At 37.5% G+C, this 65000-nt stretch overlaps 4 protein-coding genes and 2 long non-coding RNA genes across 6 annotated transcripts; 1 reads left to right on the top strand and 5 right to left on the bottom strand.

Annotated features, from left to right (window-relative positions):
• Positions 1–1993: 1993 nt before the first annotated feature.
• Positions 1994–6789, bottom strand: LOC139141473 (peptidoglycan DL-endopeptidase CwlO-like). Its single transcript, XM_070711076.1, has 3 exons — positions 6632–6789; positions 3956–4012; positions 1994–3483 (listed from the first exon to the last, which is right to left on the bottom strand). The coding sequence occupies exon 3, from the start codon at positions 3173–3175 to the stop codon at positions 2408–2410; it is 768 nt and encodes a 255-aa protein (XP_070567177.1). The 5' UTR covers positions 3176–3483; positions 3956–4012; positions 6632–6789; the 3' UTR covers positions 1994–2407.
• Positions 6790–9023: 2234 nt separating this feature from the next.
• Positions 9024–13365, bottom strand: LOC139142493 (uncharacterized). The gene is made up of 3 exons (XM_070712435.1): positions 13271–13365; positions 12120–12190; positions 9024–10729 (listed from the first exon to the last, which is right to left on the bottom strand). Exons 2-3 carry the CDS (start codon positions 12138–12140, stop codon positions 10313–10315), a joined length of 438 nt encoding a protein of 145 aa, XP_070568536.1. The 5' UTR covers positions 12141–12190; positions 13271–13365; the 3' UTR covers positions 9024–10312.
• Positions 13366–22013: 8648 nt separating this feature from the next.
• On the bottom strand, positions 22014–24110 carry LOC139141472 (uncharacterized). Its single transcript, XR_011554190.1, has 3 exons — positions 24002–24110; positions 23127–23201; positions 22014–22702 (listed from the first exon to the last, which is right to left on the bottom strand). It is a non-coding gene; the product is annotated as an uncharacterized lncRNA (long non-coding RNA).
• A 6949-nt stretch (positions 24111–31059) lies between these two features.
• LOC139141470 (uncharacterized) lies at positions 31060–38544 on the top strand. Its single transcript, XR_011554189.1, has 3 exons — positions 31060–31148; positions 37455–37615; positions 37843–38544. It is a non-coding gene; the product is annotated as an uncharacterized lncRNA (long non-coding RNA).
• A 634-nt stretch (positions 38545–39178) lies between these two features.
• On the bottom strand, positions 39179–43277 carry LOC139142492 (uncharacterized). The gene is made up of 2 exons (XM_070712434.1): positions 43126–43277; positions 39179–41943 (listed from the first exon to the last, which is right to left on the bottom strand). The coding sequence occupies exon 2, from the start codon at positions 41886–41888 to the stop codon at positions 40764–40766; it is 1125 nt and encodes a 374-aa protein (XP_070568535.1). The 5' UTR covers positions 41889–41943; positions 43126–43277; the 3' UTR covers positions 39179–40763.
• Positions 43278–45737: 2460 nt separating this feature from the next.
• Positions 45738–57878, bottom strand: LOC139141469 (uncharacterized). The gene is made up of 11 exons (XM_070711075.1): positions 57793–57878; positions 55192–55237; positions 53507–53682; positions 52748–52923; positions 52094–52266; positions 51006–51056; positions 49800–49820; positions 49184–49359; positions 48617–48777; positions 47102–47277; positions 45738–45946 (listed from the first exon to the last, which is right to left on the bottom strand). The coding sequence occupies exons 1-11, from the start codon at positions 57835–57837 to the stop codon at positions 45894–45896; spliced, it is 1254 nt and encodes a 417-aa protein (XP_070567176.1). The 5' UTR covers positions 57838–57878; the 3' UTR covers positions 45738–45893.
• Between the last annotated feature and the right edge of the window lie 7122 nt (positions 57879–65000).

The following is a 65000-nucleotide window of genomic DNA, read 5'->3' as shown; positions in this document are numbered from 1 at the left end:
CCTGAAACGTGTCGGTGAACTTGACGATGATTTCTGACGTCTTGTCATGATCAGAGTGGTAAGCTTACAGCATTATGTCTAATTATGTGACTCAATTATTACGACAATGCTGAGAAAAATGCTACATGTAATTATGAAACTGAGTATCTACAAAAGCAGACAGGAGCTATTTTATCGTACCCTTCTATATGTTATCGTTCAATTTTTTGAACTCATATGTAAATATCGGTGATTTATTGGTGGAAAATGGACATTCGAGATTGACGGTGTTCGGGATGCCACTGTTGGGGATTCATGGTGTATTCAACCCAGCATTTTGGAAGAAGGTCGAAGCCTACGGACCAAGTTTCGACGAGGACTTGGCGTACTTTCGACACCGGCAGGAAGAGTTTGTCAACGAGTGCATTGATCCGCAGAAACTCCCCTCAGAGGACTATTCAGGGCAAGGAGGACGCGTTGGTTTTGAGAGAGAACGCGTCGGTGCTGTGTTGAGTATCTTACTATCGTGTGTTCACATTCATAACTGACCTGAAACTTAGGGCTTTGGAGGAAGACAACCCGGACAATCCGCGGCCGAAAACCCTGAGGGAATAGGGAGTTGAGAACATTGGACTTGGAAAAAGATTTTACAGCGCTAAAGAGACCAACAAATCTCAAACTGTACAGTAGCTTGTGTAGTAACTTGTTATCATATGATATGCACAGTGAAGGACTGTGCTCAAGATGAATATGAATGTAATATATAAATTGGTTTTATGATTGAACTCGTGATTAAATTCATGTTGATGTTAAAAAGGTGTCAACGTAGATTAACCCCTTGACTACCAAGGCCAATGTATTCCTATATACCAGGCCCCTTATGTAAATATTGATAAAATCTTGGGTGTGGTCATTGCAACAACATTGCTTAGAGTAAAAATTAAGTAAGTACCAATAAACCATATATTTTCTGAATCAGCATGAAATTTCCCACTTTCTCATACATAAGTTTTGTATTTTCAGGTCACGTGACTGGTCACATGACTCATCATGTGACCAGAGTTGGCAAAGAATATGCTTGGAAAGAATATTTGAAGCATCAGGACGTGTTTTGAATCCATAAAATGACTCAAATTTGAATACAGCTGTAATTTTCATAGCATTGTCTTTACATATATGTAACAATAACTACCCTTTACATTATTTATAGGTGTACCTGTGAAAATAATTTTGTCATAAAAGGCAGAGTAAATAATCACAAACATCAGCATTTGACATAATTCTGCATTTGAAAATCAACACATTTTATTTGTAAATACCTTCTTTATGTCTTCCATGCAGAAACATGCATCTAAAATGGCTATGATTTATCCAAAATTATTGACAACATTTAGGGAACAACATATCGCATGACCAATTACATGACCAGTCATGTGGCCAGTCATATTGACACTATAAAATTTAACTGGGTTATAGTAAAAATTATATTTCCTTCAGTTTCATTAACAGAATATTGCTGTTAATAGAACATATTTACATATGAATCATTTGTTTTCAATAAATAAACATTTCATTTCATTAAAAAAAAACCATAAAAAATATGCAAGTAAATGACATCAACTGCTTCTGGTAACTGTAAACAATCAGCGCGATGCTTCTGTGACCAGCTTGACCTTTTAGGGTCGAGGTCATGGGACACGATATTTGCTTCCGGATTTTGGCCGTACTCGGACGTGCGAGGGCGCAATAACATTCAGGCCAGGTCGGACTACATCTATAATAGTCGCGTTGCGTGCTGATGCCGAAATTACGGGATTTTAGGGACAAAAACGAAGCAAATACGCCTATTTAACTGTGCCGGATATTTCCGGCACTAAAGGTATATGGTAATTCAAAATGGCGCCGGATATATCCGGCGTGATGAGGATATGAGAGAGAGAGAGAGAGAGAGAGAGAGAGAGAGAGAGAGAAGAGAGAGAGAGAGAGAACACTCGTGTACGATCAATGATTTAATACTTTCCGACATGTTGTGTACCATTTTACTTTGTCCAAATACAGATAAAGGGGAAAGAACGGTTCAAACTTCTGTAAAATAAGCTTACTCTACCTTTCGGATTACAATTCCGGTATAGCTGGTAATGTGTGGCGCTCCTGCTTATGTGCTGAACAAATTCGTGTCAAAGTTGAAAAAATCAATGATGTAATCACAGAACGAGGACAACGCTCGGTGTGTTTCTTCAACGAAATAATTCCGTTCCGCAAACTTTCTGTTTAATGTTGTATTCTACTAAACTGTAAGCACATATAAGTCCTGCCCTGTATTTGAAATCCGTGTCAGTAATTGTAGGAATTCTTACAGTGGAGACAAGATTTTGAAAAGTACATTAAACAGTGTTAAAGAATCACAATGTTAAACTGTGTTGGTCAGTCAGCGATGACCGACTAAATGCTGCACAGTCATGGTATTGATTGTATTGCTGTTTGGGTCACGTGACTCAGAGTCCTTGCAATTCTCAGTCGCCTGTGAAGGAAAGCGAGCTGATTTGCATGTCGTTGTGACGTCATCTTTCGCAGCTTCAACTTTTACAGCTTCATCTTTCGCGTCTCCGGCTTCAAGAGCAGTGGCAACGTACTCGCTGGCTTCGCCCTCGGCATCTGATTTTATTGACACAGTCTTCACTTTGGTTTGTGCATTGCCAGGTTTATGTTTGGTCTTTCCGAGTCCGTTCGAGTCGAGGGCATTCGCTGGCTTGATTGTATTTTCGTTTGAATCACGTGATTCAGAGGCCTTGTTGGTTTCAGTCACCTGAACAGGAAAACGAGCCGATGGGCATGTTGTTGTGGCGTGATCCTTTGAAGCTTCGATATTTGCATCTTTGTCTTTCACATCTGAAGCTTCTAAGGCAGTGGCTACGTACTCTTTGGCTTTGACAGCGGTTTGTGGTTTTGTGATTTTAGAACTCTGTGCGCAGGCTTGTTCAACGGTGTTATCTTCTTTAGTTGCTGTGGTCTGTAGTTCACCGGAATGAACTTGACGTTTTGTCTGTGCAAGTTCAGATTTGGCTTTAGCAAGTTCGTCTTTAGTACTCTCTAGCTGTTTTTTAGCTTTCGTTACTTTGCCTTCAGTAATCCAGAGCTCATTTCTTGCATCTGTGAGTTCACTTTTAACATCAGAAAGTTTAGTTTGTGAACTCATAAGTTCATGTTCAGCTTTCGCTCTTTCAGCCTTTAAACTTTCCACTTCCTTCTTCAAATTTCAATGTCTGATTTTGTGGATATCTCAGCTTTCTCTTTGAGATGTTTCTGCACGTACTCTGGAGACCAGAAGCATTTCTTGCACAGGTGTTTTGCAGAAGGAATCTTTTCCCGATAGTACTTTCCATTCAGGAACTCATGCGTATATCTATCTTCTATTTTCTTTATTTTAATGTCGTCCCAACCGCTCACTGGTGGAAGGTCTTTTGAACAGTTGGAACAAATGACGCCCCCTATCTCTGCCGGCTCCTGGGTTGTGCAAAATATAAACCTAGAATCAGATTTTCATATCAAAGACACTGCTTCAGGTATTTTATACAGATTGAAGACAAACAGTATACATGTCGCAATATTGACACAATCAGATCAAAATGGAGTCACTCGACTGAACCAAAGTCCTTTATTATTTAGAATCAGTAAGCACTGAAATACCATTGTTTTGTGAACATGTTTACTATCGCCATCTCTGCATTCGTATGTCTGTGCTAATGCATACCTGCCTACCTACCTACCTACCCACCTACCAACCTACCTACTTCCTACCTACCTACCTACCTGCCTACCTACCTACACACAAGCATACATACATACATACATACATATATACATACATACTACATACATATATACATACATACATACATACATACATACATACATACATACATACATACATACATACATACATACATATAAATAAAAAAATGTCTAAATAACTTACATTTGAGTAAACACTTCCCATATTTCGCCAATTTATAGAGCGTTGATGAAGAGCAACCTGTGTGTAGCATAAAGATAACCGTATCATATGAATTATTGCAAATTTGAACCTGTAAAGATTGTCTTGAAATCTGTTTAGTCTTTCCCTCTCCCTTCTGTATAGGGTTTGAAGGAAGGAGTATGTCCCTTTGTCTACCGTTAAAATTTGTATTGAAATTACCAACTTTTCGACCCTACACAGGTCTTCTTCAGGGTCTAAAATATTATTAAACCATATTAAAGTGGCACTCCCACGTGGTAACATTTTTTAAACGCATTTTTAATGCCAATGGTCGATATTTGACGTGGCGACTGCGCGCGGATCGCGAGATATCGATTAAAACATATCCTCAAAAAAGCAAAAGTTTGAATTCCGGTGGCCCACCTAAATTTACCTTCCGAACATCGAACGTTCGGCACCGGGGGCATTGTCAACTAAGCTATGGAGTACGAGTCTATGCTGACGCTGCTGTACGTCACGGTACCACTCGCGTCGGTGATCGGTCATGCCCCCTGGGAGAAAGCTGAGTCTTACTGACTTGCCGAAAAAACAAAAAACAATTTGTGCTGATTCCACCAGAATTCGCATAGGTGACTAAGTGCGTTTGATACATAGCGGCCGCCGCGTGGTATGCATCGACGCATACCACGCGGCGAACCACACATAACTGTGTGGCAGACGACAAAATGTAGTCATCAGAGGCGGCTAATATTTTACACGTAAAAACAAATATTTATGTGGTATTGGTTAAAAATATAATACAACTGATTGAGAATAATGAAAACGACAAAAACTAAGGAGAAGTTTAAAAAAAAATCCTGAGGTTAAGGCATAATGCTGTATATAAAGTCTTTGCAGTGGGAGGTAAATTAATTGCGTCGTTCGAACTTATTATGGACTCCCTAGAATATCGTCAATCAGCACAACTAACAACAAACGTTCGGGGGATTTCGGGTCATAATGAGAAACGATCGTAAAACTTCGGAATGTGAAAATTAGGCTCCGGAAATGACATGTTTTATCGATATCTTGCGATCTGCATGTAGTCGCCACGTCAAATATCGACCGTTGGCATTAAAAATTGTGTTTTAAAATGTTACCAAGTGGGAGTGCCTCTTTAAGTTTTATTTGTTCCTCGTATAATTTTACTTGCTTTTACACCCACTTTTATAGCATTGTACTTTTGATTTATATCCTATCAGTTTAACAGAGCATCCGTTTCACTTCATATGGTTTTCAAATTTTAGATTCATGGTGCTCTCTCTCTCTCTCTCTTTCAGTTTCTTCATACTGTATATCCAGTTCTTTACCTAAATTTACGCTGTGTTTTTATCATATCGATTTCATAATTTAGACACTGAAGTAGACCTTCCGTGTGTGGTCGAAAAGATGGTATATAACGATTTTAACCGTAGACAAAGCATCTTGCTGTTTCCTTCAAACCCTATAATTATCTCAAGTCTATGTCTCCGTCAAAGTGTTGCATACACTGTAGTTGGACGGATTCTAGCCATATCTACGAAGTCTATGTATGTATGTATGTATGTATGTATGTATGTATGTATGTATGTATGTATGTATGTATGTATGTATGTATGTATGTATGTATGTATGTATGTAGGTAGGTAGGTAGGTAGGTAGGTAGGTAGGTAGGTAGGTAGGTAGGTAGGTAGGTAGGTAGGTAGGTAGGTAGGTAGGTAGGTAGGTAGGTAGGTAGGTAGGTATGCATGCATGCATGCATGCATGCATGCATGCATGCATGCATGCATGTATGTATGTATGTATGTATGTATGTATGTATGTATGTATGTATGTATGTATGTATGTATGTATGTATGTATGTATGCTTGCATGCATGTATGTAACGCTTTTCAAAATGCTTTTGGATCTTGAAGGCATCCAACTACGTATAGACCATGGTACTGCGTACAGTGATTAATGTACACGGCAAAAAACATCCGTTCCTGTAACTAAGCATGTAACTCATAAGTTACATACTCATGAACCAGACCCGCGTCAACAAGGACCATGCACTCACGGTTGTAACGCTCACGCTCAGTGATTACATTTCCATGAACAACTCATGATAAAAATGTAAGAAGTTGCAGCCGATATTTTCTTTATCCTGAAGACAGTGTAACAGAGATAGTTGACGCAAACTACCAGAATGTGCCTCTGGGACAGGAATTCGTACACTAAATACTGTTTTGGTCTTTCACTTGGGTGGGGGAGGGGCTTATTTTGAAGCCCATTGAATAAACAAACGTTTTGCCTACCAAGTTTTGTGATAATCGAAAATCGCATTTTTCATGATAGAGTTCACACAGGGGCATAAGCTTTCAAAGACGTGAAGTCTCCTTCATCAGATGCAAGGGGAATGAAAAATTGAAGCAGAAAGTGACAGAAAATTCTGAGTGAAAATTTCAGAAAATTCAGTAATTCAGAGAGGACATTTTTACTCAGAATGTTCTGCCGCTTTTAGCTTTAATTTTTCATTCCACCCTTGAATCTGATAAAGGAGACTACACGTCTGTGGAAGCTTATTCTCCGGCAACATTTAGTTCATCATAGCATGCTACCAAAGCTTAGATTAATTCAGAACAAAAGTACAGAAACATCAAAATTTCAGTTACTGACCCTTGGAAGTTTAAATCTACATTAGAGATGAACTGAGGTTCTCAAACTTGTTTCCAGACAGCTACATGTACACTCATCTTCTTCATTATCTGTACCACCAGCTTCTGTAACAACTCTTCGATTTTCAGTTAAATCCAACTGCTTCTTCTTGTCATCGACTGATTAAAATAAAAAAAGCCTAACCCTCATATCCTGAAACAATACAGTGTATACTTTACGATGTTTAACTGATGTTTTACATGCGATTGTCTCTACTAAAAGACATGTGTTAGCTGTGATTACGCAGCGGTACCACTATGCAAGGCGTATCGATCACGCTCAGGTCAAGGGTTATCACTACAGTTGTGTTGCGATGACCCTTGACCCGAGTGAGATCGATCTATAGGATATGGCCAAAAGTACCACAGCGTATTCACTGCTAGTTGTTGGTAAAGCAGCCACTGAAAGAAATAGCTATTTCAGAGTACAATACAATTAATTTCAAAGGATAATAATGCAGATGCTTCATAATCTAACACATTTTACTGTTTTGGAGAGAAAACTTACCCTTTCTGGTTCTGCTTCCGCACGATCACGACTTCAGGGTGCGCTTACAAGAAAAATGTCGCAACTTTCATTTTGATGCATCTTGGGATAGGAAAAGGCACCAAACTTGAACACCAAGTGTTTAGGAGTAGAACGCCTCTTGCACGCCGATGGTTAAATTAAAACGTTCATGGTGGTTATTTGATTTTCTTTTCAAAATTTCAAAATTTCAACCGGTAATAAACGTGTAAAATTATTTTGTATACTTCCTTTTCTAGAAAAAAAATGCTTTCAGCAATTGTAGACCGGAAATATTTTTCACTTAATGTGAAATTCGTTACACCAAAATCCGCGTAAATTCAATATAACCATTTTAAAGTAAAAAACACGAAAGATTGTTAACTGTTTCACAGTATTGTAAAATTTCTGTGATGCTGAGTTTTTGAACACTTGAAGGAGATGGTTGTTAACACATCGTCTTCAGGTTTAGAACATCACTGTTAATAATATGAACACTAGTGTTACCTATATGAATACTAGCCTCAGCATGCGCATCCTTTCAGATATCGCAAAGGATTTTTAAGCATTGCACATATTGCGGATATTTTAGGGTAACGACAGGAGAAAGGAGAATTCGGATGACACTGTGTTGCTTGGAGCCTTATCATTTCAATCGTGTTCAGTCGTCCGTTATATAGCCAAACATTGTTGCTTTTACCAGGGTTTTGGAAAATTCAGGGTTCTGCGTGTGTACTCACCTTGTTCAATACTTCAGTATTCCGAGATCACTTAAATTAAAACCAGTTTTGGAAGTGTGGTGAATTGCAATATGGTGGCCTCGGCTGCATTCGCCTCGCTGCTGGTCGTAAAAGAGTCTTTTCATAGATTTAACAGATTTTTTTTTCTTTCAGTTTCAGGGATTGTCGTTTTTAATGCAAAATGTCAACCCACGCTTTTAACTTGCCAACTTGTTTATATTCATTTGGGGTGACTTGCGTCATGTAACTAATAATTAACGTGGACGAACCTATGTGTGAATAAAGATAAGCATAGGCCCTACACTTTGCCGATCACATCCTTCCTCATTTCATGTAAACACAGTAAACAACTTTCCGTTGATATCAATGTTCTTTACCTGTTAGCCCTTACATGGGAAGTTCTGGTGAGAATCACTCGACTGTTATATATAATAGACCGTTTCTTTGGTTAGAGACTCTGCTGCTCGTCGGCACGTTAGCATATCATATGGACAACGGGTGGAATATTTACAACATCCCTGGAGATCGAGCGTACCTGCGCAAAGGGAGCTTTAATGTGTCTATAACAAAGACGGCGCATCGATTGCGTCCTCTAGGTTTACTCTTTTGCAAAAAAATATGTCTGGATGAAATCCAAATAAATATACTCTTGTAACCTTATACCATGACAACGCAAAAAGAGCCAGTGTCAAGGACGATTACAAATAACACGTGTCGGACCGGTGCAGTTGTCGATGCTTTCTGACTGCTTGTCATTTAATATCAGGGTGGTGGTAAGCTTAAACCATTATCTCTTAAAGATGTGACGTCATAATTATGACAAAGCTGCTACAAGTATTTATAAGACAGAGCATTTACAGAAGCAGACAGATTCTAATTTTATTGTAGCAGTTTTTACTATCGGTCATTTTTTGAACTCATGTGTAAATATTTGTGATTTATTGTACGATGATTCTTTTAAAGCAGTCTAGCCCACTACACTGTAACAAATACCCTTCCAGATTGGGTAAGGCTGGCAACCTTCAAATTGGACTTGTAGTGTCCCTGCCATAATCATATGTTTGGAAAATGAATATTCGGGATTGATAGTGTTCTGCGTGCCACCGTGGTGCGAGTAAAATATATTTATTGTCCTTTATTTACTGCCTGAAATCGAGTGAAAATCTACAAAGCAGAGCCAGAAATATCTCAGCGTCACCTAATAGTGCATTGGCATCAGGGTTTAAATTCACTGACATTACAGTGCAAAGAACTTTTTCCATCAATGTAAATTAAACACTGATATAGAACAATAAAATCTTGATTGACCTGTCTACCTGTATAAGTAGTATGCGCCTCGAAAGTAAAAAGTTACACTTTTGCTCAAGCTTTCCTCAAGGAATATTTCAACAATTCTCTTTCAAAATCGAGAATAAACCTCGGGGTCACCGTGCGAATGTTTGTACTACAGGAACAAGTTACCCAAGATTCGCCGATATTTAAAATTCAAAATGACTGCCATCCCTGTGTTAACTCATGGAGAAAAATTAAATTTTCGATTTTCGAAAAACTATGACGGTGAAAAGTTTTCTTACGCCAAGAGCTTTAAAGTGAGCCACCACAAGTGGTAGATCAGAAAAGAATTGTGAAAGTTTGAGAGTCTGAATATCTGTCCCCGAGGCGCATTCTACCTCAACGAAAAGGTTTAGGCTACGCTCAAACTATCGTACTGCCGGAGCATATGTCCGTCAGTCTCCGTAATAGTCCTTCTTGTGAACAAAACTACTGGTACTGTCGCTGACAAAATAAAGGCAAAGGTTACATAATATTAAACACTTTGCACTTCACGTGTAATGACTTGAATGACATACGCAGATTGGTTAGAAATGGAGAACTTGTCGGCTATTTGTCAAACTCAATGATCACATTATTGCGGTATTGTTTCTATGAGTGATAATGTCCCTGTGTTCAGTGACAAAACACTTTTCAGATTATTTACATACGAAGATTGAAAGGACAAACTATAACTATGAAGAGATAAAAATACTGCAATATATTACCAAAAGATTGAAATTACTTCGAAGACATTAAAAAGTATTTATGGACTTCATGGCTGACACTGTAAATGTTCAAGTTAATACTTACAATCCTGGGATCCGACATTTTTCTCCTCTAAACCATCAACAATTTCCCATACTTGTGTTATTATCCGTGCTAAACTGATTGCAATCTTTAAAATGTCAATCTGCATACTACCTTTAGAATTTGTCAAGTTATAATTTCATGTTATTTCGTTGAAAAATAAACAGACTACATATGCAATTTTTTAAACTATTCAATAGACTTGAAATAACAGATTTTTGCCGACCCTCATGCTAGAATACGTGTCGTGAAGTTTGTTTGTTTGTTTGTTTTTGCATTACTGTACAACAGCGTAGTGAATGTCAGACTTTGTGCACAGTTCTGCAAGGGCCTTGGCTTTCATAGCGTCGGCCGCTGCCTTTAAGGCTTCGGCTTTCGCGGCTTCAGCCATCGCCTGGGCTCGGGCAGCTTCGGCTTTTGCAACTTCGGCGTTCGCTCGGGCTATCTCGGCTTCGGCCTTTGCGGCTTCGGCTTTCTCGGATTCACGCCTTTTCAAGATGTGGTCCGGAGTCCAGAAACATGTGTGGCACACGTGCTTCGCAGTAGGAATCTTCTCCCTGTAGTACGCACCACGGAGGAACTCGTGAGTCGGTTTACCATAGATCGTTTTTATCTTAATGTCACGCCAACCCCTAATTTCTGGCAGATCTTTGCCACATTTGGAACAAATGGCGCCCGCCACCTCCATTGGTTCCTAGGTGACAAGAAAGGCGGGAAAATACAAAGAATGTTAGGCGTTCAAAATCCAGTCGTTTGACAGGCAGAAATTGACGAACATTTGCACATGAACACATTGTCAGAGAATGTATAGAACTCTAGATATAATATCATTAATTGTTTGTTTGTTTGTTTGTTTTTGTCCTTAATTTCATTTATCAACGGCCAGTAAATAACAAAAATATTTCAAGAAAATTAAGGTCCTGATTGCGATTCTTTTTTTAAAATGCGCCTGATCAATGCATATTGAATTTGTACCACATTAGCAAAAGTAAGCAAGTACGCAAAAGCTTCTCTCGCACCTTGTCTGCGTGTACCCCGACGTCTTGCTTACTGATGGGCTTTCTGCGCCCACAAATTCTGTATGCTGTCTATTTTGATGCCTTTCTTTTCAGTCTGTCTTTGCGTCAGTCAGTTTGTTAAAACTTTGGTCGTCTGTCTGTATCTCTAACTCTCACTGTCTTCGTGTGTTTCTGTCCATAGTCACCAACGTTGGCAGAAGGACGAACATTAATTGCTTAAACCAGCAGTAATATATCTAAAATGTTGTTGATTTAGTGGTCAAATAAAGTTGAATGTCACAGAGTATTGAGATTTTTTAAAGATTTCAAAACAAATTATCTCACAAAACCTTTTAAAAATCAAAATTTTACGCTATGCTGAAACATAGGACGTGAGAATTTTAATTAACCTTACGTAATATCTATTAAACAATTCATGTTTTTTTAAATTTGTTCGTCTGTCCGTCTGCCCTTTGTCTCAATACCCAGCAAATATTAATCGCATTTGTTTGAAACCTGATTTGCATAACCAGTTTTTTATTAACCGTTTCTTCTGCCGAAGGAATTTGCACCATAGACTGAAAGATCCGTCGCTCGAAGACGCTTTAGAGGGGGAGCGTAGAGAGCGCCCTCGAGCGACGGATCATTCATTCCACATACGTGGTGTCAAGGAGAATGTATACTATAAGTTTTACCCGATGTCTGACTGAAGTTTAGGCACATCAAATTTTAGTAGAGCCATAGTATAGAAGGATGCAGGCTTCAGTGAAAAGAAATTGTGTTCGTATATTGTTGAATCCGTGAATATCAATCTATTTCTCTGTAAGGATACATAAATACACTTTTCACTTTTTCGGGATCTTTTACAGCAGTCTTCCGGCAGTTATATGGACAAGCATCATCGAGTTTGAAGAGATAATCATGTTTTATTACAAATCTGCTTACCGTCACAAGAATTTTTCCTCTGAATCTACTTCCGAGTTAAATAGCAATGGTGTCTTCTCGAAGAAATTCGATTGATATTAACAAGAAAAATAACGATGCATTGTTAAGCGTTTGTCAAAGATTTTTTAACATGTAACCTACCTGTGACTGGACGCAGCCCATAGTTTAACTCTTACTGCTGAGTTCTGATGGCGCAAGTATTTTTTTCCGCCCTGATGAAATTGATCAAGAATTGAAAGAAAAAGATTGTATTAAAATGGCTAGAATGTCGATAATCCATTATGAAGGTCTGTTCTCCCGCGAGAACTTTCAAAGGGGGGGGAGGGTTGCCTGAGATCCGAAAATACTTATACTCTCCTATGGTTTGAAGAAAGCCTATGTCGAGAATTTACATTCTGACCTGTTTTCTAATATGTTGGTGTTTCCAAATTGGACCCTTGACACTGACGTTTTTGACCCTTTCTCAGATCTAAAAAGTTATCCGAAGGGGGCCGATAATTTGTCTTTATGACAAATAAAACCCATGATGCAGATGCGCCTCAGTTTAGCAGGAACTCTAAGTAATTAAACCCTTCTGAAAGCCCTGGTCACGTCGGTAGCCACTCCAATCGTTACACCTCTAAATATAAGCATTTATGGCTCTTTCGGGTATGCTACTGTGATTCCTATGGCGACTCTGTCAAATATTTATGGGCAATATATTGTCAATCATAAACTAACATAGACACAAGTTTGAGATAAAAATGGCGTCATCGATATCGTCCCATTCTACCTGACGGATGTAGAGCTCAAGGGATGTTTTGAAAAGGTGTGATTTGGGACCAAGAAATCAAATAGGTCAACCGGGAACTCTACATCAAAAATTTATAGTTGAATCACATATAATTCATTCTTCCAAGCTCAATGGCCGCGGTTATAGGTTGGTGGTCGCGTTAGCGCCAGTGACCTAGATATCATTGAACATCTTTGGCCTTGACGCATGTCATAGAAAGAACGTTTGTATGAATTTTTAACATTAATTACTCCCAGTAAACGGAGATTTCTGAATGACTGTGTCATATTCGTGACTGTTGGCGAGTATGCGCTGATCATCCATGTTATAATTTCCAGCCATCGACTTCCGGTGCGGTTGGCGATGTCTCCGACATACTCTAAAAAGACCGAAAAATGCAACGGCAGACGACAATCGAAAACAGTTTCGATCTCACGTAAATCATTTGGATCGAACAACATATTGATTGATTCCGACGTCTGACTGCGTAAATGAACCTTAAAAACTGTAATGGACTCACCACTGATATCGACGTCTCCTGTTCAATCACTCTGTTAACTCGTATTGATCGTGTTGTTGTTGTGACGTGCCTAGTCATACGCCCTACATCGGAATACGTCATAATCTAAAGTCCGTCTCTACGCCCTGGGCTGGTTGACTGTCCCTGATATAGATTGACCCTCAGACGCCGCGCCTGGCTTTTCTCGACAGCTGAGTTACTTGCTGGCCACTGATTTTTGGGGTGGACCATTTGATATCCCGGGGGTCTGGAAGATTAAAAAAAAACAGGGAATATCAATGAAATCAGCGAAAGGGGGCTCAGGAAAAAACAAAGATGGATAACCAAGGTGAAACGAAGGAAAAATCCATCAAAATTTACTTTCTTGAACACATTTTTTTAATTTTCAGTACGCCCTTCTGGCGCATATTGAAGAATGTGTCAGATACACAATGGTTCTTTGGCCAAACACATTTGGGGAGTGCTATATTTAGATTTTAATGTCTTCCTCATATAGCTCGATCCCAAGGCCATAATTGTGGTCAGTACATGTAGCAATGTGGTTTTATGATATGGAGAAACATGGCGAGACACCGGTGAATCGATAGTGCTTTGACCCTGGTCATGTGATCTGGATCCCCTGGAGAACAGTCTATATGTTACAGTGATTTGTCTTAAGGGAGCGTCATTATTTACGGCCTGAGGGAGGTGAGAGGAATGTTGAGGTGGGTCACTCAAAAAATTGAAAACTTCAAGGGGGTTACTCAAAATGTAGAGAGGGGGGTTACTCAAATTTTTGTGCGAAATAAATTGAAACACCTCTCAGATTGCACATACCAATTTCTCAAAATGTTCGTGCTCTCCCCCTTGGGGTGTTCTAACATTTTTACTAGTAAAAGAAAAATTGAAAATACCTCCCAGATTGCACCAGACTGCACCATTGCACACATCAATTTCTCGAAATTTTCCATGGAAGATAGGGACAGCCCTCTGACACTTCCCCCCTCAGCATCTCGCGTGTTCTTCCCCTTATACATTCAAATTCTGTAATAATAAATAATGATGGCTCCCTATCCCTAACGGTGTTTCGGAACTAAAGTGCGGTTAATTCATCAGTCGCTCGCATTGTTTTGTTTTTCCACATGTTAGTTAGATGGTAAATGGTAAGTACATGTACAAGTATTGTGTTCACTTATTATCTAATGTGCAAAATTTTACTCCACACACAGTAGAGGACTGTACATTTGTTGTTGGGGAAAAGTATCCAAATAAGGAGTGCGAGAAAAAAGTTACCAGTAGTCAGAGAGTGAAAAAAAAGTTGAACAGTGGATCAGGTACGAAAAAAAAATGCAACCTCTTAAGTATTCCAGACCCCCAGGATATGGTGCACCCCTTAATCCTTCAATTTATTATATGTTTTGATACTTGTATATGTCAACAGACTTGGAGCAGATCTATCTCTGATACTACGTCCTACATTCCATGCATTTGGTTGGCATCTTACAAAGGCTAGCAACAGGGCTCTTAGACCTATCACAAAATCGTAAATCTCCTGAGCTGGCACATCTTTGGTGCAAAGCGTTTCTTATAGAACGCCACCATTTTCGCACCGTGTTGAACAGACAACACGAAGCTTATAGACGACGGGGACAAACAGACAGCGACACATTCAATTTTCTGCGCAAATTTTTGCATTGAGGCAAGCTTTCATGAGACAGTTTATTATTATATACCGAATCGCATGCCATACGAAATATCTCAGGAAATCCCCCACCTTTTCGGGGGGGGGGGCTTAGAGAGCGCCCTCTAGCGATGGATCTCTCAGTCTAATTAGTCTTGAGTTTCAATGGACATAAATTTTTTGCTTCAGTTGTAATCTTTACCGATACATGTACTTGTCTTAAAAAATGGCCATAATTTCTCCACAAGTTTCAAAAATTCAACAAAAGCGTGGACGAGCGAAGGATTTTGACATTAAATGTGTCCAACTATCTCTGTTTATCAAAGAAAGACATTCTAACCTGGGCTAAGAAAGTAATCCATTATGGATTCAAATATGGCCAATTTGCAAAAGATTACATTTCAGTGTGTTCATCTGTAGACTTGTTTTAACGTTGAAAGTATCTGCAAAGAATAACATCAATTTCTGGGTTATCAGTGCTTTATATTTGCGATCAACTTATGAATATGAAATGATTGTCACGTGAAACAGAGTGTAGTTGTCCAAAAGTACCCATGCAAGTTTTTGCGTAATTATCTCTTTATACCATTCGGCATCGGAAAGACTTGTCCTCTGTCCATATGCATTGTTTTTCGTTCATTGTCAATTTCGTCAACAGCTAACAAATGACGCAATGTATCTTGTTTTTTTATGACCGAATCTTTCGAAACGCCGGCACAGTTTCTCCGATCTGTATCTTCTTACTATGTGTTGTTTTGCCCCTGAGTCCAAAAACACTTCTTGCACAAATGCTTTGCAGTGGGGACCTTCAATCTGTAGTACTTTCCGCCGAGGAATACGTGCGTCTCTTTACCGTAAATTGTCTTGATTTCAATGTCGCCCCAACCACTGACACCGGGAAGCTCCGTCTTACATCTGGAGCAAAAAACACCCCCAACTTCCGAGGGTTCCTATATAACAAAAAACAGGAACTTGATTGAACTAAGGGCGATTGGTTGGACATAGGATCAATTTTGAATATTCGTTTCACCCGAACTACGGTGATCAGCCTAAGTTTATTATTGAACAATGAGAATACCAACAGAATCGGGCATGTCTGATCACATTTGTGAAACACCAAATAGACGGCAGCAGGCTTTCAAAAATATCAATTTTTTATCACTTTTACATGAACAAGATGATATTTGCCTTATATTACACAACTCATATTATTGATCTTTTTTGTTCCCTGAAATGGGCACAATTTTTTTCACACACTGAGTGCTAATACAAATGTATGAGTTCAGATGAAGAAATTTCAATCCTTTGCCTCTACCCATTGGCAATAATAGGCAGTACCATGTCGCCAAGCACATCCATGTTCGGGAGCTTCTTCGATGCTGTAAGTTCGATTATTTATTAGTTATTTATTTATTTGTTTATTTGCTCATCAACAGTGCAATAAGGCAGCCACTTACAGATGAGAAAATTAAAGAAAAAAGGAAAAAATACACTAAAATTTAAACAAACATACGGGACATATCGTTCTTCATAATGCATTAAACATGCAAATAATTAAACGAAGCACGCCATCTCTTAATTATTACTCACGTCAGAATAAATTCCTCCCATAGTTTTGTCCTTGACAGAGCTCTGGATCCGGGGATGAACTTCTAAATCAGTTCACCTTGTGCCCTGAAAATAGTCAAAATTAGAATACTTATATAAGCACCCATTATTACGGTTTGTCTTGTCAACTGTACCATATTTTAAAACTACACACAAGTGTTTACAAAATGTGGTGCTGATAGTACGTGGGCTGGAGGGGCCCACCGTGCACCCCCACCTCATAAACCTACTACTCAGATATTTTTTTTGTTCTTTAGGATCTGCTGAATTAGAAAAAAAAATTAACATTGGATATTTTGGTATGCAGTACCTCTCTGGGCTGCGTTTTGATTTGCATGGACTGCGAAAAATGGCCAAAATTGGGTAGGGGTAGGAGTACTATATCCTCCCTTAGATTAAGTAAACTAGCATTAAAAAAAAACATAAACCTTAAATTTTTGGAAAGCTCGGACACAGCTCGTTATAAGGAACACCAACTTTAGCAAAATAAATTTGTGTACATAGAAAAGGACGACTTTAAAATGACATTTTTGACAAAACGTTTTACCCAAAATACCAGCGTTTGCTGTTTAGATTATTTATTCCTACATATCAATCAAGAAAATGTGAGGTGCATATATTTTTTACAGCCCCCCCCCCACACCAGCAAAAATTTTAGTGGCCCCCATCACCGGCAACAAAATTTTTGTGCCCCCCTCCCCAAAAAAGAAAGATTACATAGGTACAAAGTTGTACACATATATATAATCCTTATAACTTTTAATATATGCTTTAGTGAAAACAACGTTCTTGCATTCTTGAAATAAATAATAAACAAATAAATATATAAATAATAAACAAACAAAATAACATATGTTCAAGCTTAACTACTTGTAACACCTACAGCTACTTTTCAGTATTGTGTTGTGTTTCCTGTGTGTCCACTACGTATTCTAGTTCTTCCTAGAGCATGATGAAATAACCAGTTTCAACCTAGCCTCTGTATCATTACCAACCATTATTATTGTTTACAAATGAAGTCAATTTTCAATAATAATATTGCTCATTTTACACATAACAACTGTATTGTGAGGTTTAAGACTTGGTATTTCATCATGCTACAAGAAGTTTAACAAGGAACTCCAGCTTCAACAAGGAACAAAAATGCTGAAAAATATTCTCTGTCATGATGTAAAATATTTTGGTGGCCCACCCCTTACCTTCCCTGGAATTTTCATGGCCCACCCCAAGAACACTCATTTTTTTTCGTGGCCCCCATTTTCTCTTCCGCCCCCCCCCCCCCCCCACTGCCGTCAATTGTGCTCGGTCCCCAAATAGGCGATTGACTACGCTCTGTTCTGCAAAAGTCTGTTGACCTTCACGCGTTCCCAAAAGCTAAAAAATAAAGAGATAACACATTTGTTTCTCGGAGATCTAAACATTTATTGATAGAGCTAGTGTTTTGACAGGATACCTACACCATTACACAAATACGCCGGCGAAGAACTCTCTCAACAATGTGGACTCTGTTGATATTCTGCTTTTATTGGAAATTTATACATATTTTGACTTTTATATGCAAGAGAAAAACTGAGAAGCCACGCTAAAAAGTTTTAGAAATTAACGTTTGGTAAAAAACCTAAATTACTTTGATTTGTCACGATAAACTGTCGATAACTGCAGTATTATTTGTTGTGTGCCACCGCATTCGATATCAAGACAATAGGGAAAACAAAACGTAAAAGATTTACTTACCTGTCGCGGCATGTATCGTGTAGAGTAGCTGTGTGACGTGCTGCTTTTTCCGTAGCACTTTTTGGTCCTACGCCACCTATTGCATTACAATGTATGTCATTTAGCTCTGACGTCACGCTCGGACGAACAGTCGAACAATATGAATGTCTGTGTATCTTGAACTTTACGTGGGCAAGGTACAAAGAATGCGCCTAAGTTTCAAAGTTCAGAGTCTCTTCGTATACTGTTATTGAGCAGTAAAATTTAAATATTTCTCTTATATCTCTCTTTATTTATAACCAAGTCTATCAGTGCTTCAAACGTGCAGGTGCGCGTGCGTGGCACTACGATTATTTATTTGGATTTCCGTGTTGCCACAGTTTGCGACACAAATATTCGACCTAAATCAAATCGAAACAGACGATTCTCTAAATTATACTTTTTTTAAGGTATGTACAAACTTAAATCAAACCGTCGAACACCATGCTCTTGTATACGGCGCCAATAGTCTTCAAAACAACATTTTCCAGTTTATATTAAAATCTCAAATAGGTTTTTTAAATCTACCGATTCCTCAGACCAGGATGTTGAGGTCATGTTTTGTTTAAGTAGTACAGTTGCTTTCAGGAACAAGTCAAACACAATGCACGTGTTCAAATTGTTAGAAATATGTTATTCTTCTAATAATTTTCTCAGTCTATCTTGTTCAGAAACAAGGATTAAGATTTCCCGGCTCCTTTGTTAGTGTCTTTCTTAAAGACACACCCATGACACTCATAACCAGCTGTAGAGATATCTTTCTTGCAGTAAACTCTGCCAAGATACTCCCCTGTTGGATCTCAAATGCATCTCTGAAACAATACAAATAATGATATTTTGAAGCACAATACACTTAATGCAGCTTGACGTAGGCATGTGACAGTAAGTCAACATAAGAAATCAGGGAGGACTTCTATTATTTAAAATGACCAATTGATTGTTTGTTTATTGTTTATTATTTACATATGATGTTACAAAATGCTGAACATTGAATAACATTTAATTTTATACAAGTTTGCTTGCTGTTGATGAATTAGATATATTTAGAATCTTTTTATCATTTTCATTAAATTTTGAACCAAAATGGCTATTCATAGCCCAATTTTACACCTTTAACATGCAAATTCAAATATTTCATTGTTAGAGAGCATCATCATATTCTGAGCTTTGAAAATGATAGTAGGTTGTAATTAGTCTGTATATCAATTTGAGCGCACTGATTTTACCAGAGCTGTAATGGTTGAAGATATTTTAGATCTACTACTCCTGAAAGTTAATATTAGCGTGTGTCATATTCTAGTTATTAACTGATTTGCGTATTTAATGACATTCCATAATTTTTCCATTGATAAAACATTTATCAGCTGAATTTAATCTGAACTGTTCTGTGCATAGTTGATATGTAGATACTGTAAGTCATGCTTCAAGTTTGAAAGTGACTTACCATGATGAGCTCACTTCTATATTTACTGTAATGATTTTGTATAGTAGGTCATGTATGAAAGCTTGATCACCTGAAATACTTCAAACATTATGAGTTTAATGTTAAGCTGCAGCATGAAGCATGTGCATTGTATCGTAAAAGCAAACTTTAATGAACACCTGTATATATTTGCTACTTTTGCTTCAATACCATCTTTGTTTTAATATGTACTCTTATTGGACATGGACATGTCTTACTTTGATTGAAATGCACTCTACTAATATCATTTTCCTTGGGTTTTTTTTCTCTTCCCAGATTTCTAAAGGAACGATTACTATTAAGTCAATAAAAATTCAAATCTTAGAACACACTCACAAACACAAATAAAGGCAAACTTCAATTATCACACATCAAGAGGTGCAAAACAAAATCGCTTGCAACATGATACAATCAGTATTAGATCATCATTTAACAGTCATTCATGACCTGACATGATAAATATTTTATTTAAAAATACAAGTATAATAATTACATAGACCAAGAAGCATTAATATGTTTTAACATATTCAAGAGGAATTCCCGTAGAATTTCATCGACAAAATAAATCCACTTTCCTGGTGAATTTTTATAACATTTCCTACCCAAACCAATGTTCTATCCTTAAAAACATCAACTATTCCCTCTTGTCGAAGTTCAATAAAAAGGCCTGGATTGATACATTTTTCAAAGATCTACAAAATACAAACGTCATATAAAAACAAAAAAACTAGTAGTTGCCCTTCTTTCTCTCACATATTACTGAAGACCTTTATGACAATACCTTATAAATTGAATATGAATTTAAACTATATAACACTTTTACTGACAAAAATAATAACATAATATGACATACTATCCAACACGTGAGTTTATGCTGAAGTGTTTTCAATAAAGTCCAATACCATAGGTCCCTTTTTGGTGATGAGTTTTTCTAATTACACATTGTGTTATTCAAACCAATATCTTGCATTTAATCTTCCGTTTTTCAACCATCGCCGCGTGGGCAACTTAAGGTTTACTTTGATATATATGGTGGTTTGACTCCTGAAGGCCGTAGGTGGCGCTGTTCTCAATGCATGACCCCTTCTCACTCCATACGTGTACGTGGTTTTCATGGAGTATTGTACAGCCTGAAAAGACTCCATAAGTTCTGATACGACAGCATATCAAGTCAGTTAATGTTTTGAGAAAACGTTGCTAAAACTGCGGTTGACTTGTCAATTTAAAGGAAACATTATTTTTTCTGTAAACGGAAAGCTATGTTTATTTTCCAGTTAGAGGGAAAATAAGAAAAAGACTCTTTAAAGTTAGTTAGGCGAAAAAAAAATTCTTTCAGTTCAATGGTCAAGCCTGTTCCAAACTTGGGTAAGTAGATCAGTATAGTTTTTTCTTTCTTTCAATTTTCTTTTTTTCTTCTCAAAGTTCCTTTGCAAAAGGCTTTTTGTTCTTATTTTTACCCTGACATAAGTAACATGTACCATACAGATTAAACATGTAGCGCTTTTTGCATTTTGTTTTCTTACAAATAACATGTAGAATGTTTCCATATTGTTAATTCTTCGTCTAACATTTCTGACATTTTAAAATTCAGCATTAATACGCATGAATCAGTGTACAGATTTTAAAAAATCAGTGTTTCACTACAAGTTTGTCAGAGATATACATTTGATTAGCTTGTCAATGACAGTTTGTTGTAATTGTGCATAAACCATGTTTTCATCAAATACATCTATTAGCTTGTACTCTTTAATCTGAGTGTGAAGTACTGTACAGAGTTTTTGTAATTCATCACGGCCATCAAAAGGTGCGTACAGGAGCTGACCAACTTTATGCAAATTTATGCCATTGCATAAAGAATGTTAAATTTCGGATTTCATCCTATGACATTTCTTGAATTTTATAGAATTTATACATTCAAAATACCGGTCTCACGTATATCACCAAATGTCAGGCCATACGATTTCACCAGGCTATATGAATTTTCAATAAACGTCACAAGTACAGAACAGCACGAAGCTTGCAGACGACAGAGACAAACAGACAGCGACACATTCAATATTTATGCGCGAAACTTTCCATTGAGTTTACTGTTATATACCGAATTGCGTGTAACACGTGATTTTCTTTCGAATATGGGGAACCGAATGCCACGAAATATCTCAGGAAATTTTACACCCGTCTATTAATCCTCAGACTGAAAGAACCGTCGCTAGAGGGCACTCTCTCCGCTCCGCCTCTGGAGTGTATAGAGCGCCCTCTAGTGTTTTGCTTCAGCGGTGAAAAACTGAAGGGTTTTGAGATTTAATGTGTCCAACTACATCTATTCATCAAAGAAATACATTCTAACCTGGGCTAAGTAAGTAACCCATTCTGTATTTAGTATGGCCAAAAATTACATTTCAGTGTGTGTATCTGTACACATGTTTTGACACTGAAAGTATCAGCAAAGAATAACAACAATTCCTGGGTTATCAAGCTTTATATTTGCGATCAACTTATGAATGATAGATGATGAAAGAAAAGTACAATGGTCCAAAATACACATGTTAGCTTTTGAGTAATCATCTCTTCATACCATACGGGATAGAACGCAAAGACGTCACGGTGTCCTCTGCCCATACGCATTATTTTTCATTCATTATCATTTTCATTTACAGTAAGTAAATGAGGCACTTTATCATGTTTTTTTCTCTAACTTAACTTCGAAACACTGGACACCGTTTCTGAATCTGTATCTTCTCATTGTATCTGGATGTGCTCTGGAGTCCAGAAACACTTGTTGCACAGATGTTTTGCAGTGGGGATCTTCCGTCTGTAGTACGCCCCGCCGAGGAAACTCGTGCGTCGGATTACCGTGAATGGTTTTGATTTTAATGTCGCCCCAACCTTTGATACGTGGAAGATCCTTGCCACATCTGGAGCAAACGACGCCCCCAACTTCCGAGGGTTCCTATGTAACAAAAAAGAGGAACTTGACAGAACTTAGGGCGATTGATTTGTCAAGGGACAAATTTTGAATTGTCGTTCAGATCTAACTGCGGTGATCATCCCATGTTTACTTATCCATTGGCTGAACAGTGAAAATACAAACAGAATGGGGCATGTTAATATGCGGGAGTTTGATCACCCTAGTTTTAATGTATTTGTAAAAAACCAAATGGACGGCACTATGTTTTCGAAAACATCATTTTTATCACTTCTGCAACAAGATGACATTTGCCTTTCATAGTACATTCTTTTTTGTTCCCTGAAATGTGCGCAGTTGTTGCAGATACTGGGTCCTAATACAAATCAAATGTATGGAGGAGTTTCAATAAAGTACTAAACATGCAATTCAAATACATGTAATTATACGAAGCATGCCATCTACTCACGTTAGAATATTTTCCTCCCATAGTTTTGTCCTCTATAGAGCACTGGATCCACAGATAAACTTTTTAATCAGTTCACTGTGTGTTTTGAAAACAGCAAAATTAGAAAACTTTTAGAATCACCCTTAATTACGCTTGGTCTGGCCAACTGTACCTCATTTTAAAACTGCACACAAGTGCTTATAAAATTTGGTGCTAACGGCTGGTCATACACGCTACACTTATTTGAGCGGTTGACCTTAGCCAGGGCGTTCTTTCGTTTCGATTTGCACACGTTCACAGATGTGCTGACATGGCTTTCAAAACTAGTACAAACAACGCGGGCAATAAACTGTTGCCAACTACATTCCTTTTTGTTCCTGCGGAGCGGAAATTCCTGTCGTTGTTGCAACACAGTTGTCTATCCTGTTTTCTACTACATTAACAATCTGTTGACTTCACGCGTTCTCCCACTGGCAAACTAGATACCGAAACGAAGAAATGACACATTTCTTTCTCGGAGATCTCAAAATCTATTTACAGAGCAGGTGCTTTTGACAGGGTACTCAAAACATTACAAAACCACGCCTGCGAGGAACTCTTTGAACAATTTGGATTCTATTTATTTTCTGCTTTCAGCGAAGATTTATACGATCTTGACAGAGCAATACCTTTTTAAATGCCAGAGAAAAGTGACGAAAAGCACGGTTAAAGTTTCAGAAGCTAACGTTTGGCCATAAACCTAAATGACTGTAATTTGTCAAGATAAACTACGGTCGATAACTTTGTACACTGCAGTGTTGTTTGTTGTGTGCCACTGCATTCAATGCAAAGACAATTATAAGGTGGTTATGGCCAAGAGACCAAAATTTGGAAAAAAGAGAACGTAAAAGACTTACCTTTCGAGCGAGATATCATGTAGAGTAACTGTATATTGCGCTGCAATTTTCGTAGCGCACTTTTTGGCCCTGCACCATCTATCGCATTACAATATGTCATAAAGCTCTGTCACGGTATTGCTTGTGACGTCACGCGCAGACGAATCGTCGAACAATATAAGTGTATCTTGGATTAACATGACCAAAGTACAAAGAATGCGCCCAAAGTCGCAAAGTTCAGGATTCCATAAGGGCCGCTAATTTTATTGATACCATAGGCAGTAAAATTTAAATATTTCTCTTATCTATCTCTTTATTTATGACCAAGTCTTACTGTACTTGAAACGTACATTCATGCGTGCACTCGAGTTCTGTGATGATTTATTTGGATTGCCGTGTCGCCCCAGTTTGCGACACAAATATTCGACCTAAATCAAACCGAAAGAGACGATTCTCTAAATTTTACACGTTTTTTTTAAAGTTTATATACAAACTTCAATGAAACCGTCTAACACCATGTTCTTTATGGCGTCAGGGCAAAGTCGGGGAAAATAAAATCATTATGATTTCCAAAGCAGTTATTTTCCTTGGTTATGTACTGTTAATCTTGTACTTAAAGTATAACATATTATTTCCCTGTGGGTGTGTGTTTGGTTTCTCAAAAAAGGCGGCTCCGTTTTCGACAATGTAGTTAAAGCCGTTGGCAAGCACCTCGTCCTCCCCGAACAACTATGGACAGATGAACTAAAAGTATCTCTTTGAAAGCATTTTCAACACAACAGACTTCCAGTTAATGTAAAGTAGGTTTTTGAAATCTACCAAGTTCTTAGACCAGGACGTTGAGGTCATAATTTTGTTTGAACTAGAGTGCAGGACACCATCGTTTGGGTCATACATGGCTTTCAGAAACAAGTCAAACACAATGCACGTGTTCAAATTGTTAGAAATATGTTATTCTTCTAATAATTTTCTCAGTCTATCTTGTTCAGAAATAAGAATGAAGATTTCCGGCTCCTTTGTTGGTGTTCTCCCCCTTAAAAACACATCCATGGCACTCGTAACGAGCTGTAGGGAAATCTTTCCTGTAGTAAACTCCGCCAAGATACTCGAATGTTGGGTCTCCAAAAATAGTCTTATTTTTCATATCTTGCCAACCTCTCACACGTGGTAGTTCTTTACCGCATTTGAGCAAAAATACGCCATTATCTCCGGTGGTTCCTACGGCAAAAGGAAAAGAAAATGAAGCCCTTGTGAAATACACAAACAACCAATATTTATTGACAATTCACAATTTCACTTACGCATACAGATAGATAGATAGATAGATAGATAGATAGATAGATAGATAGATAGATAGATAGATAGATAGATAGATAGATAGATAGACAGACAGACAGACAGATAGATAGATAGATAGATAGATAATAGGTTTGTACATACATACATTCATACACACATACATACATACACACATACATACATACATACACACATACATACATACATACATACATACATACATACATACATACATACATACATACATACATACATACATAAGCTTACATACATACATACATACATACATACATACATACATACATACATACATACATACATACATACATACATACATACATACATACATACATACATACATACATACATACATACATACATACATACATACATACATACATGAGGGCAAGCATGAAATATGTTACTCAAAATGTACTGTATTGTTATATAACTTACACCTGAAAATAACCTCCCATGCTTCAAGCTCTTCCTCTACGATGGAACAGAAACGATTGGATATGCAGAGTTGGTGGTATGTCCTATGAACCACAAAAAGGATGAATTGGTCATCAACCTAAAATCAATATTGTTACAGTGTTAATATCTATGTTATAACAGTGAAACCATTTTAAATCCAGAGTAATTGGGAAGGTGTGAGTTACTTAGTCAACCGTTCAGCGTGATTACGCCAATGAAAACATAATTTGAAACATTTCACGATTGAATAAACATGGGACTCTTGGATGTCGTTAGGTTTGAGTTCATTCGTCAAAATTTTGAACTTTCACTGAAGCGCCACATAATATTCTGAGAGGTGTACTCTGCATGGGGAGGTTTTTGAAAGCGACTGAGTCCGTCAAGGTTTGTTTGATTGATGAATTCATCGTTATTCAATATCATGACGTAAATATCACCAATGAGACTGCGACGGAGAGAAAAACTTATGCTACTCTACATTGCATGATATGGAGAGCATTGTGAAAGGAGGTGACAACACCCCCCCCCCCCAAATACACAATTTGATATCGATAAGCAAAAGCACGGAGCTAGAGACTGCAACGCGCATGATCTAAAATAATTTCAAGTACCACTATCATGGCGTGGAAAAGCGAACCTTATCGAGATGATTATGATCATGACTATCTGCTTTGATTTTGATTATGATTATGATGATGATCAGTATGACTGATAAAATGTTTCCGAAATAGAGATTCAGCGTTGTGTCTGATATTTATTATAAAATGTACACCGTAGGACTACAGTATCATTTTAAGGTAACAAAGTACACAAAATGGACATACAAACACGTTCGTGTTATCAAAAAGAAACAGAGAATATGGAAAGTTCTGAAGGAAGTTTAGAGTGCTCTCTCAGTATGGCGATCTTTCCTGTCCTTGACCTTTGATCTCTTTCACTAACCTTGCAAAGTGAAAATTCCTGATATCCCCGAAATGCAATTTAATTTGAAATGGAGAAGACTTACAAAATAGTATCGCTATCGTTTTGATATTCCTTGACCAAAATTGACAATTTGTACATTATATAAATAACGTTCATATTAATAAAATGAAGAAAAGTATTTTCCCATGTACGTGGCAAACAATGGCTTCCAGAGGGTGTGTATTATTCTGATTTCTTATGTTGACTTACTGTCACGTGCCTACGTTGTTAGGTATAGAATCTAAGGTTGGTGGTTGATATTTACAGGTGTCAATAATGCTGGTGACATTTGTCCTATTTCGTCGTCAAGTTTACGCTTGATCTGTCCAAATATGTCGGTCATTGTAGGACTAGCCGTGCACGCAATCTGTGAAACTACCAGGCTCAAATTTATCACGTCAGATCGTGAATTTTTGGCATGGCTTATCCTTCAAGATAACACATAACGTTAAAGAATAGCTTTATGCGTTCTTTCGATTTGTTGATGCCAAGAACATAAAGTCTGAGATTTTATTGCCGTGCGTACGCAGTGGCCATGTAACAGCAATTTTCTTTAGACATTCGAGTGTAGAAAGTGTCGTGAAATGTTTTGGATATCTTTTTTACAATCTCCCAAATTAAAAATATAGACCGTGCGGTCCCGCCCTGCGCAGCGTACAACCGATCACGTGATGTAAGCTGCACATATAGTTCTAACCAGTCATGGTTAGATGTATAAAGTATGGTTACCTTGGTATTCAACGTAAAGAAAGCGATCAGTTTACTTCAAGGTCGCACAGCTAAACATGATTATGACGATGCTGAACAACTACAACACAAAACATCAACAACGACGACAGCGTCAACATTTTTATTTTGCACTTTCATGTCTCATTTTTAAGTTCGCCTAAGATTTGCTTAATAAAGACTAAATATATATACTCTCTAATCATTTCTACCCAGTGACTAAAAAAAATCTCTTCTCGATTTGTAGGCTATGCAGATATGTGTTGCTTTGACGGAGTTTGAAGAGCGAAAGGTAAGAAACAATTAAGGCAGCTTCAAGTAGTCTGCCAATGTTGCCACACGCTAGTCTGAACCCCTCGAATATTTATGACGCCCATTTGGAAGTTTACAAATGAAAATCATATGAAACATGACTTACCGACCCAACTTCAACAGATCCTCCGTTTGCACGCCCAGTTGGAACTATACTCGAGCCTTTCAATCTGCTTTCATAGATAACTATGTACTCTTTAACCTGTATATTATCTCTTTCGCTTTCCCGAGGAATGCGTCAATTGCGTGCGTTCACGACCAGTGCATGCTGATAACTTTTGACTCTTCTCTCGAACGCCCACGCCTGCGCATGCGTCGTATTAGTCGGTCGACAACCTGTTCGGCTTCCACGCCGAGTATATGTTTCTGGAAGGCGCAAGGTAATAGGAGTTAAACACACATTGACCTTGGATATCACGTCATTAAAGTGCTTGCCAACAAGTCTTCTTTATAGTATTTTTACCTGACGAAATGTATCGGGGAACGTACGTAATGTATGTTCTTTTAGCGGGAACATAAGAAGATTTGACACACTTATTGTAGCTATTTTGCGAGTGTGGACCGAGCGAGCTAAGACATCAGTAGATTGTTATTGAACAGGGAAACGACTCAAAGATTCACTTGTGTTGCTGTGAAAATATTATACTGATGCCATCATATGAGGTCTTCCATTGTGTTATCGATACAAGCTTTTAAGGTAGTTTTCCCCATTATTTTTCCAGGTAGTTTTTCCCCTTATTTTTTAATTGTTTAGGTACATCCTATTTGAAGGCACCTCTGCCTGGTTCGTAGCACTATACCCCGCTGTAGCATTACCAAAATAAGTTATCCCAAAAGTAAAATCACGGCTTTTCTACCCCTGCTATTTACATCGCATTGTACAGAGCTGCGATTACCAAAAGTTTGCCCAGCTCGCCAAAGACAATTTTCGCAGACACTGGCAGGCACTTCAACTGCATGACCTAGTCACTGTACAGAAAATCTTTCTAGTTTGTTATTGAAGAACCTGGATCAACATCGGACGCGTTTAATGTTTTTGAGTAGGAAAACAACGACTCAAAAACAGAAGTCATTCTCATTCGTTCGAAGATTGACCATTCTCAAAATCCTGTCAGCCAAATCACCATTGGCTCAAATGTTATTACGCCAGTCAAATCAGCCCGGAATATTGGAGTTATCTTTGACAATACCCATATGTTTCACAAGCATATCCAAACAACCTGTCAGTCAGTTTATGCCCATCTACGTCGAATCGGATCCATCAGGAAATATCTGAGCAAGGAAACTTGTCAGGTATTAATAAATGCTGTATTGTCGTCAAAATTGGATTACTGTAACTCACTTCACTATGGTCTCCCCAGATCCAATATCGGACTGCTTCAACGAGCTCAAGCTACGGCAGCCAGATTCGTCAACCGTTCAAGACGAACAGATCACAAATCACCTCTTCGTAATCTCCATTGGTTGCCAGTTCAGTATAGACTTGACTACAAAATTCTCCTGCTAACTTACAAAGCTCTCAACGGTCTGACCCCAGTCTACATTCAGGATCTGATCAAGCCATATAAACCCCGTCGTTCACTACGCTCCAACTCTAAGAACCTGCTGTGTGTACCCAACTACAGACTTAAAACGTATGGTGGACGTGCTTTCTCCATCACAGCACCACAACTCTGGAATGCTCTACCTTCTGACATTCGACAGGCCCAAAATGTTAACATTTAATCAAAAACTCAAGACTCATTTATTTGCCAAAGCGCATGAACACTGATGTTAAAAACTCAGCGCCTTTGAAAATAACATGGTTATTGATCCTGGCGCTTTATAAATGTTTTTGATTGATTGATTGAAGAAAAGACGGTGTCACGCACTATGTGCTGGGCGTACTCCACCAGACTACAATTCCTCTTGCATCTAATTCTAATCGAGACAGGGGGTATGTCTTTATAAAGTCATGGATTTCGCACTACGAGTTCCATTACAATTAAGTGATATATTTGTCCATCAACGATTTTTCGAGGTAGTTTTAAGTATAGATAGTTAAGTCACAGACTTCTTGAATTAAAGGGATGACATTTAATTATATTGACTGTTAAATTGCAAAATTATTGATGGCAAGCATGGATGGAGACGGAGAAAACAGATTCTGAACGCGTCAACTCATGAAGTGCCCTGTAACAGTGTCGACTAACTTTCAAGTTGGGATTTCCTTTATCGTGCTGGTACTCGATAGCGGAACTTGAGCTATTCCGTTTAAAACGTGGATGCATGGCGCGATTTGCTGACCTTGTGGTGGCGCCATGCATCATACAATTACTTTCAGCTTGTTAAATGCTAATTTCTTAACCTTCAGAAGACGAGGAAGATCAATTATGGTAGGGAATGGGAATATTTAAGTGTTTTGAAAAAGAATTTAGGAGTTGATGAAATGTGTGTTCTCATGGGGGGTGGCTTTCAAGACAGCAAAAATTACACTATTTCTGATATTGGTAAGAGTAAGCTTAACAAAAATGATATACCACCAGAAATAGCTATGTATGGTGTAGCTAGCTCACTTACAGCTGAACTATAGCAATTTATCGAGAGAATACGTGGATTGCATGTTTGGATATTCATGCTTATGTCTCGGCAAAGCTCTTAAAGCTCGAAGTAGTAGTCTAGATGATGATGTTGTTGGAAAGGTGGGCTGCATGTGATCTCCATATTGTGAAGTACTATATTGTGAAGTATCCTTTTGAACTCCATCAATGGAAGATAACAAACTCCACAGATAAAATTATGTAAGGTTAATAATGAATTTAGAGGAATTTGCAACTGCCACCTCGAAAGTGTATATTTCGTTCCTGAATATAATATGAGTCATATTAAACTATACTTTCTATTGACGGAGTGTATTTAGTTGCAAAGTTGCTATTCTCACACATTCTGCAAGGTATATGCCTTCAGTTTGGGCCTGGTTCAGTACACTTTCTCTCACGCTATAGCGAGTGCCTACATAAAAAGTCAATATAGACGCTGGCGGCGCGCTTTAAAATATACGGTTAATCTGTGACGTACCGGTACGTGACCACTGTCTCACTTATGATGATCAAATGCGTCTTTATTTTGACAATGTTGCGTCCCCAAGTGCCCAAAGAGGGTGATTTGTTTCGGAAAAAGAAACCCTCACTGACCACTTTCCAAACTTCATCTACATCATCTACAACTTCATCTGTCGATAAAGTCGCCTTCGACTCGCCAACCTGGCACACTCAAACGTGCCTCGGTGACGTCATATTTAACGTCATTGTCGCTCTGCGCTGATCGCCATCAGTCACGGCACACACAGCGTGGGAAGGAAGACCGCCGCATCTGCTAACGTGAACAAGCAGGCGTTCGGGGAATTTGAAAGGTAAGAAATGCGAACTTGAAAGGTAAGAAATGCGCGTAAGTAATTTAGCAATAACATGATTCGTCCATGAGATGGACGGAGGAAAACGACGGTTAAGCTAAAATTTTCACCAGTCCTTTCACGTTTTATTTGTGTTGAAATCACCGAAATCTCCTGCGCTTTTAATATATGCACGTATCAAATACGTCTTACTTTCTTTGTTTGTCCTAGTCTTGAAATGATTCTGATCATAAAGTGGATGAAAGTAATCATCTTATTCACCGATAAAAACGTATGAAGTGCTTGTTTCAATGATATCGGATGAACAAAGTGTTGGTTTAAATTCAAGAAAAACGGCTTTCTTGTTCAATGTGACCAGTATTTCTCTATAAATTTCAGATAAATAGATATGATAAAAAAATATAAATTTACCTTACACAAGTTTATTTCTTATCCACAATAATGGAATCATAAGCGAAAATGTCTAGCTTAAGCACGCCACAATCACGACTCTGGAATCTGAGTGTTTGCTTTCGGGAGTTGTTGTTCATTCATTCATTTCACAATGGCAATTTGTCCAGTCGAATTAACAGAGTGATATGTTTTATCGATTTCTCTCAAAACTGTGAAGAATATTAGTCGATGTTAACCTTAAGAAGCATGGACTAGGGTCTACGGTAGAAATAGCAAAAAAGCAATTTCACGAGTGTCTATTCAATTTTGAAGTTCAAGGTAACAGAAAACATGATACGTAACCCGCTAAACGGTCACTTCTCTTCAAAAAGTACAGAAATTATGCACAGTGATAGGATCTGGTATTTATCGTGCTCTTCATATTTCTCAAAATGACTCACTCGTCCGACTTGGTCAATACACAAGAGACAGACCCGCATTAACTTAGTTTATCTAAGTGGCTCTGGAATCGTCGTAACGCATGTTAAAGACAAGGACGTCTTTGAGCGAAAGAGGGCGCTGTTCGCTACTGTATAGTACTTCTATATGAGAGGCGCCTGCGTTAAAATTTCTTTGGTTCAATTACACTTAATGGGCTTATCCTGTTACTCGTTTGTGTCGATTCTAGCGATATGGTGTCGGCTTCCGGTCGAAATGTACAGTTAAATGTCAACAGTCACGGCTCGATTACCTGCACGTGATGCCAATGTTAAGCGTCTGACGAACAAAATGGTTAAATTTAGCCGTCTTGTGTGACTGAAAAGACATTATAATTGGCGAATTTGGCTTCGTCGTGGAAATCGAACGAACTCGCCAACAGCACGTGCATTCAAACAGTTGTTGCGTTGATCGAAATAATGTTTTTCGCACAATGACGAAATAGCAGCCACAAATGGACAAACCTTACGTATCTACTACGGCGAAAAAAAAACAAGTTTACCAATCGCACAAAGAAGTAAATATCTTGTACCTGCAACCTTATTCATGGTGACGAACATACAATTCCAGTGAAATCGCGGACTTTCACCGGTTGCGAACATATGGAAATGTATAGCCGTAAACCTGTTCCTAAATTGTTTGGAGGGTATAGGAAAAAAAGAGATTCTGAACACCGGCAAAAGTATATATTTTAGATTTTACTCTTGACTGTTTAGGCGAATGTTTGCGGTTCATTTCGAAATCGGCAGCATTTAACCATTTTATATTTTCGTCATGCAACAGTCCTTAAAAATCTCTGTCCCTTTCTGTATGTTGACAATGATAGATGAACTTTGCGTGTTGTAAATGTTATGCATGCACATCCATCTATTTTACGTGTATCTAAAGCCATAGGCCCGTCACTGCCATGCCGGTGCGATGTACTCCGTGACGAGGTCAAAAGGTCAACCTTTGAGCAATATCTCCGGTTCACCTTGGACGTAATTATCGACTGGATATACTAATCACGACCGGGTTTATAAAAACGAGCAACGTAGATACACTGTTTGAATTTCATCTTTCCTTGCAACCAAGGTCACTGAGGTCGTTAATCACGCTTGATGTCAAAATTACGCTGACGTCACAGTAAGATACTACTCGTGCGGAGAAGGATAAGTGTTCAAGATTGGGCCTCTGATAAAAAGACATTGCTATACGGAAGTGTTTGCAGCTATTTCTTGGCGCCAGTTGTGTGAGAGAAAAAATTGCTGAGTAATGTGATAAAATTCAAATTCACACATCGATAATTGTATCAACTGTAGTTTGGCAGAAATTTAATTTCGACACGTTACCATCGCAACCTGAAATTACTGTAAATTTAATTCGCTCGGTGTCCCCATCTGTAGATTCAGTTGATAAAATCCACGTTCAGATATGGGTAACTTTCATTTTCCAGCACGGGATCACACGGGGCATTTTCTTAAACTCACCGTGGAATTCATTTCTCATTTTCTTGGGAAAAAAACATCTCACTTCTGCTTTGCCCACAACATGCAATGTTATTGTTCACAAACGGACCCTGGTCCCCGAATAAAATACATTTGTCAACAACAAGAACTTGAAGGCATTGCACAAATACAACCTGTGCTAGTACTCGGCAACTCGACATGATTTGGGTAGAAGAACAAAAAACTGAATTTTTACAAAAATACATTCTGGAAAACGCAATAACGTTTATGGCTGATGGAGCTTTAAAGTATGTAAATTATGTTATCCCATGATGCACGTTTGTGTTCCGCCCTTTCATTCTCTGTGCAGACCTTTAAAGCCAAGAACAAACACAGAATAACCTAAGAAAAAGTAGAATAAGCCTCGGGGACAGATATTCTGACTCTTAAATTTGTAAAATTCTTTTTCTGACCTACCACTTGTAAAGCTCTCATAGTAAAAATTCACCGCCTTAGTTTTTTGAAAATTTTATTGCCCCATTAGAGATTACAAAGTTGCGTCGTCCATTTTGAATTTCAAATATCGGTAAATGTTAGGTTATTTGTATCTCCTGTACCACACTTTACTCAGGGACCCCTGAATTTTATTCTCGATTTTGTATGAAGGTGGTTGAGATTTCATTGGGGAAAGTTTGAGCAAAAGTTTAAGTCTTTCACGTTCTAGGCTCATACTACTTTAGGAGAACGAGGGCAAGACATGGTCGACGCAGGCCATACCACAAGGTCGATTGCGATTTACGATATGAATAGAACCCAGTAAAATTCACCCTCTATACAAATTACAGTACGCCGGAAAAAAGAGCAGGCACGGATGAACAATTTTACTAACCGCCCTAACAAGGCGATGGGAGTTGGGTAGGTCCAGTCTAGTTGATTCAAAAAGCTGTGGGAAGCCCCCTTCCCTAAGAAAACCACACTGCTTCATAACAAAGATTGGACTCGGTGTTCTTCAAGTATAGCAAAAATTAACACTGTATGACTGCTGCGTTGAAGGCCATATCTTTTGGATCACATTAACGCATGCGCACTGTACACTTATGAACAGTTAACTTGTCGTTGTCATCATGATATTTGCAGTGTACCTTCGCAATGCATTTAAACATTCCAGCTTAACTTTAATATCCTGATGTTGCAGGGTTGTTTGATCCATTTAACAAAAATAATTCTAAAATCAAAAAACAAAAACACCGTAAATAAAATAAAACCGGCGTAACCAACATGTTTGTATGAAACTTAGGGGAACAGGAACAATAAAACATATATATATATATATATATATATATATATATATATATATATATATATATATATATATATATATATATATATATATATATATATATATATATATATATTATTATTATTATTACACTTTATTTAAAGAGGGTAATCTGATTACAGTAAAGTAATTGTAATTTCCATCAGAGCCCTCATGAAAAGAGAGGCAAAATACACAAACGAATAAACAAAAACGTATGGAATAGACAAACAGAAGATGTCGAAGACAAAGGAAAAACAGGCTAGTCTAAGTCAGAGCCTTCATTACAGTATTTCATGAAAAGATAACAATGTAGTTTTGATTTAAACGTCGACAAGGCTTCACAGTCACGGATAGTTGGGGGAATGGAATTCAAGATTTTAGTAGCTCGATATACAAATGATCTTTGACCCATGCCTGTCCTAAACATTGGCGGGTAAAGGTTAACATTACTAGAACTACGAGTATATTTAAACGATCCATTTCTGAGAGAGGTTGGAATAGATCACTAATGTAGCTTGGTGCGAGACCATTTAAAGCTTTGAAAGTCATAACAACAGTAAAGTATTCAGTACGTAATCTATGGGCAACCAGTGCAAATTAACAAAAATTGTTCGAGTAGGAACTCCGAGAATTAACTTACCAGCCCTTTTCTGGAGTTTGTACAATCTTTGGAGATTGGTCTTAGACGTACAAGCCCAAACAATACAACAGTAGTCAATTACAGACAAGAACAAAGCGTAGGGGCGTAGTGGTCTTATAACACCAATTTTTGCAGACAAAGTCTTGCATAAATTATATATGTGGTCATCATATATATATATATATATATATATATATATATATATATATATATATATATATATATATATATATATATACATACATACAGATAGATAAATCGAAGTATACAGATGTCCTCGTGGGAAATTACAGTGCTCGATGCGGAAAGCAGAGCGTTATAAATAATAACACAAATTACTTTAAACAGGAACTTACAAGACCGTGGGCGCACAATAGGGGGATTACTGATGACGCAGCCATTTGCAGACACTGGGCGGGAGTTTTTGAATTCTCATAGCATCGCTTTGACTGTATGATAAATTTGAATAATCATGATCGGCACTTTCGTGACATATGCAAACAGGGGTCAAATGATCGTACTCATTTTGAACTCATTTTGAAACATATGCGTTCTCCGACAAAAAAAAAAACTGAACATTTTTTCAGTTTATTTTTTACTGAAGTTTAATCGCTATATATTCAGAGACATCATATGCAAGATTCAATGAAAATACACGCCTGAAGCATTGCAAAATCATGGGTTTCTGGGACTAAACACGGCACGTCTGATCAGTAGCGTGCCTTTTTTACATTTTCATAGATTTATGATAATCCGACTTATAGCCTAGGGGAAGTTCCTGTTTGAGCACAAATTAATAGTATCTGTTACTTAAGTTTCATCCATATATATATATATATATATATATATATATATATATATATATATATATATATATATATATATATATATATATATATATATATATATATATATATATATATATATATATATATATATCTGTGTGTATAAAACAGGTGTTCACAGCTCTTCTAAGATCCAAATGACGTCATCGTTTTTAGTTATATGCCGCAATAAACATATTCTCCATTGCTTTACATTTGCACTTTCGGAAATGGCGCATTCAAGGATTTGACTACTTCAGTATCACCGACGTTGCGATGGAAACCATAAGAAGGAAAAAGCGTATCAAGTTCTCCAACCACACACTGCAGGAGCAGATATTATTATCTGGCGCTTGCAGAGCGAATCTCTTAGAATGTTAATTGACAGCATCCCAATGGCGCATCGGAAGGTCACATAGGTCGAATGTGAAAAAAACACGCCACATTTTTACATTCTCATAAACTTTAAGTCATAATTATTTTAGACCCTGATACTGCCTGCATCAACATGGAAATGTAATCCCATCCGATTTTATAGACGAGTTAGTAGATTAAATTTATGGAGCACATAGTTATATAAACGTCACTATACTATAATACACACACGGGGGAAATCTACTCTATAATCTTTAGTTCGCGGAAAAGGTCAGGATGCTAAGTAACATTTAGCTTACAAAGACAGACATTATTTTCTTTATACGTAAAGACCTCGCATTTCCTTATACTATTGTCCCAGGGAATATGTTGTAGTAACCATTTAATCAGGAATGGCTATATTAAGAATGTTTGCTGTGAGTTTTAGGAAACGTTTGCAATCCAAACGTTGATAGTAAAATGTTTGATCCCGTCCCAAAGTGGTACTCAAACAAATTACTCAGCTACCTTTAAAAGCCAACACGGATCAACAGTCAAGTAGTTAAGCTTTCATGCTCTGAGCAACAATTTATATAAATTATATATATATATATATATATATATATATATATATATATATATATATATATATGTGTGTCTCTCTCTCTCTCTCTCTCTCTTTCTGTCTCTGTCTGTCTGTCTGTCTGTCTGTCTGTCTGTCTGTCTGAGTCTGAGTCTCTCTGTGTCTGTGTCTTGTCTGTGTGTGCGTGTCTGTGTCTCTGTCTGTGTCTCAGTCCGTGTCGGGGTTTCTACAATCGCTTCTTGTAAGATACACAATATCAGTTTTTTTTCTCTTGTCTTTTGTTATAGGAAAAAAAATCGATATTGCGTGCGTTTCACGTGAAAGCTCCGATATGTCATCGCTGCTCATCACCATGGTGTTACTTGTTATGACGTCACGAGGCGACGCTACTTTCGCAGGCGGTCTATTCGACCTCGATAACGTCGAAGGGAACCTCGGTAGACCCGGAGTGAGTGACGTGGTAAAACTAATTCCACACTTTAATGTTTCGAGATATGTGAAGGCCAATTAGCACCAGTATTACGCCGCACCAGTGATCGGTAACGTACATGAACAAATATAGTGACAAAGCGACATGCATTTCAGATAACGGTATTGCAAAATATGAAAACCGTGTATAAGGTACTAATAATTGCACTTGACTGTCTGACATGTTTTTATTGGGGTTTTTTTCAGTGTATTCCGTCACAGTTTTCCTGCAGCTCTGCCAAGGACGCCCTCTCGTGCTGCGGGAATATGGTTTGTGTGGACGAGCGAGGCTCACCTTGCGCTGGCTCCAATCGATGTAGTTGCCGTGCTAACCAAGTCAATGCCTCGTAGGACCCTCGGTCATGGAAGGCGCCACCAACGTTAAAATATGTTTGTCGTTTGAATTTAGCTCAATTCAGTCCTGGCAGCACTGGGAAAGTCCTGTACACAGCTGGTAAATTTTGCTGGTGCGAACTACCTATCTTGACTTATGACCTAGCTGTCACTCGGAAAGTATATAAGCTTATCCTTTTTTGTCATACGGGCAAGCCTTGTATCGTATAATCCTGGACAAGAAATCGCCCGCCTCTTATACTTGCAATAGATAACAAGATATACCAATTTTAGTATGTACATTGGAAAGGATGAATCCATTAACAAAATTCGCTAGGTATCATTAGAACACCATGAATTGTTTAAAGTTTGACATTTTCAATTATTGTCGACAAACTGATAATATCTCTTGAATAAACAACATGTTATCCAAGGTAAAAAAAACTGACTGCAAAAGTACGGGTGGTAGTTACTATCATTCAAGATAAGACCTTTGTTCCTCCTGGAAACCATGGCAACGCCAAACAAAAAGTTACTTGCATCCGATCGATGCGTTTGCATCATGATATATACTTAAAAGGGCCTGGAGAGGGAAAAAACGAGATGAACCAACGAAAAGCTTAAGGTGTAATCAATTTTGCTTGGTCATCGGCTGGATGTTTTAGGTTTCCATCAAGGATACCGATAAAAACACTGGAACCTCGCATTTCCATCATACAGTAAACCTTTGGTGTCTTTACCAGAAAAGACCATGATGTTTTTACTAGTTTGAAACTTGTCACAGTATCTGAATTCAAATTCCGAAATAAACAGTGGGAGTCCCGGGTTTGCACTCGTGGTGACATTCCAAGTCCGTAAATTACGATATTTTCCTTGTCAAATACTTAAGAAGATTGACATAGCGCTTCTCATCATGGTGACGTTCTAAGGCTGTCTATCTTACCTACTCGTCTTTCTACCAGGCGCAATGGAACGTAATGGCTGGTGATTTGTTTCATGTTTATTAACTTCTCATAAAATAGCAAATTCTATTCAATTTTTCTAGCGTCTGTCTGCTTGCCCCAAAAATTAAACTTGAGGCATTATGACATTCTATATCGGCGTGAGAGAAGACATTAAAAGGAAGAAAATCAGTGTGAATGTTTTAAGTCGAGACGTTCTTCTATTCAATCTGTAGCCAGCAAGATACCAGTAATCGACCATTGTGTAGTCCTATGAGCAAAATCTTTATTTCTCTGACAACATTCCATGCAGTTGTTTCCAAGGAAGATTAAAACCTTACTCTATCAAAATTACAACTACATCAATTCTGAATAATGGCAAAACAACGTTCACCAAATTACAAAGAAATCATGACCAAATAATCGCATAATAATATCTTAATAACAACCTTATACCCACATAACCAAATAATGGGATAATAATGATGAGATAAGTTCTAAATGAAGACATCAATGCTGAATTATGGTAAAACAACCGAATTGCCAAATAAGCTCATAACAATTTCAAGATACTGCCGTAATAATAACATAAATAAGATTGGAACTAATTGGGATAATTGGATTTTTTGTATTTTTCAAAATTCTCAAAATCGTTCGGCGCTCTACAGCTGAATGTTGAAATACAATAAAAATATTACAAATTACTCATAAAAAGAAGCGTGTAATTTAAAAAGAAAAGCAGATGAGCTTACATTTGTTGATCAAACCGACATTACTTCACCATCCAATTATCCTAAATTCGTTCTAATCGTGTTCATAATCATGACCAAATAATCACATTGTAATATCTAAATAATGACCAAATCACCGAATAATGGTATAATAATGATGATATGTTCAAAATCAAGACATTAATGCTCAATAATGGCAAAACAACTGAATTACCAAATAAGTTTATAATAATGTCATAGTCATTTCATAATGATATCTTAATAATGATTAAATAGTGGCATAATATTGGCCAAATAGTAACATAATATTGATCAAATCACCAAATAATGGAATAATAATGATGAGAAAAGTTTGAGTAAAGCTTTCAAAATGATTTTGACGGTGTTGTCACCTCATATAGATAAAGATTAAGGTTCACTCTTGTGTTTTAATTACTATTCGATTCACCCCATCTTGCAAATTATTTTTTTCATTGTTATGAAAACATAACCCTTTTCCTTGTTAATGTTGCCTTTGGTCTTTCGAATATAAAGTCACCCATAAATATGTTAATATTTGTGTAGTATTTCGGGGGGATGTGGAGAAATGAGTTACCTCCGTGACGGCATGTTCATCGAAACATAATCTGTCGTTAACATTTGTATCCCCGCTGGAATAAGTTCTACAGTATAAGTTAGAAGAAACTACAGTAATTTGACCGTAAAATTGCTATATTCTAACTCGCATAAAATTAGTATTTGATGATATGTACATATTCGTCCCACTCCTTTTTACTAGATAGAGCATGATACAGGTTTGATAATTAACTTCGGATAAAGTGTGACAGTGAATAGTCTGTGACTGGTATTATTAATAACTACCCATGTCGATTCCATCCATCGGTCTTCTATACTACTGGTTGAATGATATTTTGTTGCTATATTTTGCAAACCAAAGCACGTTGAAAATGTTTATTTCCTAAAATATTTGCATTCAAGGCTGGAATATTCAGTATTTAGCGGTCTGTCAAGGCGGTATAAAAATATTTAGTAACACAATTGACTGCGATTGTGAGCACATGATCAACACGTCACCATACACAATGTCGTACCCTAGCAACCACTTGCTATTAGCAGCCGTGTCTTAAACAAATGATAATTTTGCTATTACTGCATCGTGATCTAAACTGTCTAATATTTTGGAGTCCATTGTCAACCGTTTCTGGTGTGTACTTGCCGGATGAGAGGAATTTCTTCCATCCCCAATCGTTGCCCCAGGCACTCCGCCGGATTTAGTAATTGTTTCCTTCTCTGGATTTGACTTTGCGGGTTTGGAAGAGGAAACTACAAATTTTTCTGGTTTTGAGACTTTAGCGGTAATTATACCAGCGTCAGAGAGAGCATTCTGCATTTCGCTAGATGATTCTTCTAAGGTACTAGTCACATTTTGTTTTCTAGAACGTTGCTTTTGTTCGAGATCTGTTGAGACTTGACGCAGTATTTGGATGTCTTCTCCAGTCCCCGGTACAGTTTCCACAACCCTGGTTTCTACAACTCTCAGCTTGTCACTGAATAAGAAAAAATCTATATTTTCTTTTCCCTTGCGTCTGGCAGACAACTCAGACGGTGCGGAGATGCAAAAATTCACTCGCAGCTCAATCTCTTCCATTTTTAAATTAAAGTCTCCCCCAATCAGGACAGGAGCGCCCTCTTTCTTCTCAAGAATTACGGCGAATGCCTGTAGGCCTTGCACAGCGTTTTTCTTCTCTGCCGTTTTGATTTTATTGTGCGGTCCGTGCCACGATATGACGATGATATGTTTCGCGGTCTTCAGGCTTTGCAATTTTACGATGCAAGTGCGCGCTGCGAGCTCAGGACACTGTGTTCGTATTGTGGGATTTGCATCAAGTAATTTCACTTTGAATGCCTGATCGAAATCTTTGACAAGCTTCAAAGTCGCGCCATTCCAAATGACACCGGCTTCCTTCTCAGTGTTCCTACAACAATCCTGTAATTCTGATGGCAATTCGAGTTTCCAGTCTTTTGTCTTGGGCGCTCCGATCTCCTGGACGCAAACAATATCCGGACGGTTGGCGTTCAAAATGCGGCTTGCGGCTTCCTGTTTCTCGGTTGCCGTTGAGGTTTTTGGACCATTTAAGTTCAGTGACATAATGACAAACACTTCGGCTGAATGCGCTTTAGCTGTTTTTCTATCTAGTCTTTTGGTGGTTTTGGCTTCAGGCCCAGTTTTAACTTTACGCGTTGCCATGGTCACCACAGAAAGCAGAACAGTATTGTTAAATTAACGTGGTCATTCGTGTAACCTTGAAGGGAAAAGAGGGCAAAAAGTAGAACACCACAGACTTCAAAAAAAAAAAAAAAAACATACGGAAAAGGAAACAAAATAGATGAATGCCAAGTCATAGAGGTCACTTATGACCCTAACATGAGATCATTACATATAAGTTAAATGGAGCTACTATAGGAAACACACAATTAATACATAACTTATTAATGCAATACGTTTTGATGCGCCACACACGTATACACATACGCATGAGAGAGAGAGAGAGAGAGAGAGAGAGAGAGAGAGAGAGAGAGAGAGAGAGAGAGAGAGACAGAGAGACAGACAGACAGACAGACAGACAGACAGACAGACAGAGAACAAAGCATAGCCTCCCACCCTCACACACAATTAATTCTATCACGCTATTTATGTCGCGTTGTGACGAACACAACAGGTAACTAAAAACGTTTGCTCACACAATATGGTTCCATTTGACCTGCCCTTGCTATTATTATCGGTAACCGCCACGCAGTGTTCACTTGTTCCCACTGAGTAGGTCAAGAGTTGTCATGACGTTTGTCATTAGCAGTACTTCGACACTTTTTGTCCTGCACTGTCTTTCACAATTATAGTTTCCAATCAAGTACAAGTCTAATTTAATAGGTGTTTGTACTGTCTTACAGACAGAGAGTCACACTTGACGTCGTTCGACGCGATTGGATTGGAACAATATGAGAAAATGGCATATATATATATATATATATATATATATATATATATATATATATATATATATATATATATATATATATATATATATATATATATATATATATATATATATACATGTATATATACACAATATGTATACAATGTGCCCTCCCGGTTATCACCATAATGGCTTATGGCAACCTTTTAACTGGGCACAGAGAGTACGGAGAGAGTACAATAATATATATATATATATATATATATATATATATATATATATATATATATATATATATATTATAATATCAGTGTATGGCACAAGACATGAGAATGTCCATTTTTGGTGAACTCTGACTCGATTGGATTTCACGGAGAACTAAAGTTCCAAATACAGATATATCAGGGGCAGGTACGTCAACACACTGTTGACTGGCAGGCGAACAATAGCGTATTGTGGTTAGACTAGCAATGTTATTTGATACAAGTGACGCTCGCTCACACAGCTTACCTCTCTTTTTGAGTACAGGAAAGCCAGACGTCTCCTTCGTCGAAACTTAGTGTGGTCTGCAGAGCCCGACACGGGACAAAAAAGGGAACCTCCGAGCAGCTATTAAAATATCGCCATCTTGCAGAGCTGCGCTCTGACTTCAACATAACTTAGTATTTATTTCAGTGTTTCCGGGTTTGTTTTGTCACGGCCAATTAATTTAAATTTGTTGTTTCATGTCCGAAAAAGCTAACGATTAACCGAAATTACCCTAGTTAGGCCATTGATAATTCATTGGCAATGGCAAAGGCATAGTAACGTGCACTCATTGTGTTTACAGGGGGAGGGAGGGAAGGAGTTTAGTTTTGTTTCGAATATCGTGCACAGTTGCATTAAGGATAAGTACTAAGAATTAATTAAAATTTATAAATCATGTCAGTTTCATGACATTTTGCATGGAAATTCTTTTATGTTTTGGAATTAAAAAACATAAAATAAAAAAAATAGGGATCACCATGCTCGTTTCCATAGAAACATACTGCGAAAGAAGGCTCCCTAGCAATTGAAACGTCTACCCAAAGTTTGAAAATGTAATTTGGCGCTCATTTTCCTCTTAAAAAGTGAAATAATGACTATCCTTAACACGATTGGAACTAATTAGTGATAATTGGATGGTGAAGTTATGTCGATTTAATCTGTAAATGTAATATCATCTGCTTTTCTTTTTAAGCTACACACTTGTTTTTATGAGTAATTTATAATATCGCAACACTCAGCTTTAGGGCACCATACACTTTTGAGAAATTTGAAAAATATGAAGATCCAATTATCCCAAACTAGTTCCAATCGTAATCCTTGTATTTCTGGAGTTCAACTTTGAATCGTATCGACGCAATGGTCGCATATACAGAATCTCGCAAGAACTCTTAAAATCTCACGCAGTTTGAAAAGGGTCTATTCACACAATTATAATGTAACATCGGCACACCTTTCTAAAATCAAATACAACACAATATGAGTATGGTGGCCTGGAGTTGTTACCGATAAAAATACGTCAAAATTATTAGTGTATTTTGTTTTATGTTGAATATTATTTTAAAAGTGATTTTTTAACAAAAGAATTTGTGTTAAATGAAGTAATACCGAAACAACAACGAAAAACTGTTGCAAATAAGACAAGAAAATAAAATGAAAATATAATTTTTTGTTTCTTGAAAAGGTAAAATCAAACTTTAGAGATTTGAAACAAAAATCGTTTGTTTTGTGATTTTATTTTGAGTAAAACAGCAGGAACATTTCATTTGAAACATATTTTAAGAAACAAAAAATAAAATCATATTTGAAATGAAAATATAATAAAGTAAAATTAAAATGAAAAACATTTCAAGTGAAAGAAAAACAGTTAAATGAAAAAAATCAAAGTTGAAAATGAAAATTCAAAGTAAAATGAAAATAGAATTAAATTCAGAGTAAAATAAAAATTAAATCCAAAGTAAAATGAAAACGAAATGAAATGTATTTCAACTATGGCCGACAGTTGTCATAGTAGACCAGCATCCTTTTCGGTTCCCATAGAGTTACATGCAGTCTAATGACAATCCTCGGCCGTCGTGTCGCAAGGAAAAATTTCCAAACAGAAAAAATCACAATTTCGGCAAAAAATGAAAACAACGATTGGTATACTTTAACGGCTGTTAATATCTATCAAGTTCTGCTCAACCTTGAACGAGAACAATTTAACAGTTGTTGTAGTTTCCCATGGCTTCCACTATTCTTATATTTCTTTTTCTTTGTAATAATTTGAGTAATGTAAAATCAGTGGTCGCCGAGCCCCCACACGAAAGAATGAAATCGATGACCACAGTAATGTTATCAACGGGGTGTTTTATATCTATATTTCTGTTTATTATCTTTTAGAAGGTTATTTAGCGCTGATGGGTCACTCCAAGTTCTTCATTTTATCTACTTTTTCTCTCTGACTAGTCTAACATACACTTCGCTATCAGAAAATCTAAAATTTGGGTTTGCTGTATCAATGCTCCCTTTCCTAAAGGATGTAAAAACAAAAACAAGGCGGTGTACCACTTTCATCTTGAATGTTTTTTTTTCTAGATTATGCACATTACAGGGGACAACAAATGCCCAATCCGTTCAGACTGTACTGGCGGGCTCATTTACCGCATTTATCGTGTAGTGTACTGGGTAGAGGTGCCGAGCCTAATAAGTATGCTCGAGAAAGCAAAAACCCACTGAAAGCCAGTTTGGACTGAGAAAAACTCGGCCAAATGATAACCAGACTGAAGTTCTAACGTAGCCGATATCAACGTATTAACTCTACGAAAAAAAATAAAATTTTCGAATTTGGAAAAATTAAGGCGGTGAAAAGTTTTCTGACACTAAGATCTTTAAAATGAACCCCAACAAGTGGTATATCAGAAAAGAATTGTAAAAGTTTGAGAGTCTGAATATCTGTCCCCAAGGCGCGTTCTACTTTATGGAAATGCTACTCATCCTAAGAGCGAGCGTGTAGAGAGAAGAATACCGGTTCTTGCAGGAGCTCGACTGAACACGCATAGGGCTATTTCTGTGTCTAAAGTAACACATATCAGAGACACCAAGGACAAGGGCTTTTTGTCATGCTTAAAGGCACATTTAATGATGTAAACAGAATAGAGTGAGAAATGTAAATATCATCTAATTGTCTAAAGAAATGTTGCTAGCCAATGGAGGATTACTTTTTTTGCCATTGTGGTTGATACAAATGAAGTAAACGACATTCGATTGGTGTTCTAAGTCTTTATGAAGACAGCGAAAACTCCACCTGTGGCGACATCATCGGAACCTGCAACGATATGATATGATTTATAGTTGAGAGATGATGAGACTTTATGCAGCCAAATATTCCATCAAATATAAATAATCTTTAATAAATCATTAATAAAAAATGATCTTTATGTGATCACAATTGTGCTATGCCAATGTAAAGACGTCTAAAGACACATGTGTTAACATCACTCATTACATACATGAGGAAAATGTAAAAAGTGACTTTTTCATTGATAGCTACGTGTATGGAAATCGTCAGCTACTTGCCCCATCTTTCTTTCGAAACAGGGATGAATTATTGGCGTATCTATGTACAGATATACAGAGATCTACATCCGTGATAAGATTCTTACAATTTGGCACAATTTAAAGAAATTACATCTCTGTGCCATATGCTCAAATTTGTCTAAATCATCCCGTATTACGCGCATGGAGTCAAATTGTACCAACCGCCGATTCTTGTGGACAAAATCTGTGAGTATTGCTTGCCGTTTACATATTGACATTTCGAACGAAATTCTATAAAAACCCACGAAGTAAAGAAATAATGGCTATTTGATGAGTTTGCGCGAGAAGTCTTGTAGAGTTGCTATATCCTGCTGAGCTGATAATCCAAGCAAGTCAAAACCGCTTTTTCAAAGTATCTGAAGATTGATCCTGAGCTTGAGTAATCACATGTCCATTCCATCAACTTTTACTAAATTTTCGTCTCATGTCCGTTTCAGAAGATACATCGGCTGACTGCTAACATCTCATCCAGAAACGAGGAATAATTGATCTGCCACTGCCAATGTCTGCCAATTCTCAATACAGTATCGACCTTTCCAAAGTATCGGTTTACACGAATAGACTTCCAATTGGGTAGGTCATACCAAATTTAGATAAATTGTTTCATATTCAGTACAGTATTTCGTATTAAAATGTAGCCCCCGTACCGTTTTTAACTGGTACTTTCCATAGCTTATCTGTAAAACTGTTCAGACAATTGAAACAATTTGCCGGGTAAATAGCCCCTATTACACAATCCTTGTTTTGCAAGGTCACTCACTCTGTACACCATGCAATTTAATTGCATGAACTTTGCGTCAATATTTTTTGAGGTCCTACACACAAACACCTCTCCCATAGACATCGTAGCAAAAAGAGTGAACATGTAAAGTGTGTGTCTTACCGCTTCCATAATTAATCGTATGTCCTGCTGAGCCGTACAGGAAATAAGGTTTTCTTTTCATTTCACTCCAATCGCACGCAGTGTTCCCATCGTCCACCACTACTAACCAACCGATATCGTTTCCACAGCCGCCGTAACTTCGATTAACGAAGAAGTGGCGGGAAAAAGGGTCGTGTCTGGTTCAAAAATGATAGAAATGAAATTAAAATAAATATCATGTCTGAATTGTTATGCTACGCGATGACCTCTTCGAATTTTAAATTTAGATATTATTTTTGAATATTTTTCTTCCTTCAATGAAGGAAAATACGAATGACGTGATGACCGTGTCACCGTGACTCTGGGATGAATGGTGACACAGTGATAACGTCAACCGTATTTTCTTTTGCCGAACGAAGAAAACTTGAAAGGCCAAAAAGCTGTATCTTTTAGCACTATTTTTGTGATTTTACTTCCAAACTAAAACAAGTTCGTTGGAATGTACTCATCTAGAGATGTTTATACAAGTATAATAAACTGTCCACTGGGACAGCATGTGCAATTTTTAAAATAAATAATAAACGTTTACCCAGCCATAAAATGGCGCCCTCATGCAACTAAAGCAAAACCAACTGTACGTCGTGCATATATGCATTGGAATCTTCACAGAAACAACAGAGTAGTCCAACATAATGCATAGTGCTGAATGTTTTCCACTGGGACATCATATACTTTGTTTTCTTTGTAATATTACCAGTTTTTAAAAATGCCGGGAAATCAAAATAACGGTTAGAATTTAAATTGACTTATCCAATTTTTCAGTAGTAAAAGACTATTTCCTCTAAATTTGTAGAATCGAAAGAAAACCAGATAAAATAGAAAGCCTTTTTCAGGGCTTTAAAGGAATAATAAATTTATCACCTGCAGAAGCCAAGAATTCGTTATTTTTTGCGAAAAAAAAGACTTTTCCATCAATTTTCGGAATTATAATATAAATACGTCGCGGGCAAGACACGTGATTCATTAGGATTATATGTAAATGGGTGTAAAACTCTTGTGCTTTCAGTGTTCGGATACTTATTTTTGTAGCGTCTGAAAAGTTGGGCCATCATATTGCTTGTTTACAAATACGCGCACATAGAAGATCGACGCACAAAGTTCCGAAGCCCAAAAATTGATGACATAGATGCAGTTTGTCTTGACGTAAACCAGGGGATAAATCCCGTATTTTTTGTCAACAGACGACAAAATTGGCTTGTACATGTGATAAATTCAGGTTATCTGTTTGTACGTCCATTGAATATCAGTTTCTTAATAAGGCCAGAGATATAACAGTAACTTCACTTTTGATATAATCTTACAAATATGACTGGTAGACCATTTTAGATGGAAACCTAATTTATAATCTAGTAGTGGATGAGTGGCCCGTTTTTTGTATCTAACAACCAACGGCTTCTAATTCATTGTAACACTTAATACAAATATCTGATCAAAAATTACTGCATCAACGTTGTCAATAGGAAATGTTTAACGTACCCAGGGATTGAAAAATAATTCGTTTGGCTGTTGGGGTCAAGGTCAGTGTACGAAGTGGAGGTCAGTCTTCCTTTGCTGAACCAGTTGTTCTTATCGCTGCCTTCACCATTAAAGGTCATATACATGACCTCTCTGCATTCGTCATATATAGCAACTTTAACCTGTAACGTTTTAACACCGCAAACATAGAAATAAGGACGTCAGTTTGGATGGATTATTTTGAAACTATCTTTTCAGAAACAGTTCCTCCGAGAAAGCTGCAACATTCATGAACCCCTATGTCTACTTATACTGATGTAAGATGCCAAGGTTTTACATATGTTGTATATTCGACAATAATGCCTGGCTTTCAAAAGAATTCTAAAGAATGTTACGGTGGACCTTGTTCAGCAAAGCTTAATGGCCTGTTGGAAAACAAGACGGGTAAAAGCGATACGCTCGTGAAATATTTACCCTTTGAAGACCCGCCCAAAACAGGTGACGCTGAGATTTTCTAAGCGCTGCGTGCTGTTACTGGAAAGTAGTCTCTGTTTTGTGTCTGCCACAGTTACCAAACCGCTCACTAACCTGTTTCACGCCAATGGCTGACCAGTGGTCTATTATAGAGTTCTTGTAGTGATCACGGAAATACGAGCTCAAATCTTTTGCCCTTTCGTTGTCTTCATTACGTCCACCGTCGCTGTTCCAAAGATTTAGAACATTACCTCCAGAGCCACTAACGGCTTTGAACACCAGTTCCCAATCTGCAAGTATTATCAACAAGGACAGCAACAACAGCAACACCACCACCACCACCACCAACAACAACAACAACAACAACAATAACAACAACGCCAGTAGTGTTACTATGATATCGGCTCATGAACCTACCCGGCCCCTCCCAAGGCACATTAAAAATTGCATGGCTCAGATCTTGTCACACACACAGCACTCGGTACCCAGTTTATGGGACGTCAGTATGGACTTCAACATCCATGCGTTCTATTGGTCGATCGTACGACGGGCGGCAACATGAAGATTAATGGCATTTAGTTTTTGTTTTTGTCGCACGTCTACCCGAAACTTGATCAGTGACAATATAGAAAATATAATTTGGCAAATGTTATCACTGTTACTTCAATAAAAGGTTCAATCAATTTGCATGAGCAATACGATCTGAAAAAATGCAGCAGGCGATACTTACCCTGGCCGTTTTCAATATAGTCTGCATTGTAAAAGAGAAAAGAACATGACAGAAGAAAATCAAATGATACATCAAGTATAAAGGACACTTGTTTAATATTTTGACTGTTTTACTGATGTGCAAGAAAGCAATCACCGTTCCCTCCTGTCTTCTCGAAGGTATGTCGAGTTGCAAAATACACCCGTGGCCACTTTACTGTAGATTAAGTCTATTTGATGCAGTCTGCTTGTAGGAAGACAAAACAGGCCCTGCCAAGGGTTGTAAATGAGAGCAGCTAATGATTGGCACCCTGTGTTAAACACAAGATGCCACTTCCATTCATTAATGCCTCTACGCGATAATTAGTTTATTGAAGCAACACACTTTTATGAGACCACTACTATAGAATCACGCAAACTTGTGTGTCCCATGCAGACAGTGTGTCTAGGGAAATTGAAATCAACTACACACTGTGATAAGGTAAAAATATATACAGGAAAATTCATTTTTGGTCTATAGACGATAGTCTGTAAGTTACAATGACACCAGTTTTTTCCTTTGGTTATGGTATAGATAGGACAAATAAGTTGTCTGAACAAGACTGGTACATGGACCAGTGCATGGTAGTGTTACATTGTATCTTAATCTTGAACGCGTAGAGTCAATCTTAACCTCTCATTTACAAGCCCAGATACAGCTTGTTTTGCCTTTGTACAAACATAATTTGTGTCTGCATCAAGTGAGTTTAATCAACAGTAAAGCGTATTAGCATGCAAAAACAAGGCACACATACAGAGCTCTTGTTGAAGTTGCCGCCTGCTAACTTTACGATTTATGGCATGTAAAAAAGATCGTTGATTATAAGGCAAGCTAAATGTACTGCCTACGAAAATCTAATCAGCCAAGATCTGTTTATGAATACGCCGGATACTAAATTTCATTACTTCGGCCGTGAACTCAGGTTTAGTCACACACCAACACAGATACACACACAAAGATATACGAACATGTATCGAGTTATGACATACTGTAGGCCCAGTAAGTAGGTTATGCGCCAAAAATAAAATAAAAAATAAAATAAAACTAAATAAATAAAATAAAATAAAATAAAATAAAATAACAGATAGAAGTGCTAAAGGTCTCAATAATTTCAATAATCTGGATTTCCTTCCTTATGTTTCGGCCCAATACAGGTTTTAGTTGAACGTTTTACAAAACATTACATACCGAACTGGTGCTTGATGAAAATGGCGAAGACGTCAGCAAACTGAGGGTTTCCTGAAAATAATTAGGCGTATACGTCATGTATTATCTACAGAAGAAGACAATATGAATCGGTAAATATCTTCGTTAGCACCATAACCTATTCAAGGTTTTGTGAAGATCTACTGATCTATAGCCTCTCAAGAAGAAAATGAAACAAAAGGATACATACAAAATTAGCTGACTTTGAAGTCAAGGAAACCGGATATCGATTCCATTATTAATTCATTTAAAGCGCTCCCCACGGTATAATGCTATCCAATATTATTTGCATTGATGTATCCTTACGGTAGTAAGTGACTCGCAAGTGAAAGGCCTAAACTTTTGCCCAAACTTTCCCTCAGGAAAATTTCAACAATTTTCTTGATTCTCTTTCAAAATCAAGAACTAAAATCGGGGGTCACCGTGCAAATTTTAATACTAGAGAAAAAAATAACTCAAGATTTACCGATATTTAAATGTCAAAATGGCCGCCATCCCTTGTTACCGCTATGGAGAAAAAATACAATTTTCGAATTTTCAAATACTAAGCCGGTGAAAAGTTTTTACACCTCCAAGAGCTTTAAAATGAACCCCCACAATTATTGGTAGATCAGAAAAGAATTGTAAAAGTTGGAGAGTCTGAATATCTGTCTCCGATGCGCATTCTACCTTAAAGGTGAACAGTCACCTGTAATCGAAATATGCCCGTATATGGTCAAAGGGGTGTTCCTTTGTATTCAAATTGCCCGTGTGAGGGCGCTATTTTTAAAAAGCGGCCACCCCCTAAAAATCTGGGATGGGTCAGGTTTTCTCTATCCATGGTAACTGTGGCAAAATTGGAACAGGTGACAGTATACCTTTAACAGTATCTGATTGTATGGCATATTCATAGTACTGTTGTTATCCTTTATTTGTTGCAAGGGCAAGGCCAATGATTTTCTGTGTGCGGCAGTATTTGTATGTATTGTCGTGCACGTTAGAAAGGAAGAGGTTATAATGAATGGACATCTTGAAGTTTCTGTCGGAAGCTAAACACCCAAGAGAAACATGCCAAAGATATTACAACGTACCTCTTTCATAGTTCACCATAGAGTCGGAAGCATATATGAAGTATGGTTTGGGCCTGGAGTCACTCCAGGCACAGACTGTATGGCCATCGTCAATCACAGCCAGCCAACCAGCGTCGTTCTCACAACCACCATAGTTATTGTTTATGTAGAAACGCCGACTGGCGGTAATTTCTCTGAAAGCAAAAAACGGAAAGGCGGAGCAAAATACAAGTAATTATTCAAATAGTCGCCGACCCGAGGAGTGCTCACAACGTCTCATAAGCAGACGCCTTGACTCCGTGTATGAAGTGTATACAGACATGACGTGAGTCCAAAATAAACATAAAATATTGCCACATGCCAAGTGGAGATCATCAGAAAAATAAATAAATAGAAAAATAAATAAGTAAATAAATAACAGACAAACAAACAAATGTAAAGACAAAAGTCTACCAGCAATGTCAATGAGGAAGGTACTAAAACATTTTCTCATCTTAGAGATAAAAATGTGTTGATGATGCTGCCAGTCTGACATATAATAGAATTCACTTAAGTTTTACGACATAAATATAGGTAATTTGTACACCAGTTTCACTCTTTGACCAACCCGTGTCTAATATGATAGTTAGGTATCGTTGTTTGACACAGTACTGTAACAAATGGAAAAGTGCTTACCCAGCTACCGAGAAAAATTGACCATCTTGTCCATTATGTAGCCTTGTGTTCATTAGATCTTGCCACGGACTTTGTCTTAACCTTCCAGTACTAAACCAATTCACTTTATCAGAACCGATACCATTGAAAAGCAAGCTTGCTTTCTCCACGCCGCCAGTGTACAGAGCGAATTTAACCTAAAGCACAGAATGATGTGAACAAAAGCAAAATGGCACATTTAATGTAAAGCCTAATTTCATCAAAGTCAGGCTTATAGTTCCAATGAATTACCTATCTTGCTTGCTGGAAATAAAATTCCAAAAGTCACGTGGTTATTTGAAGAAAGAGGCTGCAACCCCGAGAATGCCATTACGTGACATTAGACACTCATATACGTCACATTTCAAGCAGGAACTATATAGACCGTGCAATTCTAACAATTGTGACGTTGAAAAATCCTCTTCGGTCATAATTTATGAGGTTTTTATGAGGTTATCAATAACTTCATGCAAAGTGAATATGGTAATTTATTTCATGCCCCTAGAACTGTTGATGTAAAACACAACATTCATGGCTATTGTTAAACCAAAATGTTTATTTAAAAAACAAGCTCTTGAATGAAAATACTTAGTGGTAAGAAATCTAAATGTATAAGCTTAACCAATACTACATGTGGCAATCAAACATGACATTACGTCATTGAAGTTCATATGCTATTACAAGCGGTCTGAAATTTCAAGAATTGGCCTATACTCTGTACAGCATATAAACAATACATACCTCAGTCACACCGATTGCTTCCCACTTGTCCATGAGACGATTTTTGTAGTGACCTTTGAACCCGTTTGTCAAAGCCTGAGCTCCGGCTACATTTTCATTCAGTCCTCCATCAGATAAAAACAGGTCGTATAGATTGCCGCCAACGCCAGCAGTGCCTTTGAAGACCAGTTTCCAGTCTACAATTAAAAAAGAATGTGATCATGTGCAATATCTGTTGATATGTTGATATATCTGATGTTTAGAAGCACATATGATCAGAAGCCTGAGAAGGGCGAAATTTCCCAATTCACAAACTTTAGAGCTATAAAGTGTCAATTCTTTAAAGGATTGATGGGACCTAGTTGATAAAGGTTATCTATCAATACCGTGCCGATACTATCGTTAGAATAAAACTATCGGCCAACAACGCCTGCGGCAGATCAGAAGATATGCCAATAATTGCCATTTTGCTCATCCAGGTGAAATCTGCAAGAAACAACTTGCCAGCAGTCAGATTTGTGAGCTTAGATAAACCGCATGCGATTATACATTACAATTTCCTATGAACTTAAAATCATAGCATTGTTTTGCTTGAACTTTCGCTGATAGTAGATATGTGCTGTGAGTACAGACTACATGCAACGGTGCTATTTGTGCGTGCTGGACCGCAAGCAAGCAAAGGTAAATTACTGGGGGGAGGGGGGGGGGGGGGGGGGGGGGGGGGGGCTCGGTAGCAAACCGATAAAATCGAGCAAAGCAGAATATGCCTTTGCTTTCGACACTGCCTTTAGAGCTTTGTGTCCAGCCCAGCAGCTGCCTGAATTATTGATTCTATTGCCAAGGCCAAACATACAAAAAAAAATTTTTTAGACGAATCACAGCTTCTGCCACACAGACCAGGCTAATTTCTAGCTATTTTAAGATACTAAAATGGAATCTGTTCATGAAATTTGACTTCTACACAGACAATAATTCTCGAGTACATGTAAACGTAATGGACTGTATGAGTTGATCGGGGATACAAAGAGTATGGGTAGGATAAACTGAAAGAGAGAGAGGGGGAGTAGGGAGGAGGAGACAGTCCGTAAGATATAGACTATTGCCTGTTCTTTTTATATTATTTGTTGCACACTGGTCGAGCGAAACTGACCAAGACCATTTCAATGTAAGAGACACCATGGATGTTAAAGTGAACTTGCAGTTTTATCATGCTAAACATTTTGTAGACTATCTAGATAGTCTGACAGACTGACTGACTGATTGATTGATTGATTGATTGATTTATTGATTGATTGATTGATTGATTGATTGATTGATTGATTGATTGATTGATTGATTGATTGATTGATTGATTGAATGGTACAAGAATACAGATCATCATGGTGTGAATTATGTGTATATACATAGTGTTGTCTGATACGGAATTAGCGGATAACAACATCGTCAACTTTCTTTTCAATGGTAAGCTATGACCGCAACAGTTAAAGGTCCAACCAAAACAGAGAAGACGTCGAAAAAACAGCTATATCGGTGACGATTGACAGACAAATTGACTTGTATTCGGTTCTTGTTTTCCACAACAGTCACTCGCGGGGAAGAAATCTAGACCTGAAATATCATGATTCGCGCAATCAAACAGCAACCCTTCAAGATCGTTTGCCAATTGAACACTTGCCACATATCATCTGAGAATGTCTGCGACTTACCTGATGTAGACTGGCAACATTGTGCCGCTGTTCTGTAAACTGCAATCTAGATATGAATATTAATAGATTCCATTAAAATTACCAGAATAAAAAAGTGATAATAATGCAATAATGTTGATAACCAATTGTTTGAAATGGCGTAAAGTTACAATGCTTCCAATATTAACAATATATTTTGCATTCAAATAGTAGCATGTTACGGCAACGCCTTACATAATTGCTCGGATATTGCATTAAGCTTAGTTAGATATTGCATATCTGTCATATTTGCATAACATTGTACTCTGACACAGGACCAATGAACAACGTCTAACAAAATGTATAACTACAGTGTAATGGAAACTCGTTTTACAGTTCTTTTGTGCAATACAGGAAGCGATAGTACTGGCGTATATCGGTACCTCATCGATTCTTTTCTCACCAACATGATTTGAACGTTTTAAGATATTAATTGGACCTTCGTATTTTCAAATTTCTTAAAAGCGTTATGTGCCCTCAGCTAAAAGTTTCAATATTACCAAATAATCATAAAAACAATGTATAACTAATAAAGAAAAGCAGATGAGCTTATTTTTGTTGATAAACCGGCATTACTTCACTATCCAATTATTCAAAATTAGTTCCAATCGTGTTAACTACAGATATTTAAGATGAATAGTGTAAGCTGTCCCCATTTACTTTCACGACAGGAATGACAATTCGATAAATCGATCAGATGTACCAATACAGATAACTGGGCTCACGTAATTGCGTCAGTGGTGATGAAAATGTTATCAAATGAGATTGATGACTACTGAGATAAAATACGGTGGTTTCAATCGGGTTTGAACTCACAATGCACGGTACCCAGTCACCTAGCGGAGAAGCCATAGACAAAACCGTTCGGCCAAATCCCCAATCCCAAAAATGATTGGTTCAGTAACAGAGCTAAGTTGTTACAATTTTTCTGACTGTGAACCCTCTACACACTGTAGAGTTCGTGAATCACTCACGCTCATACGCTCACTACCACACACCGCCCACAAACTTTATCGAAGCGAAGCAATGAATACATCGCTTAAACTGGGCGAAAGACAGCCTCGGGGACAATTCTGTCCATGGCACCAGCACAGTTGTCAACCCAGGGTAGAAAATACTGTGGTTTCAATCGGGTAAAAAGTCACATTCAATGAAATACCTCCGAATTGTAAGACTCAACACATGAAAAAGCGGAATTAAGGTAATGTGTGACTGGATAATGAAAGACTTAAACCTTTGCTCAAACTTTCCTCGATGAATCTTTCAGCCATTCTCTTTCAAAAATCACGAACAAAAATCGGAGGTCTCTGTGCAAATTCTGGTACTAAGAAATAATTTCCCGACTTAACATTTACCGATATCTGAAATTCGGAATGGCCACCATCCTTGTGTTAACTCCATAGGGAAAAATAAAATCTCCGATTCACGAAGAAATAAGACGTTGCAATTTTTTCTTGCAGTAAGAGCTTCAAAACGACCCCCCAAGTTGTAGATCACAAAAGAATTGTAAAAGTTTGGGAGTTCGAATACCTGTCCAAGAGGTGCATTCTACTTTGAGTTTGAATCACATGACAAGATAATGAAGGCACTCATACATATCAGATAGTGAACAGGAGAGAGAACAGCGTACAGGGACAAAACACAAAACTGAGCATAATTTATTATTGCTTCTAATCCTACAACCTTCCATCTGGCAAACTTATCGATGACATAAATAATAAATGAAGATGATGTCTATCCTTTCATCGGTAAACTCAACATATGAGCTAGTTTTATCAAGAAATAGGCCCTCTATTGACTGATGACACGATGCATGTCTTTCTTCTAATTGTTCACCACTCTGGCTCACCATGGTTATACTTCGGTAACAATTATGTGCTCTGGCCTGGGTGATAGCCACCAATTAGGCTTTTTGGAGCTGACGATGTCCAAAACAGTCGATAGGTCTACTTTGGAAAATTATAAGCCATACGATTGGACCTTATCTGGTTATCAACTATAATATTTGAAAATTAATACATTTAAACATATGTTGGTCCCACAATTGTATTTCCAAGATAACGCCACATTCGTCGAGGAATTTAAATATCTTTGCTGTCAAAATTAAATGCTTCGTAAGCCAAAGTGTGGTGAGCTTATATGCAACACAAAAGCACATCTTTTGAGAGAATTTCAACAACAGCAAGAATTAAGGCTTCATCAGCACGAGCGATTAAACCTATTGATCGCAACTTTATGAAAAGAAAGTTAAGAATCTGTATCGCAAATTACCAATCGCCAACTTTTTTCTGCAATAGCCGTTTTACTATTCTACTAAAGATTAGTTTCAGCACATTCATAATCTGTCAATTCAATATTTTACTCTGCAAAATAACCAACTTTGTCTGACGACAATCGGGCACGGAAAAATCGCGGAAACCAACGGCAAGTTGTTCGAGAGTTACACCCAATGGTTTAAAAGTGAGACAATACGCTGTGGTACGTTAAATTTCTGACTTCCGAACAAACATCGCAAGTTCAATGTTTTACAACTACAATGAAACAACTCGTTAAACATACGTGTATAATGTCAGAATAACTCACCTGAGAGAACAGGATGGCAAACGCTACCACAACATTTGGCGCCATCGTTGTTCTCGTCTTCTAGAAGACCAAACTAAAAATGACTTGTATCACGCGCAACATTGTCCTTTACTAGGGTTTCCAGTCGCTCGAAATAGATTTCAGACTTCGAAATGTTGCGGGTAAGGACACATAGTTTTTAGAGATTATCAAATCTATTTATGCCTGGCACGTGGCCTGAGGGTACAGAAATCACCGAGTCTAGTCAGGTGATTCGCGGCACAACACTGCACAAGTTCCCCGGCTAAGTATGTTTTAGTGGTAGTATAAGCTTTGCCACTCGTCATGATCACTGTGCTTTGACTGCCGAGCACGTTTCCTTAACATACCGCGACTTTTTACTTCGTTACCTCTATCTTAAACGTGCAACACGATTGGAACAACTTTATGATAATTGGATAGTGTAGTTTAGTCTGCAAATGTAAGATCTTCTGATTTTCTTTTGTATGCAATACACTTGTTTTCGTGGGTAATTTGTAATATTGCAACTTTAAGTGATAGGACACTTCATACTTTTGAGAAATTCAAAGATCCAATTCTACCGAATTAGTTCAAATCGTGTTGTACTGTAAAATCATTAATTTTCACGGGGATTTAATTTCACTATTTTGATGTTTGAGACATCTCACTGGGATTTAAGAGCACTGTTTTTGCCGGTAAAAATAGATTCTATTGTCATTTAACATTTTCACTGGAATTTAATCTAGTGGTTTTTATGTTTCATCGAAAATAGTGAAATTAGATCCCAGTGAATAATTAAATGCTTTACACTGTTTCTGATGCAGATAAACACCACTTTCTTACAACTCAAGTGGTTTAATATACACTTAAAGTAAAATGCGCCGCGGGGACAGGTATTTGTACTATCAATTTTTTAATTTTTTTCTGATCTACCAATTGTGGGGGTTGTTTTGAATCCTTTTGAGCAAGGTAAACTTTCACTGTCTTTGTTTGTTTGTTTGTTTCTTAACTTGAAAATTTTATTTCGCGCCATAGAGTTAACACAGGGATGGTGCCATTTTAAATTTCAAATATCGGTAAATATCGGTAAATCCTGTGACCCCTGATTTCTATTGTTGATTTTGAAAGTGACTGTGGTTGAAAGATTGCTTGAGCGAAAGGTTAAGTCTTTTACTTTTGAGGCACATACTCGCACTGTATCACTTTGGTTGAATTCCATATAGACAACGGCAAAAATGTGATTCATTACACTTTTTTATACTGTATAATAGTCATGTAGTAATTTGCAACCGTGCTGAAACTATCACCATAAAATGTCCTAAATGATCATTTTATACTCAAAGATGCGACGCGTTGTACTAGAAACAACTAATCTATACACTAGAATAGAATGACATTGCAGATTTAAGGTGGAAATAACGTAAACACTTCACTTCTGACATAGATGAGCCATCTGGTCAAAGGTCTTCAGCATAAAACATTTTCGTTCTGAAACTTTAATTGGGTGTGAATTTTACAAGAAGTGAAACAGATAGAAATTTAAACATATATTGCCTACTTTCTAGGTTTATAACTAATATTTGTCCCGTAGCAAATGTTTCGACCTTGCTTCCAGGGAAATGTTCAACTCGTGTATGCGTTAGGTGTACCATCGTAGAATAATCTAGGGCGTCTTTTTCTGGGTAAGAAAAAGGTAGTGTTTGGTAATTAAATTTAACTTTTTACTCGCCCGTGTTTGTTTAAACAAAAGTAAATAATGTCTCGGCATATTGACATTCTTTGTCTATTGATAGATTACTTATTTACTCACGACTAGCCTATGAGGGTATGCCTATATTTGAATCATCCAACCGAAAAAAAAATCAGCAATCATGAACATAAAAATGTAGAGAAAAAAAAAACTTTTCCTGTTGGCTTACGATGGTCTTTAAGTTAACAGAGTTGACGATTAACATACACTCATGGTTTTTTACCCACGATTGGAAAAGTTTAATACATATTTTGTCCGTTCAAGTAATGCTGGACATTTCAAAGGCATTGGATTATCGATCTCTGTTTGGATTGATTTATCAGCTTTGTTCGGGCATAGATAGAATTTTCAGTTTGTGTACATTGACAGCGCAAGCTATGTCAGCTGACGGGCTATCACTGCATGAAAACCCAATAATTCAGATAAATTCACATGAATGAGTGCCTGTATTATAGTATAATACGCGTGAATTCACATGAATCCACATGAATACAGGCTTGCTGAATACAAAAAATTGATTCTTTTGCTGTATTCATCTGTATATGCACTCTTCAGCTAAAATACAGGCAATAATCCATTTTAATACAGTAAGTATTATAGGGTATATCATGTATTAAATACATGAAATACATAAATACATTTGTTTACGGAACCATGGCTATTTTTTACAAATATAGATTTATATAAACAGAACATACATATACAAAAGGATACTTTTACCACGAGGTGCGTTGTAATATTTGAAGTATATTGTTAAACGGTTGTTATATCATACCGTTATATTGATGGTGCAAATGCAGCGATCTGATTGGTCGAGATATGAAAAGAACCACGGTATATTCGCAATATACCACGGTTGGCACATGTGCGAGCTTTCGGCAAGAGAAAATATCCTTTTATGACTTTCCATGCCAGAATTCCAATATGCTGTTATGATGAAATAGCAATAAATCACATCCAGCGACGGTATACAACGAGATTTGACCAGTTCACGATATGTGTGCACGAGCGATGGCGAGTGCATATATGAAGTGAACTGGTCAAAATCGAGTGGTAAACCGTAGCTGGGTGTGCTTTATTGCTTAATCTGACTATCAGTCATTTCAATATGGCGGTCGCTGAAGTAACAGACGGCCGGAGTGACGTCATAATTGGGCTGATGTCAATGGGAAAGGACAAGCTGATGAGCTTTTGTGACCAATTCTAGGATTTTTATACGAGCCTGACAGAAAACGTGTACTAGCAAGCGTGCGGCATTGTAGTGAAATACATGTATAATAATAAACCTAATCATACGAACCGGAAAATTGTTCCAAATTTCGAATTCGTCATTTGATTCATATCTTGTCTTTCTCAGGCTGTGTGGCACATGAAATACAGTGAACTACTTTATTCTCTAGGTTTTATTTAAAACATAGTTTAGACTACTGGTTTCGTCGGCCCACGTTATTATGGAAACGGGCCTGCGACGGCTCACTGGACCGGCAGCCATTGACAACGTGGCCTGAGAAGGTTCATTGGACGGGCGAAATTCCCCTGATGCCGTATGCTTGTTTGGTTTTTTTAACGTAGATACAATTAGTAAAGTTCGATTTACTACATAACTCATACCTTGGGTCAATTTCAACACTGCCTCATGGGCAACTTTAAATAATTGTCTACAATTGTTTTCGTAATTAGTGTAAAACATTTGCGCGCATTCTGTTTATAGTTGAATAACGTTAAATTCAAGTGTCTCTGCAGGGTCGAGACGATGTGTGATCTCATCATGACTCCGTATACGTATGTTGTTTGTAACCATCAACATTAGAAAACTCTTCGGAGAGTTTATTTTACAAGCAATTCAGTTGAATAAACTTATCGTGAAAATGTCTTAAGGCAGTTCGTTCCTTGTAAATGAAGGACCTAAACTTTTGCTCTCACTTTCCTTTTTCAATGATACTACAAAAATCAAGGGGTCACCGTACAAATTTTGGTACTCGAGAAATAACCCAATATTTACCTATATTTGAAATTCAAAATGGCCGCTGTCCCTGTGTTATCTCTATATGGGAATATAAAGTTAACGATTTTTACAAACCTAAGGCGGTCTAAATTCAGCTCTGTAACCTTCGAAATGTGTTCCCACAAGAGATGGACTAAAAGAATATTGTAAAATTTTGAGAGTCCAAATATCTCTTCCCAAGGCGCACTCTACCGTTATAGACAATGGTAACGGTTGTGTTTTACGTCGGATCACGGAGAAAACATGATCGCTCAGGCAATGACATAATGTGCTCACAATATGGCTGATAGATCCTATAAAATACTGGTATATTCAACATTTTGATTACTGATGTGGTTCGGGGACGAGATAAAAATACAAAAAAAATACGCGTCATTGAATCACTTTTGTATCTTTTCTTTGGTCTTACCATCGCGGGCTGAGTATTTTGGTGTTTAAATTTAACTTTTTACATGCCCGTCCTTTTCAATCTAAACAAAACAAAACAAAAGTGAATGACAGCTTGACATTTCAATTGATGTATCCCGTATTTACTTAACATGAGGTGTGCTCATATTTCAACCATCCCACAGAAAATAAGTCCAGAAAAGCACGAACGTTGTTGAACACCAGAGAAAAAGTCAACGACTGACGCACATTTCCGGTTTTTTTCAACTGAAAATATTGCTGAACGTCATTATATGTACTGGCGCGCCAAGTGATGAAATATCGATGTTGTTTTGGCAGATTTATCAGCTTGGTTCAGGCAAAGGTTTGAACAACGGTAAGTGATACCAGAACTTTCAGTTCAGGTACGCCCACAGTGCCTTCTATATCAGTTGTTCGGGTGAATATTAGTGAATTTTAGATAAGTAAGAATAATGTCTTTGGGTACTTCTATTTCTGTTTGAATGTGAACGTTGTCAGGGTATACAGCGTTAATTGATTGCGTTCTCGAAACCGTGTTCTTAATAATCCTGATATGCATGTTGGACCATGCAGTGATGTTCATTCTTGCAAATAAAGGCGAATATTTAGTACAAGGATCTTGTAACACGATACGACATTATGTTTTGTCTGTGCAACGACATGACTATGGTGGAACGCCTGGGCTTTCCTCTTTCCTAAAAGGACTCTTCATCTATGGCGGCAACTTGAACTTCTGGGGGGGTTTTTGTTCTTCCGATCGCCTGCACGCAAACAATATTCAAGCGATCGGCGATGACAGCTGTGACTACTCGTTTCTCAATCACCTTCGAAGTGGCTGGACCATTCAGAACTTTATTCTCAGTGTCATGATAACAAAAATCGATGGTTCGCATTGAGGCACACGTGTTCTTTCATTCGCCACTTACCGCCACATATGGGACGTGTAAAGTAATTACAGATCTTCACAAAAAATGGGAAATACAAACTTAAGCAAAAACTTCATTCCATTTAACCTTCCACACTGACAGTGCGTAGTACAAAAAGCTAATCGTGCTTTAATAAAAGGACCGAATTTACTAAATTTTCATTGCACAAAACAGGAGCAGACGACACAAGAAACAAGCGCCCCTTCACTGTAAGTACCACGTGATGTCTCTTCCGTGGAGTCACTTATCTGGCAATGTATATAGTTTTTAAGCATTTGGGACATTGGTCGACCTGAAAATATCTAGGTGTTTCTTTGGCTAAGTACTTGTACAAATGAAGAGCAAACCTCTATGAACGCATATATGACTTTGACCGAATATAATTGTCACGCACAAATTGTGCGGTAAGCGAACTCCTCAGTCGTTGTTCTGCACCTTTTATATTTCACTTGTCTATGTTCTAGGACAAACTGGTCTCCAACTAATGACTTTTACTACAAAATGGGAAATTTCTCTGATTTATTGCTATTACACCAAGAAGAAAGGGCTCTGCGCCGGAAAATTATGTTTATTATTGGGCTCGAGTTACTGGAAAGAAAAACTGAACTTGCTCCCGGCCCGGCTTGGCTTTACCCTTCGATTCCTATCTTCATACGTTTGCCCATAAATAAGTCTCAATGGTCAGTGCGTCGTCCAGCTGATCCCTTCCGTAAAAACAAAGCGTCAGTGGTTTATTCGTGTATGAATATCTGAAACATGGTAAACGGACTTTTGGTCACAATTCCTTTACTGTACTTTGCAAAACTGCAGCTTGCGCTAAAAAGCTGCTACAGTAAAAGCCTGCAGTGGAACTTTAACGACTGTTCATGCTCGAGAGTCATTGAAGGGTTTTGTGTAATCTGTTGACAAAGAATAACCTTCCATACCATCTAACTATTCTTGTAATCTTCAGAGTAAACATTGCAGTTATTGTAAGTGTATTCATGCTGGAACCAGTGTCCATTCCCACAACTCGTACATCTGCAAACTTAGTCAGTTACTCTACAAGTACTCGACATACCAGCTACAACATTACAAAGTCGGAAACCAGTCTCGCTGTTGAGCTTTCAAACCTATAGAATGCAATTGTATAATGTGTCTCGAATGCAAGGGGCTAATTGCCTGAGCAGACTCGTCGTACCAATTAGATAGCACCGCAGAAAATCATGTGCCACTGAAAGTGAAGAAAACATCCTACACGAATGTACTTGAACGCAAAACAAAGCAAAGATAGAACTGAGTGTCTTTTTAACCGACAAAGTTTACTTAATATTTTCCGACTGTGCATCCAACTTGCTCTTTGGCACTCTTTAAAGTATTGGCCAGCCGTTTTTACCATATCTTGATCTTGTTACTGCCACCTCGAAAATTGAAGTTGACTTCATGACTTCATGAACTGTGTGCAGGAAAATAACCCAAAGTTGTAACAGTATCACTAATGCGAAGTTTAGTAGGGTCACCTTACCAAGTATACTGCATCAGATCGCCTGTTGACCGATTGCTATAAGATTTAAACAGCATGGCGTGAATGAATATAACAGTAAAGGCGGCATGAACAAGAAACTATATAATTTTGTAATTAACCAAAGTAGTTATACAATAAAAACTATTTTCATATTTTCATCTTTTAGGTAAACATGAAGTCATATTTTCTGTATACACACGTTAGACACACAAAACAGGCAAAGATACTCCTGTCACAGTGATGAAAAAACACCCTATGCTACTTGATAAACCATTCAGTGCTAAAATTACTTTATTAAAAAAGCTTAGGCATTCTAGGGCTTGCCATATGTGATTGCAAATCCTCCATAACTTCTCGTACGTTCGGCAATATTTGCGGATAAGAGAGATCACTTTCAAGACCAAAGATGGTCATTTTCGCATGTCCCATTATTTCTGTTTACTCGTGATTATTTCACAACACATTAAGTGTATCTAAAATAAACAGAACTGAAATTTCAGATTTAGTTTTACATTCCTTTTGAATCTCCTGACGATAAAATTATATTTAATATATAAAAGTGTTATTTAAAATGTACCAGTCTTCTGAGTATTTTTACCAAATATGATACCGTTC

This window comes from Ptychodera flava, chromosome 10 (genome assembly GCF_041260155.1).
Source record: "Ptychodera flava strain L36383 chromosome 10, AS_Pfla_20210202, whole genome shotgun sequence".
In the NCBI taxonomy this organism is placed as follows: domain Eukaryota; kingdom Metazoa; phylum Hemichordata; class Enteropneusta; family Ptychoderidae; genus Ptychodera; species Ptychodera flava.
Note: the sequence above shows the minus strand (reverse complement) of the source record. Positions and strands in the feature narration are given on the sequence as shown.

Excerpts from the sequence above, each read along its gene's own strand:
- LOC139141473 (XM_070711076.1), bottom strand. The coding sequence starts at position 3,175 with ATGAGTTCACAAACTAAACTTTCTGATGTTAAAAGTGAACTCACAGAT.
- LOC139142493 (XM_070712435.1), bottom strand. The coding sequence starts at position 12,140 with ATGGGCTGCGTCCAGTCACAG. Across the intron at positions 10,730-12,119 it reads TGGGCTGCGTCCAGTCACAG|GAACCAATGGAGGTGGCGGG; the intron begins GTAGGTTACATG and ends CTTGTCACCTAG.
- LOC139142492 (XM_070712434.1), bottom strand. The coding sequence starts at position 41,888 with ATGGCAACGCGTAAAGTTAAAACTGGGCCTGAAGCCAAAACCACCAAA.
- LOC139141469 (XM_070711075.1), bottom strand. The coding sequence starts at position 57,837 with ATGGCGCCAAATGTTGTGGTAGCGTTTGCCATCCTGTTCTCTCAG. Across the intron at positions 55,238-57,792 it reads TTGCCATCCTGTTCTCTCAG|ATTGCAGTTTACAGAACAGC; the intron begins GTGAGTTATTCT and ends ATTCATATCTAG. Across the intron at positions 47,278-48,616 it reads AATTATTTTTCAATCCCTGG|ACACGACCCTTTTTCCCGCC; the intron begins GTACGTTAAACA and ends TTTTTGAACCAG.